This window comes from Panthera uncia, chromosome A2, assembly GCF_023721935.1.
Source record: "Panthera uncia isolate 11264 chromosome A2, Puncia_PCG_1.0, whole genome shotgun sequence".
In the NCBI taxonomy this organism is placed as follows: Eukaryota; Metazoa; Chordata; class Mammalia; order Carnivora; family Felidae; genus Panthera; species Panthera uncia.
Genome location: NC_064816.1, coordinates 2,363,052 through 2,419,183, shown reverse-complemented (window position 1 = coordinate 2,419,183; position 56,132 = coordinate 2,363,052). Strand labels below are relative to the sequence as shown.

The 56,132-nt window shown below is 63.1% G+C and overlaps 1 protein-coding gene across 1 annotated transcript; it reads right to left on the bottom strand.

Annotated features, from left to right (window-relative positions):
- Window positions 1–2,507: 2,507 nt before the first annotated feature.
- Window positions 2,508–53,181, bottom strand: NFIC (nuclear factor I C). The gene is made up of 11 exons (XM_049643191.1): window positions 53,134–53,181; window positions 47,995–48,601; window positions 23,247–23,318; window positions 20,116–20,190; window positions 19,377–19,500; window positions 18,615–18,739; window positions 11,780–11,905; window positions 9,912–10,096; window positions 9,085–9,232; window positions 6,944–7,029; window positions 2,508–2,724 (listed from the first exon to the last, which is right to left on the bottom strand). Exons 1-11 carry the CDS (start codon window positions 53,179–53,181, stop codon window positions 2,707–2,709), a joined length of 1,614 nt encoding a protein of 537 aa, XP_049499148.1. The 3' UTR covers window positions 2,508–2,706.
- Between the last annotated feature and the right edge of the window lie 2,951 nt (window positions 53,182–56,132).

Sequence of the window (56,132 nt, the reverse complement as noted above, 5' to 3'; positions counted from 1 at the left end):
GATTGCTTTCTTTAGCGTGTGATTTTGCTTTTTTTTTTTAAATTCTTTTTTTTTTTTTTTTTTTTTTTTTTTTTTTTTAACTACACGAGCAGAACATGCGGCTATCTGTGCGCTGATATTGTTTAAAGGTAATACTTATCTTCGGAAGGCAAGGCACATCATGTGATAGAAAATTCCGTGCAAATTAGGAAACATGGAGTTTTTTTAAGGTTTTTTTTTTGTATCTTTTTTTTTTTTTTTAAAGAGGAGGGGGGTAGTGTTGGAGGGTGGGGGGGGCTGGGGGGGCGGGGGGGGGGAGACAGAGCCAGGTATCATTTGCCATGCAGTGTCAGCCACAGCGAGCTGACATCAGGAGCCAGGTCACAGGAATCCCCGACTAAGCACCATGCAAAGTTAGGTAGCTGGGGGGTGCCAGGCGCCCCTCCCCTACCCTGCCTACCCGCACCCTAAGGTTCCCGGCTGAGAAGCTTCCGGATACCCCTACTGCACGACCCACCCCCTCCTGCCCTCCCGGAGAGCGGCCCATGCTTTGGTCCCCTACGGCCACCCGGTGGAGGGGGCCCTGGGGACAGACGGACGGACCAAGGGCTCTTGGAAGCCTCTGGACGATGGGAGGGGGGTTGGTGGGGACGGGTCTTTCTCTCTATGGTCGAGTGGGTTTGCCAAGCCCCTTGGGCTGGTTTGGGAGGAAAGTCCAGTTTCTGGGGAGGTGGGAGAGGCTGGCCAGGCCTGGGGCACGGGAGAGGGGGAGAAGGGCCAGGCTGGGAGCAGGTGATGTGGAGGCCCTCCCCAGGGCGATGGCTTTGGCCCAGGCGGGGGGGTGGGGGGCTGCGGTGGGGGAGGTTTTCCCCAGGGCCAGGCATGGAGGAGGCCAGCTGGGCCTGGGGCGGGATGGGAGGGGCCCCTGTGTCTGGGCCTGGTGACCCGGGAACACCTAACACCCCCTCCCAGGCCCCCCACCCAAGATGGCCATCCCGGGCTGGAGGTGGGGTGGGGCCAGGGAGCCGGGGCTGGGGGGCACCCGGTGTCCCCAGCTTAGTGTTTTTGGAGCGGCTCAACGGAAAACGTTTAGCGGATGGGGGGGGTCCCCTACATGGCTACAGGGGACCCCCCTAGGCGCCGGCCCCTCCCTCCCCTGGCCAGAACCCCCCCCCCCCGACCCCATCCAGGCCTACGTGGACTACAGTGACCGGCCTGCTTTCCTTGTGGGGGCCCGGCCACAATGCACCTCCCTGGCTGCGCCCCACTTCGGCGGGGGGGAAGTTGAAAGTGCAAACCGTGGTCCCCCTTTGGGCCGGGAGGCACCAGGGAGGGGGTGTCGCTCCAGGATGTAAGGCACTGGCAGAGGAGGCGAGGGAGGGCCCGCTGGCTCCCCAGATCCCACCCCTGTGCCCGAGCGCAGCAGGGCTTGAGGGACGCCCAGCTCTGCCCCTTGGGCCGACCGTGGGTGGGGTTGGGGGGGGGGGGAGTCCCATCTCTCTAGCTCTGAGGGGGGCACAGCAATGAGGGTCAGTGACTGGAGGCAGCCGGGCTGTGGGAGGGAATGGAAGGGGCCCCCGGCCATTTCGCATCCCAGCTGGACAAAGGGGGGCGGGCGGTGGGAATCAGGCACTTAAACCACTCGCTCTCACCTCCCACCTCCGTGGGCTACGTGGCGGCAGGGGGGGGGGGGCTCCCCTCCCAGGGCTCAGGTGGATGGAGGCTCCAGACGGGTGTCCCCCCCCCGGGGAGCTCTGGGTCTCTCCACGCGCCCCAGCCCCTTCCTCGGAAAGTGCATTTCTTACAGTGTGTGCAATGTGGATCCCTCCCCGGGGGCGTGTGGAGCAGGGCCGGCGGGGTGCGGGGTGGGGTGGCCTCCAATGCCGAGGGGTGGAGCTGGGGGTCAATTGCATAGAGACTTCTCCTCCCAAACAGGGCAGGCCTGGGGCTGAAAGACCAAGTCCCCAGCGAGCCCAGCCGGGGCGCGTGCACGCGTCAGGGCAGGACGCTCCGGAGAAAGTTTCTGCCGCGCGTCCCAGTCCCCCGGAGACACGCAGGGTCTCCCCACAACCCTCTTCTGCCCTTGTCGCTTCCCTGCCCGCCCAGGCCTCCAGGGCGGCCTCTGCTGCCCGCGGCTGGGGTCCTCGCCGGCCCCCCGCCGTCCCCACAGCCCCTGCGTCCCCACTCGGCGGAGGCCTGGCCCGCATCAGGCAGAGGTGGCCTGGCTGGGTGTCCTGCCCCGTGGGGCCTGGGCAGGGGCACCAGGCCGCGCTCACCTGGTCCTGGGCGGAGGCGGGGAGCGGGCGCCCGACCTTCCGGAGCAGGCAGCCAGAGGAGATGAATAACTTAGGAAGACGCCCCGACCTCCGAGCGGTGGCTGGGCCTGGCCCTCTGGTCCGGCGGCGGCGTCCCGAGAGTCTGAACGGTTGCTGTCTTCACCTTTTGTCTTCTTGGCTGGGTGGGTTGATTTTTATGGTTTGGTTTTTTTTTTTTTTTTTTTGCCCGTTTGGAATTTTCTCTTGAGCCTATTTTTGCCTTTTTTTTTCTTTTTGCTTGTTTTCCTCCTGTGTGTACGTATGTGTCTGTTTTGTCTTTTCGGCCAGGCTGGGAGTCGGCGGGGTGTTCTTGCTTGCTGTAACTTTCCACTGAAAACGTGGGCCAGGGGCCGGCTGTGCGGCCCCCTGGGATTCCCGCGACGAAGGAGCAGGGCTTGGGAAGAAATCTTTCTTATCCCAGATACCAGGACTGGGTGCCCGACAGGGACACAGAGAGAGAGAAGGGGGGGTGGGGGGAGGGGGAGAGAGAGAGAGAGAGAGAGAGAGAGAGAGAGAGAGAGATGGGGGTCAGACTCTCCTGTTGTCCTCGCTGGCCACTGCCCACACCCACCTCCCTGTGACCTGTGACCCCCGCCTCCCTTATCCCGGACCTGTCATAACCTGCTGGATGACCCTGGGCGAGTGCCTGCCCCGGAGCAAGGCTGCTACACGACGTACAGGATGCCCAGTGACATCTGAATTCTGGAGAAGCCCCAGGGAAAGCTTCTGGCATGTAATATGCAGCTTGCAGAATATACTTCTGCTACAACGATTTTCTTTTAATTGATTTGTTTTTTATCTTTTCTTTACCTGCAATGTCAATCTATTCGAGCGTCCTGTGGTTTTGTTGAGAACCAGGTCTCTGAGCCTCAGTGCCCTGAGCACAGAATAGGGGAGAGGATGTGCCCCCTTATATCCAGGCCATGCGATCGATCGGGGCTGTTTCCTTTCGTTTTCTTTTTTTAAACAAACACTGCCCCCACCCTCGCCGCCACCCCGTTTCAAAGTGAAGAAGACAGGGGCTCAGAGAAGTCAAGCCGTTTGCCTAAGTCCACCAGCGTGGGAGCCCCAAAGTGGAACTGTGGCTGGGGCCTGTGTGGTTCCAGTCCCCGCTTCTCCCCTGCCCAGGTCGGACCTCTGGCCTGGCTGCTGAGGGGCCACGACTTCCACTTTACATGGGGGGGGGCGGGTACTGAGGCTCGGGATCGGGGACAGCTCCAGTCCTGGTCTCCACAGGGAAGTCACGGGGAACAGACCCCTTCCCCTGGAAATGCATCGACTGCACCTGCGTGGGGCCGGCCTGGGGACCCCCCCCCCAACTGATGCTGAGTAGCGCTGCCCCCCCACCCCTGCCCTAAATCAATCGTGCCCCTCCAACCAGGCCGCCCTGTGGGCCATCCCAATGAACTGGCGCCATGGCTCCCAGCCCCCCACCTCCAGCCAAGTTCAAGTTCATCTTGGCCATTACCTCATGTCTGGTTTCTGTTGGCAACCAGACAGACTCTGGGCGTGACCCTCCCCCATGGTGGCCTCCCCTTGGCCCTTCCTCCCTTCCTCCCTCCTCCCTCCCAGGCCTCTGGTCCCAGTAACTTAACATCCTCCTCTTCCGCTGACTGGGGGACCGAGGTGAGGAACCGGGGGTGAGGTCCCGGCTGCGGACTCCCCCCCCCCCCCCCCCCGGCCTGGCTGGAGCTGCCAGTGTGGCTCTGGCACGCGGCTTAACCCCTCTGGTCCTTGGCTCATCTATCTGCTGGACGGGTGTCATGTGCTTCTGGGCAGAAAGGATCCCGGTGCAAAATGCTGGAGGGGGGACCCCACCACATCGGGGAGGGGGCAGAGGTATCAGGGTCTGCGGAGCCCCAATCTGGGGACCAAAAAAGTGATAGATGGCTCAGGACTGGGGGGATTTATGTGGGAGGTGAAGGAAGGTAATTGACCAGAGGGCGATGGGTTGAATTGACCGGGGGGGAGGGGCACCAATGTGCGAGGTGCATAGATGGGGGAGCAGATGTTAATCAGGGAGAAATATTGATGGGGAAGGGGATATTGATCTGGGGGAGGGGCACTGATGGGGGAGGAGAAATTGATGGGGGAGGGGCACCGATGGAGGAGGGGGATATTGATCAGGGGAGGGGCACTGGCGAGGACGCAGAAGATGGGAAGGGCGTGGGGAGGGACAGAGCTGCTCTAGGCTGGGATTGGGGGCTGGGGGGGGGGCAGAGGAAAGCAAACCTCCCAGGAATAATGAAGGCAGACGCAGAAGTGCTGACTGGGTCAGAAATGAGAGGCCTCTGAGCTCTGAGCCCTTTGCACAGGGGCTCCAAGAGTGGGGAACAGGGTCTCATGGTTTCCTCCTCCCCGCCCTTCCTTCCCTTCAGGGTCTGCAGGGAGCAGAGAGGGGCACCTGACCCCCAGGGAACTGGGGTGCCCCTAGTCCACAGATCTGTGGTCCAGCCAACAGCAGCGTGGGCAGGGTCTCTCCCAGGGATGCCCTCCTGTTCACCCGGACTCAGGCCTCACCTCTTCTACGACCCAGGCTCCCTTGGGAGTCTCCCATCAATCTGACATCTCCCTTCCGTGCCCCACACACCCCACCAATGCCAGCCTCCGAAAGTTCTTTCTCATTCTCAGATCTGGTTGTGCCCCTCCCTCACTCTCAACCCTTCCGTGGCTCCCCACGGCCCTCAGGACAAACCCCACATTCAAGCTGTTTCTCTGGCGTTTCTAGCCTTTGTCGGTGCCAAGTCCCCTGCCCGGGGACCCTGATCCTTCTCTCCTGCCAGCCACTTCTGCACCAGCTCCAACCCTCCCTCCCCAGGCAGGGCCTTGGAGGCCCCCTCCCCCAGGTTCCTACCAGTCTGGGCCCCACTGGACCATAGGGGGAAATGAGAAGCACGCAGAACCAAAGTACTGCCCTGGTCTGCCTCGGTTTCCCTCCTCTTCTAGGATGTCTGCTGGGGTGGACCCCCGTGTGGCGGTCGATAATGGAGAGATGCGGCAGGGGGGTGGGGACCTGGGGAAGGGTTAAGCAGGCAAGGCCTCCTCCCTGTCATTTTTATTACCTTTGGTTTCTGAAGAAATCGGGACATTTCTCCCCCTCCCATCGGGGATGTGGGGTTGGGGGCGGCGAGGAAATGCATGGGTTCCAGAGCCCTGGGGGGTGGGAGTATCCACGCAAGGGCTTAGAGAGGGTGGCCCACGGGGTACCCCAAACTCAAAGTGGGGAGCCCTGGAGTCACCCCAGCTTTCTGGGTGACTCTGAGCAAGGCACAACACTTAATATTCGGGGTGTGGAAGGTATGTGGGACAGTGTCTGCCTTTTGGAGCCCTTTCTAGATAAAACCGGTCCAGCTTCGACGGCTGCGGGCCTTTCCAAGACTCTCCCCCGGGAAGTGTCCAAGGCCAGAAGAAGAGACAGAGGTTCAGAGTGGGTGAGCAGAGCCAGGGGCAAGCACTCACTGCTGAGGCCCGGGCAGGGAGGGAGGGCGGTGGCTGGCTCCTCTCCATACACTCTGGCCCCGGTGAGCTGCCAGCAGCAACCAGGTCCGCCCCGGAGGGTCCCCGGCCGATCCTGGTCTCCGCCGAGGAAGGGGGATGTAGCTACCAGGTACCCGACGTCCCCCTCAGTCCCTGCGCATGGACTCTGCCGCAGGAAACCCTCCCAGGCAACCAAATGTGGCCCCCGGGGTCCCACAAATGCCCACGCTCTGTGGTTCCGGCAATCGGGAGATGCTGGGGAGCCCCGGGCTGCTTTCTCTGTGCATCTGGGCACCGGAGGGGCTGCCCTGGGGCTGCCTGACATCCTGCAACCCTCTCCCCAACACGCGCTGGGGGGTGGGGGCCCCGGGGTCCAGCCACCACCCCCAGACACCATCTGGCAGCACGCTCCCAGCCCGCGGTGCGGCACAGACTCAGACCCCAACCCTGCGGGAAGCTGGGAGCCACCGGTCTTAGTTCCGGACCCACTGGGGCTCTGCCCTCCACTGCTGTGCAGCCTCAGGCAACTCACTCCTCCTCTCTGAGCCTCCGTGCCCCGGCCTGGCCCATCCCCCTCTCCCCACCCTGGCGCCCACTCCGTGGAGCAATGCCGCCTCTGCCCCTGCTGCTCCCCTCTCCACCTCTGGGACTGGAGCCGGGGGTGGGGGTGCACGTGCTCTCCCGGGAGGCCCCACCCCCTGCCATGGGCTGCCTCAGTTTCCCCACCTGCCCCCGGAGTCCTAGAGTCCACTGCTACCCCCTGCCCTCCTTTCTCATGGTCCCTCCGACCAGCAGCACGGGCGGGGACAAAGGCTCGGGGGCTGCAAGCTTGGGCTGACGTGCTGTGTGATCCTGGGCAGATCCCTTCGCCTCTGCGGGCCTCAGTCTTCCCATCTGTGCAAACGGGCCTGGGGCGGTAACAAAGCCCGGCCTCACAGCAGCTCTGCCGTGAGTGTCTCCCGCTGGGAGGTGACACACAGGGTCTGGGGCCGTACCACGTTCCTGGGCGTGGGCTCAAGGCCCTGGAAGGGTATGGGAAGCTGGCTCCCGTGCCCGGGGTGCAGCTGGAGGGGCGGCATGGGACCAGCCGGCCTGCCTCTCCCTGCGTGCCCAGGCAGGCCCCTCTGCCCTGCCCCTCCCTACCCCGCCCCAGCCGGCCTCTCGGCCCCTACCTGTGCCTGATAAATGCCCGCTGGATCCCTTGGTCCTAATCCCACAAAGGAACGGTTTGCAGGGGGCGTGCCGGGCGTAGAGTAGGCTGCGGGGAGGAGAGAGACCGAGAGCCCGTTAGCGCAGGGGGCTGCGCGGGAGCACCCAGAGAGGGTGGCCGCTGCCCAGGGTCACACAGCCGGGCCTTCGCACCCAGCACCCGGCGCCTCCAAGCTCGCTGCCCTCCCCAGCCGATCCGGGTCAGCCCCGGAAAGCCCACGGTCTCGGGCCCCGGGGTCACCCGGGCGGGGCATCCGCTGAGAGCGCAGGCACGAGATGAGATGCATGATCAGAAACCGCCTGTGAATTATTCAGGGTGTGCTTCAGTCCTGCTACCGCGGCCTGCAGCCCGCGCGGGGCGCCATGAATTATTGAGGGCGCTTTACTTATTAATTTTCCTCTCGGAGGCTGCTCGGGGGGAAAGGCCGGGTGTTTGCAACACACAGACGAGCGCGCGCGCGCGCGCACGCACACACACACACACACACACACACGCGCGCGCGCGCGCGGGCGCACACACATTGCCGCGGAAGCTTTCGTCTGACCGGTTACTTTTTCTTGGCAAGTAAACGATGCCCAGGGCTGCCCAGGGTCTGGGGGGGAGGGGGGGGGCGGGACGGTCCCTTGGTGGCATCAGCCAGGGGGGGGGAGGTGGGGGGCGGGGGGCCCGGGGGGGGGGGGGGGGGGTATGTGGGGGGCGTGAGGCCCGGGGGTGGGGGGTGGGGGTCTGGCGGGAGGAGGCGGCAGGCCGGACTTGCCGGTGAAATCCGCGTGCAGGGGAAGGGGGAGGAATACAGGTCTGTGCCAGGCACCGGGCACAGTCCCACTCAACCCGCAGTGGCCTCGATCTAGCAAACGGGATCGTTAGCCCCACTACACAGACGGGGAAGGTCACCCTCCCGGCGTATTTGCTCCCTACTCTGCGCCTGGTGGGGCACTGACTGTTGTCTCCGATCTATCTCATCGGCTCGCTCCCACAGCCCTGCGACGGGGCGCTCTGTGACCGTCCCGTTCTGCAGCTGAGAAAACGGAGGCTCAGAGAGGGGAGGGCATTTCCCCGAAGACACACAGGGAGCGAGCTGCAGAGTCGGGATTCAAACCCGGCGCTCCGCACCGCACGCGGCATTCGGAGACAGCCCGTCGGTAGGCGGAGCTGTCCTGGGCCCCCTGCAAGGCGGTGCATGCTGGCCGCAGGGGGTGCGCATGTGGGGAAGGGGGTGAGCCGACAGTCCCTCCTGCTCAGGGCGGGTGAGGAACCTCATTTGGGGAGGAAAGGAGAGAGACGCTCAGAGACAGTGTGGGGGCCAGACTGAGGGGTCGGGGGTCTCTGAGACCATCTGCTCGGGGACACCGACTGAGACGGCCTCACGGGATGGCCCAGAGGACGGTGGCCCAGAGTGAGGCAGCCTGGAGGAGGGTGGACGGCCCGCCCAAGCCCGCACTGGGGTCCAGGGAGAGGCTGGGTGCAGGGCCACCGTTGATGGGTGGACCTCGGGAGTGCGATTCTGGGAGCCGCTTCCCAGGCTGGCGGTGCACGAGGGGCCAGCGAGCTGTCACCTGGAACCACATCCAGAGCGTGGAAAGTTCTAGAAGGCGAGGCAGTCAACTCAAGGCCTTCTGGGGTCAGGTGGGGGCTGTCCCATCTAGAGGCGTGGCCCAGCCTGGGCGCCCGGCAGGAGCCGGGCCCGTTTCGGCTGCTTTCTCCCCCAAGAGTCTAGAACTCCGGAAATTTTCCAGTGAGCTGTCCTGATTCTAAGACAACGACAAATTCTCATTTTGCACAAACACAAGGCATCTGGGGGCTCCCTCTGCCCCCAGGGCCGCCAGTTTGAGATCTTCGCCTACGGCCACCTGCTCGTCGCACAGAGGAGGGCGCTTATCACCGGGAGCGGGCGCGCGGGGACCCCAGACTGCCCCCGGCCCTCTCCTGCCATTCCCTAAGGCTGCCTTGGGCCCCTGTGGGCCTCCGTCTGGGGACCCACCAAACTCACCAGCACCCGGCAGGCCGGGCCTGAGCCCCGGGCCCCAGCAGTCGGGGAGGGGAGGGGAGGGGGCCCCTCAGGGACGCCCGCCCTGCCACGGGCACCGCTTCCCGAGTGCTTACAGGGCGAGGTCGGCGACGTGCTTCCTCCCTCGGAGGTGGGTTTGGTGGCAGGGGGGAGCGCCAGCCGCGGCAGCCCAGGGGGCGGGGGCGCCAGCATCTGAGCAGAAAGGCAGTGACTGGACATTTTGAGCTGACCACTTCCATTTAACTGGGAGGAACAGAGAGACAGGTGGTTAAGGCGGCGGGCGCCCCCCTGCCCCGGGTGGCCGTCTGCGGGCCCCGCCGGGGGAGGGCCTGAGGGGCAGCAGGGCCGGGCCGGGCCAGCCGGGGCCGGGACGAGTCTGGTGGGTGCCTCTGGTGCCCACTCGCCTGAGCCCGCAGGCCCGCGGCGGCATCGGGGACCCCTCGTCTCCTCCTCAAGCCGCTCTCTTCCCTCTGCTCTCCTCGCACGAGACGCCACCTCACCCTAAACGACACCCGGCCTCGCGGCTGGGTCCGCACGCGCCCCGCCTCCTTCACCCGCAGGCCTGCGGCCAAGCGCCTCGGCCCCAGCTCCGGAAGGCGCAACCGCTCTGAGCCCCAGAAGCTTCTGCGGGAGTTTGGCGAGCGTGGGCCCGCGCCGCAGCCACGGGACCGTGGCGGGTTTGGGGCCAGCTACGCGCCGTTGGTTCCAACACGCGAAAGAGCCTCGGCTCTGACCTGGCCCGGCTCTGGGTGCTTCAGACGAGGGAAGGCGGCGGCCCTGTCATCCACAAGGCCATTCAACACGGAGGCTGAGTGACAGCCGGGGCCCCGGGGGGGCGTGTCGCCCGGAGCCCAGCGCGGGCCGGCGGCCCGTGGGGCCGAGGGGAGGCCCGAGTCGCCCCCCCCCCCCCCCGCAAACTCACCGGTCCAGGTTGCTGGCTGGCTGGGTCGCAGGCCAGCGACACGAGATCTTTGAGCGGGTCCTGGGGGTTGAGGTGAGGTGGGTAGCGGATGGCCGTGTGCGGGAAGTAGGTGGAGGCCGTCTGGGGCAGAATGGAGGTCGTGGGGAAGTGCAGGGCCGAGGTGGGGTGAGGGCTCCGGGCGATCCCTGTGGAGACCAGGACGGGATGGTCACTGGAGGCTGCGTCTGGGGGTGCGGGTGTCCCCTGCGCCCCGGTGCCTCCAATAAGAACAGAGCAGGACCCAGCGAGCCCTGCCACCGGCCAGGCCCTGTTGTCTCTTACACGCCCAAATTCGATGACGTTCTACCACAAGCTCACGGCGTTCTGTTGCCGCCCCGGTTTTGTCCGGTTTTGTTATTAAACCGGACGACGTGGTGGCTGTCAGAGGTTACGTCCGTTCCGCCCGCCCCCCCAGAGACCACACAGCAAGCAGGCAGCAGACCCGGGGGAGGGTCTGGCCCCACGGCCCACACCCTGACCCAGGGCTCGGCTGGCTCTTTCCGCAAGGGGCCGGTGGTCACTATTGTTTTTACCGTGGAAATATAATTTGGAGATAAAGTTCACCCTTTCCCAGTATTCACTTCACTGGGCTTTGGCACGATTGGGGACCGTGGAACCACTGCTACGATGGCTCGTGGGACATTTTCATCATCCCGAGAAGCAACTCCGTCCCCCTCAGCCATCGCGCTCCCCTCCCCCCACGAGCCCCCTTCCTGTGCGGGGATGAGCCTGTTCTGGATGTTTCACAGAAATGGGTTTCAGATACTCTGGGGCCTCTCGTGTCTGGGTCCCTCCCTGAGCATCGTGTGTCGGGGTCCGTCCGCGGGGCAGTGGGTGGGGGTGCCCCGCTCCTGTGCGTGGCTGAGTGGCGAGCCCGTGTGTTATTTGCTGGCTTTCTCTTTTTAAACGATCCGGTGACTTCTAGTATATTCGCTTTGTAATTCTGGAACGTTCCCGTCACCCCCAAGGTAGCTCACGCCCCCTTCCTCTCTCTAGCTCCTGGCCAAAGAGTACGTCCTCTTGGCTTTTCAGGCCCCACGGTCTCTGGCGGCTACCTGCCTCTGTCGCTGAAGTCTGAAAGCTGCCACAGGCAAATGGACGGCCAGGGCCGTGCACCAATAAAACTTTATTTACAACAACAGACAGCTGCGGGCCTGGCCTGCCGACTCCTGATCCGAACCACTGCACTGTTCTGATTCTCGCCTGCCTCCCTGTGTGTGTGCCTGCCCTTGTGTGCGGCGAAATCGTCACCATCAGGACAATGGGGTGACAGGCGATGCGCGAGCCCTTACCGCGATTAGCCCATCCGGCCCGAAAGACAGCCCTGGGAGGGGGACGTTTATGAGCCCCCGTGGACGGACGAGCAAAGGAGAGCCAGGTGCACCGTGACCAGCTCGGCTCGTGCCCTGTGGCTGCTCAAGTCGGTCTCCCTCTGTCGCACGTGAGGCCTCCTGTCCCTGTGGCCAGGAGCACCCCTGCATGGCCTGTGTGTCCTTGTGTGTGTCCAGCCATGCGTCGGGAGTGTCTGCCTCCTTCTGTGAGCACCCAACCCCGTGGGGGTGGAGTGAGAGCTAAGGGGAGCGGGGGGACGGGCAAGCCCAGACTGTACCTCCTTCCTGCACGGAGGGGGAAACTGAGGCCTCAGAGCCTGAATCAGGGCCAGGCGCTCCGCACCAGGACACCTCTGGGTGCTGTGGCCCAGCCGGGAGGCTATGGCACCGGGACTCACGGTCAGATGGCCAGAGGGACTTCCCCGGCCCAAGGAGTGTGGGGGGGTGCCTGATCAGAGGGCCCAGCCGCCCCTCCCTGCCCGGGGCCCACGTGCTCACCGCTGTGCACGGCAATGACAGGCCGGTGGTGCTGGGTGAAGCTGGAGAGGCGGGGGGAGTCCTGGGGAGACGGGCTGTGGAAAGGTGACTTGTCCATCTCTGTTTTCTTCACCGGGGACGAGATGCCTGTGTGGGAGGAGCCAGAGGGTCACAGGCCTGCAGGCAGTCAGAGCCCCTGCCCCCCCCCCTCCTGCCAGCACCCGTGGGCGAGGGGCTGGGAGCCCATCATCCAGGGGGGCAGACCGAGGCTCAGAGCAGAGAGGGGCTGCCCGGGGTCACGTGGCCCACGGGACGAGGAGCCTGGTGCCAGCAGAGGCCCCTGACGTCACGGCCTGGCCCCTGCCTTCTCTCCCTCCAGAGACAGAGACGGCTCAGGCTGCCCCACCCTCCGGAGGCACCCTGTACCCTGCAGGGTAGGCAGAGACGAGGGGCCGTCCTAAAGCCCCAATAGGCAGGGGTGAGCCGGGAGGACGCCGACGAGGCCCAGAGTGGCCCTGCGCCCGCAGACTCCTCCTCACCAGGGTAAGGGAACAGAACCTTCCTCGCGGGGCCATCGAGGGATAGATCTAAAATGGGACAGAACCCCTGTAGCCGTTAGACCAGAGTCTGGCTCACTGACCCGTTGGGAGTTTCCTGTGTGGACGGGCCTCACCTGGGCCGCCGGCTGCCCGGGGCGGCTCCGGCCCTCAGGGACCCTACCGGCCTCTGGCTCAACCCCTGGCACCTTCCTCCATGAATGAATGAATGAACGAATGAATGGTGTGCCAAGGGTGCGCAAGGACTCCACAGAGACCGCGGCACAGGAGTCCCTGTTGTCGTGAAGGGGACAGGCCATCCCGGTGAGGGGCACGTGCTGGCCCTCAAGACTCAGGGGAGCCCCCGCCCCTCCTCCCCGCGCCCCGTCCCTGCCAGCCTCCAGACGGGAGAGCCGGGGAGGAATCGGGGCAGAGTCCCGGGCCCGGCTCCCCCAGGGCGACCAGAATCTTGGTGCAGTGGGGCCTGCCGATGGGCATGTTTAGAAATCACTTCAGAACGTATTTTAGGGGCACCTGGGGGGCTCAGTCGGTTGAGCGTCTGACTCTTGATTTCAGCTCAGGTCACGATCTCAGGGTCACGGGATCGAGCCCCACACTGGGCTCTGTGCCAAGCGGAGGGCCTGCTTGGGATTCTCTCTCTCGCTCTCTCTCTCTCTCTCCCCCTGCCCTTCTCCCGCTCATGCACGGGCGCTCTCACAAATAAACAAACAAACAAATACATAAATAGACTGCAGGAGAAAAAAGTTTTAGACTGAAACGCACCCACCGAGGCCCACAGTGGACCCGCACATGGTGAGGGGTGTGCTCTCCCTCCCACCCAGCACCGCTGACATCGGGGAGGGTCACTCCCTGTGGAGGTGCCCCGGGCACCGCAGGCCAAGCAGCGTCCTCGCCTGCACCCCGCCCCATGCCAGGGGCCCCCCGATGTGACAGCCGCTGACGTCCCCCGGCAGAGTCACCCTGGTGAGAGTCACGGCCCGCCTCTGAGGCTTGCTGTCGCGGGCGTGGGGGTCTCCTGCCGCCCGTGTCCTGGCCCCCCGCCCCCAGCCTTGTCCCCAACCGTGTTCCCTCGGCCTCAATGCTGGGTCCTGCTGGTGGTGATACAGATGTGGGAACCAGCTGCCCCAGGGCCACCGCGGAAGTCAGCTGCTTTTGTGTCACAAACCCTGCTGCCCTCATAGCCCCAAACACACACGGTGCCGGGAGTGAGTGTGTCCGGGGCCCTGGGTCAGCAGGCCCAAGAGGCCTGGCAGCCAAGTGTCGCCTCTGGAGCCGGGAGCCCAGGCCGTCCCAGGGGACGGGAGCCGGTGGGACCCAGGATGGCCGGCGGGGGGGGGGGGGGTCAGCCCTGCAAGCGGCGTGCACACGTGTGCGCATGTGGGTGTGAGCGGCAGGGGCGACAGCTCCCTGCTGGCACGGGGCCTGGTGGGAATGAGGTTAGGGCCGGCGGAGGCTCACTTAGGAGGATTTCCTAGAACAGCCTGTCCTGGATGCAAATAGCCTGGCTGGACCCTGCCCCCAGCCGCATCTCCGCATCTCCGCAGGCCCTTCTAGAGCTTCCTGAGATGGGGCCTGGGGGAACCGGGGCAGGCGGGAGGGAGTGGGGGAGCCTGGCCCGGGGCCCTGCAGGAAAGAACAGCCCTTCGCGCTCCGGGGCAGGCCCCTAGAGGCCCTGAGTGTGCTTCCCCGCGTCTGGGCATCCCTCCCGGCTCAACAGACAGGCCGTCACGCGGTCTGGTTAAGACGAGGCCGGTACGCCCTCCTGCCCGGGTGCGAGCCGCTTTCTGCCCCACCCCCCACCCCCACCCCTCTGTGTCCCCATCCCGGCACCGCGTCTGTCCCCATCCGAGCACATCCACGCCTCCACCCTCTGCCTAGTGTCCTCCCTTCGGTCCCTCGCGCGCGCCTGCCCGGGGAGCACGGACCCTACCCCACGAGCGGCCCCATCTGCGCATGCGCCCGCGTGCTCGCCCAGCCGCACCCCTCCCCCGTGCGCATGGTGACTGCACATGATGTCCGGCCCGGGTCTCCACGGCCCCAGGCCACGGGCGGGCCCGCTGTGGTGTGTGCGCCCTCCCCCCAGCTGTCCTGTCCCCTGGGGGCAGCGCACATCGGAGCCTGCCCTCGTGTCACGCTCACACCCGCCCCGTGCGGGGGTTACAGTTGTCACCCCCGTTTCACAGATGTGGAGACTGACGCCGGACGGGAGGTCGCTTGCAAGGAGCGGGGGAGAGGATTCAAATCCAACACCGTAACTCCACAGGCCTCGCTCTGCGCCCCTCCTGCCCTCCGGGTTCTAAGAGGTGGGGGGAGGCCCCCACGCGACAGGGGAGAGAGAAGGAGCTGGTACCTGCGTGGCTGGGTGCCTCCGCCCCCTGCAGGGGGGCCACAGAAGCAGCAGGAACAAAGCACTCCCGGGAGCTGAGCAGAGGGGGCCCTTTCTGGCCTGCTTGGGTGGGTAACCAGGGAAGGCCTCGGGAGGAGGTGGCCAGGAGGAGAAAAGGCACTCCCAATCTGGGCACAGAGAGGGCAAAGGCCTCAGTCCGGCGCGGGGCCTGGGAGGCGGGGCCGACAGATCCCCCAGACCTCCGCCCCGCCCCAGGTAAGGGAGCACAGGCGCCGGGGGAGGCGGGTGTTAGCGGAACACTGCCCTTGCGGCGGGAGGAGAGGAAGGGAGGGGGTGCTCTAATCAGCTTAACCCCCTTAATGAGCAGCTAATTGGGGGCTGTCTAGACAGGAAGCTGGAGGAAGCCAAGAGGAGGAGACTGGGGGGGAGGGGGAAGAGGACATGGGAAGGGGAGGAGGAGGCGGCAGAGGAAGAGGAGGGAGGAAAGGAAGAGAAGGGGGCCGGGAGGAGCAGAAGGGGGAGGGGAGGAGGAGGGAAAGGAAGAGGAGGGAGGAGGGGGAGAGATGAGTCCATCTTCCCCACGGGGCTGGGCGCACCTGCAGGGTGCAGACCCGCATACAGCTGGGGGTTACACTGAGGGCCCCACAGGAGGGAGCCAGTCGGCCACCGCCTGAAGCAACCAATGGAGACCACAAGGGACAGACTCAGCTCTGTGACTCCGTGGGGCACACCAGAAGGGGGTGTCAGTTACCTCCTCGTCCACCCCCCACTGCTGCCGCCTCATGCTCAGGGCAGGAAGTTCACACCAGGCTCCAGCGACTCTCTCGAACATTTCCTTCCTTTTATTGATTGATTGATTGACTTTCTCTTTTCGAGCTTCCTGCATTGAAAGCTAGGTTTTTGTTTTTGGCTTCCATCCTTTCTGTTTTTCTAATCCATAGACTTAAGGCTATAATTTTTCCTCTCCGGGCTGCTGTGGCTACATCGCAGAAGCTGCCCTCCACCTCTAAATAGTACGCGCTTTACATGTGGCCGGTCCCGTCGATCACAGAGTTAACAGAGAAGCGCTTTGGGGTTCCCAATCATTAAAGGCAGCGCAGAAGTTAACAGTCTCCCAATATCTGCCCTACCCCTCTTCCTTAGTGGCAGAACCCTTAAAGTTGAGAGGGGCACGTACTTGCCGAAAATAAGACTACATTTCCCAGAAGCCCCTGCGGCAGGGTGTGGCCCTAGGAGCAACTCAGGGGCCCAGAGATCGGCAGAAGAGGTAAGCACAGCCTCTGAGAATTATTTTTAAAGGGAAAGGACATGCTCAGACTTGACCCTTCTTTCCTGCTGGCTGGACAGCAGACATGGGGGCTGGAGCTCCAGCAGTTGTCTTGGACCATAAGGTGGGAATGAAAACCATATTCACTTGGGGGCACCTGGGTGGCTCAGTTGGTTAAGCGATAGACTCTTGATTTCGTCTCAGGTCATGATTTCACAGTTCATGAGTTTGAGCCCTGCGTCGTACTCAGTGCTGACAACGTGGAGGCTGCTTGGGATTCTCCCTCTCTCTCTCTCTCTCTCCCCCCCTCTCTGCCCCTGCTCGTGCTCTCTCTCTCTCAAAAAAAAAAATAAATAAATAAACATTTAAAAATGCTCCACATTCGGGGCACTTGGGTGGCTCAGTTGGCTGAGCATCCGACTTCAGCTCAGGTCACGATCTCACGGTTGGTGAGTTCCAGCCCCGCATTGGGCTCTGTGTCGACAGTTCAGAGCCTGGAGCCTGCTTCAGATTCTGTGTCTCCCCCTTTCCCTCTGCCCTTCCCCCAATCGAGCGTTGTCTCCCTCTCTCTCTCTCTCTCTCTCTCTCTCTCTCAAAAATAAACAATAAAGTTTAAAAAAATATTCAAAAAAATGTTCCACATTCACTGGAGCTAAAGGCGGGAGCCTAAGTCTCAGGGTTGCTGATGGCTGGACATTTACTTTGGAGAGAAATGCCCTGTCCTTTTGGGGTTTCTGTTTCTCACAATCAAACTTAAAAGCTTATTAAATACAGGATCTTACACAGGCAAACCTGTCAGAAGTGGGGAACCCACAGGGAGAGAGAACCATGGAGACACTTTGACCCACAAATTAGAGCCTCCTAGGGAGACACATCCTCCCAAGGTTAGGTACCTGCCCTGGGAGCCAACACAATGGAAGAGGGAGGGCCACTGGGGCTCAAATGTCACAACCAGACATGATAGAGACTCATTCACAGACATGGGGGTTTTATAAAGACACGAACAACGAACTCTCTTGTGTTCTGGGCACTCATCGTGTGCCAGGTGGCTGCTTTATGTGCCTCCTACCATTCCCTCCTCCCAGCTCCAGGAAAGAAGAGTTAGCTCATCAATCCCATGTTGAAGATAAGAAAACTGAGGTTCAGGGGCGCCTGGGTGGCGCAGTCGGTTAAACGTCCGACTTCAGCCAGGTCACGATCTCGCGGTCTGTGAGTTCGAGCCCCGCGTCAGGCTCTGGGCTGACGGCTCGGAGCCTGGAGCCTGTTTCCGATTCTGTGTCTCCCTCTCTCTCTGCCCCTCCCCCGTTCATGCTCGGTCTCTCTCTGTCCCAAAAATAAATAAAAAAAAAAAAACGTTGAAAAAAAAAAAAAAAGAAAACTGAGATTCAGAGAAGTCAAGTCACCTGCCCAAAGTTACACAGCACACACAGCGAGCCGATGGCAGACCTGGCTTTCAAACCCAGGTCTCTCTGACACTTGAACCTGCCCTCTTAACTGTAATGCTTTCCAGGAATCCTGTAGGTATGGTCTTCGTGTAGACAGACCTTTATAAGAAAGCTGGCCCTTCGGGAACAGGGAGTAGGGACCAAAAAGCAGGGGGCAAGCAAACAAATCCTCAGGTTTACTGGGTGTGTACTATGCGCCAGGCCCGTTTTAGGGACACCGCACGTATTAGCTCACTTAATCCCCACAACCTTAGAGGGCGGTGCAGATATTAACCCCATTTTACAGATGAGGAACCGGAGGCTCAGAGCAGTGCGGTCACCAGAGGCTGTACTGGCCGGTGGGTCCGAGTCCACGCTGGCAACCATTGGGTAATCCGCGGGGTGAGCCCTTTTTAAGGGGTAAGGGTCTGGACTGAGGGGCGTTTCTAAGTTCTGGGACACAGACTCCGCTGGGGACCTTTGCATTTCCAGGGACACCCAGCCCAGGGCAAGGCAAGCTTGTGGGCCCCCCTGAGCATAGTGTCCCCGAGCAGCCCCGAGGCCAGCCCGCGGGAGAGCAGAAACTCGGGTTCTCCGGAGGAGAACCGCGGTGGAGACGAGGACCCCAAGGAACGGAGATCTTCGGGGGAGGCCGCTGGGGAGCCTGTGGCAATGCCGCCCCTGCAGAACAGGACCCGTTCTGGGGAGGGCCCTAAAAAGGCAGACGAGTGAGAGGCCAGCCTCTCCCCGAAAAGGAGGTTCAGAGAAAAGCAGCGGGGCTCCGAGAGACCTGGGACCGCGCGGAGGCCGAGCCCGTGGAGACGGGAATCTCGGAAGATCAGCAGGACCCCTGCGACGGGGCACATGCTACAGCTCGGGACCCACCAGCGGGGACCCTCCAGATGAGGGCGTAGGGCGGACCCCGGGAAGAAGCGCGCTGGCGATCAGAAGCGCCACCGAGTCCACGCCGCAGGTCGGGAGCCCCTCGGAGACGAGGCTGCACCGGGCAGAGGGCAGGAAAGCCGCGGGAGGGACAGTCTCCGCCCTCTCGAGGCCCCGACGGAACCCAGAAGCTCCGGGAACGTGAGTCCGGACTTCCCAGCGGCGAGCGACGCGCGCGACTACAATTCCCAGGAGGCCCCGCGGCCCCAGCCCCAGGGCTTCCGCACCCCGGCGCCGGCGCAGTGCCTGCCGGAATATGTAGTCCCCGCCGCGGTAACCCCGGCCCCGAGGCCCGCTCCGCCCCCACTGCCAGCCCCACCTCCTTCCATGTCCTCCGTCCAGTTGCGGCTGCTACTCGTGGGAGAGCTGGGCGAGGTGTAGTAATCGCCGCCGGGGCTCGTGTCCACGTCTTCCTCCATCGAGCCCGACTTGTGCCGCTTGCTCCTGAAGGGCGAGGGAAACAGAGCGCAGGCCGGTTACCACGGCGACGCGAGGGTGTGGAGGGGGCGGTTGGGGCTGACTTCCGGTCCGTAGCGGGGCAGGGCGGGGAGGGTGCTATCGCGAGACGTCGAGGTTCCCGCGGACTTTCAGCCGGTTCTGGGAGCACCTGTCTCAACCTGCCCATCGCTCGGATGGGACGCCCGGGGCCAGAGGCAGTGAGGCACTCGGCCGAGCGCAGACGGTTGGCTGGCAGGCTGCGCACTAAAACCCTGGATAAACACTCGGCCTACCGTAAACCTCAGAACAACCCGGTAGGACTGTGATCCCATTTTACAGATGGCGGAAATCCACGCAAGCACGGTGACCGGCTCAAGGTTACCCAGCGTATCTCCGCAAGAACCAGTGTGTGTTCTCGTGGAGTCTCAGGGGGTGGGCTGATAGGACTCAAGGCTGTGGGAGCCCTGGGTGGGGTATCAGGGCTGGGGAAAGGAGCACTTGGGGCTGGGTTTTGAGGGACACGTAGGAGTTTACCATGTGAACCCTGAAAACAGGCATTCCAGGGAGAGGAGTCAGCCAGCCGGGGCCAGGTGGAGGGGCGAAGGGTGGCTGAATGCCCAGAGGCAGGGACCGGGGCACGTACCCGCTGGAGGAAGTGCTCGGTAGCGTTCTCCTCATGCCTGTGCTGGCTGGATTCAGGTCGTATGCCAGGTGCCCCTGCAGCTCCCCCAGGGAGAAGTTGGGTCCTGTTCCAGTCACCACGGGTGCTGCGGAGGGCGAGAGGGGGCAGAGTGAGAGAGGGTGCAAGCTCCAGGGCTGCAGTTTGCCCCGGAGGGGTGGGGAGAGCCACCGGGGGACTGGCCAGCCCCAAAAGGAACCCCGTCCCCTGACTGGCCTGGTTCCTAACGTGGCTGAAAGTGTCCTCATTCTATGGGTCAGGAGCCCAAAGCCAGCAAGAGAGGCCAAGCTCACACTGTGAGGCAGAGGCATAGCCAGAGCGGGAGGCCGAGCTTCCCAGCGCTCCCTGAGGCCAGGCTCTGCTGATCTGGACAGGGAGGATGATGGTCAGGATTCAGGCAGGACAGTGCCCAGAACTCCCTGCACTGGAGTTCAGGTGGGGGTGTCTGGGGAGTGGGTGGGTCCCCAGCAGGTACATTAGGAAGGTAAGGGAACAGGAGGCAAAGCGGGTGGGGCGTGTGGGCCCCTACCTACTGCCCTTCCTAGGAACCTTAGCTCGGTGACAGAGGGGAGTAGGGCAGGGTGATGGGCAGCTTCCCTTTCCCTGAGACTCTTTCTCAGAGTCCCCATCCCAGAGCCCCCTCTCCCTCTCCCGCACCCCTCCCCTCTCCAGGTCCCAGCACAGGGTGGGCGGGGACACTCACTCCGGGACACCTGGATGAGCTCGGTGACGCTGAACACGCCAGAGGTGACAAAGCTCTCCTGGAAGTCGGTCGTGTCTGGAACAGGGAGAAAATGGGACTCACTGGGTCTGTTTCCTTCCTCGACACCCTGGGCTACCCAGACTCCGGGCGCTGGAGTGGTCACCCTGTCCACCCCCTGCAGCCATGTGGCAAGACGGAGGCAGAGGCCGGACCTGCGTTCGAATCTCAGCTCGGCTGCCGCTTCGCGTGTGCTCTTGGGCAAGTCCCTTCCTGTCCGTGAGCCTCCGTGCTCCCTAATCTCCAAAGTGGGGGCCACACACCCTGCCATCGGGGTGGCTGATATGAATCAACTGGCCGCAAGGGGCTGGCTTGCTCTCCTCGCGTCACGCGGTTCTGCAGCCCCTTATCCCTCCCCCTCCAGACTGGGAGCTCTGTCCTGACGGGGAGGTCTGTGTGCCCAGGTCCCGCGGTGTCCCCAGTGCCTGGCCCAGAGCCTGGCACACAGCAGGGGCTCAGAATCACGGGCTGAATGGAAGGTCCACCCGCAGCAGTTAAAGTCCCCCATGTCCCCAGAACCACGCCTGCCTAATGTCAAAGGAAGAGGGACCCTCCTCTCCGGTGTGCAGTGGTTGGGACCCATTTAATGGATTTGGAAACAGGTGTGGCTCCTCCTGGCTGACCTTGGACAGCTGGGAGCCAGTCTCTCGCACCCCCCCCCCCCCCGGAGGCCTTCGCGGGCAGAACCCGTCTACCGAACGAGCATTTACAACTGCATCCTGTGTCCCGTTCTGAGCTGGGCCCCGGGGACACTGTGGGAACTAGGCAGACACAAGTGGCCTAGACACAAGTCCCTTGTGGGGACTCCCAGCCCGGATGGACCCCGGACACATGACGCTCAGGGAGGGAACCCGACACAAGGCCACGCGGGGCGTGAGTCCGCAGGTGTGAAACGTCCAGAACCGGCTCCTCTGCGGACAGGAAGGGGGGTTCATGGGGGCCGAGGACTGGGGAAGGGGAGGAGAGGTGGGGACAGGGCTTCTTTTCGGGGCAACAAAAGTGTTGTGTTCTGTCATGTGAATTTAACCACAATACGGTTTTGGGCTTTTTTTTTTTTTTTTTTTTTAGATCATTAAGGCAAAGGCACCACACGTCAGGCGGTGGTCGGCAGGCAGGGTTGGGGAGCCTGCCTGAAAGAGGACCGAGAGGCCTACAGACATTAAAGTTTGGGAAGTGGCAAGGACAGCGCCTGGTGCAGGGTAACGGCCACGCAGGCCAGTGTCGGCTGCCGTGATCAGGATGGTCTTAAACAGGAGGTCTGGCCGCCTCCCTGAGGGTCACGATATTGCCAGCAGTGGCCCGTGCAAAGGCCCTGGGGTTGGAGGCAACAGGAGGGAAAGAAGCCAGGGAAGGTGGTCAGAGTGGAGAAGGGACCAGCAGGTGGGCGGCTCTAGGCCTTGGGGGTGGCGAGAGCGGTTCTTCTCCAGGCCCCCAGGGGGCAGCACGGGCCACAGGGAGCCGACCTGGGTGCCCGGTTCCCCAGCTGTGAGAGACCCAAGTCCTGGCCAGTCCGGAAACTCCAGTCTCCCCGGTTACCAGCTTTGTGCACACCATTTATTGAGCAATTACTATGTGCCCAGCCCCGTGCTGGGGGGTCAGGGCCACCACATCCCCGGGAGGAGAGAGGGTGATGTCCCCCCCCCCCCCCCGCCCCCAGCGTCCAGGGGAAGTGGCCTCGGCCGTTTCCTGCCACCCAGCTGGCCAGCTGGTGTCAGCACGCCCCTCCGCCTTCCCCCCCACCGGGGTTTCCTGTTTGTGCAGCACTCGCCCAGCTCCATCTCCAGGGGACTCCCTGGCGGGTGGGAGGAAGTGCTTTCCTCCGCCAGACGCTGGAGCTCCCCATGGGACCAGGCCAAACGTCGCTGCCCCCGCCTGCCTTGAACATCTGGCTTGGAGGCAGGCGCCTGAGGATCACAGGAGGCCAAGGAGGACTCAGGGTCACAGCCGGCCCGTGGTGAGCGGCACGGGGGCCTGTGACGCTCCTGGAACCATCCGGCCCTCCTGTGCCGGCCTTTCCAACGGGGACGTCCTCACCCACTTGCTTTTTCTTCCATCCTTCCTTCCTGTTATCTCTCCTCCTCCACCCCTGTGTACCATCTCTCTAGTTTCTCTTTTTGTCTGTGCTTCACCCCTCCCTCTCTCCTTTTTTTTCTTTCTGCAAATATTTATTGAGCACCTGTTGTGTACCAGGGTCCTATTCTAGGCGCTGAGGACACAGTAGTGATCAGGACAGACAAAAGCCTCTGCCCTCAAGCGGGTGAGGTTGCATTAGAAGAGAGAAGCAAACAAGCAACTAAGCAAATACATAGGCGATCACTAACTTCCTCAAAAGGAAATAAAACAGAAAGTGGTCATTGAGAGTGGCTAAGACTGTCTGAGGTCAGCAAATCTGTCTGAGAGGGGGAGTATGTGAGCTAAGACCTGGGTGATCTAGAGAGAGAGAGCAATGAGCTGTCCAGATAGAAGGCAAAGCACATGCAAAGGCCCTGAAGCAGGAACTGGGCCTGGACTGCTGGAGGAACAGCTAGGAGGCCCATGTGGCTGGAGCAGAGAGACCGAGGGGAAGAGAGGGAGGAAGGGAGGGCAGGCAGGGCACAGGGACAGGTCCTGCAGGGCCTTGGGGGTCAGGGGAGGACTTTTGCCCCAAGGGAGGTGGGGCCCCTAGAGGACTGTGAGCAGAGGAGGGCAGGACCTGACTCAGAGCTCATGGGGGGCTCTCTGGCCACCTTAGGACAGACAGGGAAGTGAGGACAGAAGCCAGGGGACCAGGGTAGAGGTGACTGCTGTGGTCCAGGAGGGCAATTTTGGGAGCAGACCAGGGCAGAAGCAGGGCCCTCTCTTGTGGGGTGAGCCCCTCAGGGCCCAGGGGGCGGGAGCTCGGAGTCGTGGGTTCCAACCCCAGCTCCCTGCTTGCCCCTGGGAAGGCCCCTTGACCTCTCCGTGCCTCGGTTTTCTCATCTACAAAATGGAACAATACCAGTACCTGCCTATCGCATGGCTGTGAGGTGCCGACGCGGGGCCACGCAGAGCACGATGGGGCCATGCGCCCCGGCCCTCGCCACCCCCAAACTCACCCAGCGTGATGGGCTTGCTGTCCTCCTGGTCGGAGCCCATCCCTGCCCGGGGACTACCGCTCTGCTCCGCGTCTGCAAAGAGAAGGAGGGGGACGGTGTGGTGACATTGCAGGGGACCCCACCCCGGGGGGAGGGGAGGCCTCCGTGCCGGGGCCAGGCTGGGCAGCGCCGTGGAGAAGCGGTCCCGAGCTTGCCCGGGCCCGGGGGTCTCCGCTTGGCCCCCTCCCCTCGGCCTCTGCCCTTGAAGTCCCGGGGCCCCAGCCCTTGGTCTTGGGTTGTCACTCGGGGCCCCCAGGAGAGGGCAGAGGGGCGTCCCCCTGCAGCCGCCATGCGGCTACCCACCCTCCTGGCTTGGGGGCTCCCTCCCACCCTGGCGCCAGCCCTCCATCTTATCTAAAAATAATCAGGCTCCTTGGCAGACGGCGAAACAGACAGACGCTGAGCTCAGCATTATCAGCTCCGGCAGCCTGGATGGAGGGCGAGGTGCGCCAACCCCTCTGCAGCCCCCACGGCGTCCACCCGGGACCGGGGCGGGGGCGGCGGGAGGGGGGGGGGACACCCACGAGCCCAGCCTGACGGAACCCCCGGCCCCGCCTATCTGTCTCTGAGGTCAAACCCCAAGGTGGTGGGAGTCACGGCCAGACGCCAAAGGAGAATCAGCCCCTTCCACCTGCCATGTTCCAAAGCCAGGCATAACCGCTGTGTGCCCTCAGGCAAGTTGCTTAACTGTTCTGAGCCTCACTTCTCTCTTTCAAATGGGTGTGGGCGTCACCGAGAGGTGGTAAAGAGGTAATACGGACGGACGGACGGGTCGGGAGCCCGTAGGGCACACCCAAATCGAGTTCGAGCCCCGGATCCGGTTCAGCGTGGACGGCGTGGAGCCCGCTTGGGATTCTCTGTTTCCCTCCCTCTCTCTCTCTCTCTCTCTCGCTCTCAAAATAAATAAACTTAAAAGAATATTTTAAATCCCTAAAATGGCCGTAAATGTGGCCTTCACCTCATTTTCGAGGTCTCCTTCAATCCGTAAGAGAGCCACACGTCTGGCGTTGTGATTGTGCCCATTTTTTTTTTTGATTGTGCCCATTTTATAGGCAAGGAAGCCTGAGGTTTAAACGGTGAGCAACTGCCCCCCCCCCGGCCCCTCTCCCCCCCCCCCCCCCCGGTCACCAGGGTGACTTTCTGCATGAGTGGGCACGTGCGTCCAGACCTGTGACCCACGGCCGTGCGTTAACCGCCTGGCTTCCGGGATCGGACGCCCGAGTTCCCATCCCAGTGCCGGGAGCCTCTGAGGCGACGCGCCCTCCGCTCCCTCGGGATCCCGTGGGGGTGACCGTGCGGACGCCTCCCCAGACGGCCGTGGAGCCCTCCCCGTGCGCCTCGTGGCTTGGCACACCCTGTGTGTCGAGCACCTCCTGCCCGCCAAGATCGAGGGTGCCCTGAACGCCACCGGGCCGAGGACCCGTGCCTCAGTTTCCCGACCTGCCACAGGAGCGGACGGGGGCAGCCCCAGTCGTGACCCACTGGGCTGGGCAGGGCTGGGCAGCAGCCGAGGCGAGCGTGCCCGGCTCGGCCCCGCGCCCTGTGGCCGCTCCCGGGCCGGGCTGCCAGCGGCCCCTTGGCTCCGGCCAGTTCCGCTTGGACGGCCACGCGGCTGGGCACGGTGGCCGCCGCGTTGGGAAGAGCCCAGCCCGGGCAGCCGGCCTCGGGCACAGGACCCTCTTCCGGATCCGGTGCCCACACGGCCTCGGCAGGCAGCAGGGCGCGGCGGGCGCTCAGGCGATGCCCGGTCAGGGCCGCAGGGCTGTGGGCCTCATTCTCCTCATCCGTGAAGTGGGCACAGCCACACGTCTCTCTCAGAGGCTGTCCCCTGACAGAAAAGGCGATGGCGAATACAAGAAAGAGCCCCAGACCGGGGGGGAGGGGGGGCACACAGAAAGCACGTTGCCAGCCGGAGGGAGGCGTTATCACTCTCTGTGCTGCGTCCCCCCCCCCCCATTTCCGTCTAGGGTGTTGTTACTTTGCATCCGGGGAGAGCGAGGGAGCTCGGCCACAGCTGGCTCTTAGCCAAGGTCGCTCTGTGACCTGGGGCCGGCCAGACCACCTCCCGGAGCCACGCGGTTTCCCGGGAGCAGAAAGATGGCAGAACCCACCTCTGGGCTTTGCCGGCCGCCAAGTCAGCGAATGCGTGTGAAAGCACCGGCGGGTACCGACGGTCAAAAAAACGGTGGGCTTGGGAGCGGCTGTGAACGACACCGTGTTCCGCGTGGTGGTTAATTGTCCGCTGTGGGCACTGAGAACCGCGGCTGGCCGTCGCCTATCGGTCTTGTATCCCGCGGCCCCGCTGAGCTCACTCAGTAGTTCTAGGAGATGTTTGTGTTTTCGTAGATCGCTCGGGATTTTCTTTGTAAGACCCTTGGGTCATCTGATCTGTAGGCCTCTGATTTCCTTTTTCTTGCCTTATTGCACAGGCAAGGACTTCCAGCACGATACCGAACGGAAGTGGCGAGAGCGAGTGGCCCTTCTTGGTTCCGATCTTGGGGGAGACTCCCCAGTGTCTCACCCCCGAGTACGATGGAGATCCCTTCACTGGGGTCAAGGGGTTTACCCTTCCCTTTCTATAGTCCGGGGAGCTTTTTTTTTTTTTTTTTTTTTTAATTAAATAAGCGTAGTTTCTAAACACTGATGCTGTAATGACATGCTATCTCATTAAATCTTTTTTAATTTAGTTTTTAGATGGTGGTTAAATAGACATAGCATAAAATTTACCATTTAACTGTTTTTAAATTTTTTTTTTTTTGATGTTTATTTATTCTTGAGAGAGACCATGAGCAGGGGAAGGGCAGAGAGAGAGACACACAGAACCCGAAGCAGCCTCCAGGCTCTGAGCTGTCGGCATAGAGCCCGACGCGGGGCTCGAACCCACAAACGGCGAGATCACGAACTGAGCCGAAGTGGGACGCCCGACCGACTGAGCCACCCAGGCGCCCCACCGTTTAACTGTTTCTAAGCGCACGGCTCATTGGCATCAGGCACACTCACGCCGTCCTGCATCCACCCACACTATCTGTCTCCAGAACTTTCCATGTCCCCAAACTGAGACTCTGTCCCCATGAAGCACGGACTCCCCGCCCCCTGCCCCACCCCTGGCTCCCACTGTCTACTCTCTGTCTCTGTGGATGGGACTCCTCTGGGGACCCCCTGTGAGAGGGGTCGCGCAGGGCGTGTCCTTCTGTGTCTGGCTCCTGTCACCGCGCACAGTGACCTCCGGGTCCGTCCACGCGGTGGCAGGCGGCAGATGTCCTGACTTTTTAAGGCTGAATAACATTCCATTGAAACAGTTTTCAAGGCTCTGCTACTTGGGTCCTGAAAACTCCCACCAGCCACATGCGACTTTACAGTTAAGTGAGCTAAACTGAAATCAAGTTAGAATTTCAGGACTTCGCCAGCATCGGTCACCTTTCGCTACTCAAGAGCCCACAAGACTGGCGGGGACCAGATTGGACGGTGCGGAACCCTGTCACCATCCCAGAAAGCTGAGCCCAGCTCAGCCCCCCGGGGCTGAGCTGCGATGGATGTTTCCATGAAATATCAGGAGGAAAGGGGCCCAGAGAGTCCCTTCTCCTCTCATCTGCTTAGACAGCCGGCCCTTAAATGCAATGTCCTCTGGTCTGAACAGACGTCTAATGGATAATGTTTAAAGGACAGGCTAAACATTAAAAAAAATTTTTTTTTTAAAAAAGGGGCCCCTGGGTGGCTCCGTCGGTGAAGCGTCCGACTTCCGCTCAGGTCATGATCTCGCGGTTGTGGGTTCGAGCCCCGCGTCGGGCTCTGTGCTGATGGCTCGGAGCCTGGAGCCGGCTTCGGATTCTGTGTCTCCCTCTCTCTCTGCCCCTCCCCCGCTCACGCTCTGTCTCTCTCTCTCTCTCTCTCCTTCAAAAATAAATAAACGCTAAAAAAAAAAAAAAAAAAAAAAAAAAAGGACGGCTAATGTCCAGTGCCCCCAGCTGCCCCAGGCCCCAAGACAATGGCTTTCGTCTGCTGAGTCGTACTGCGTGAAGAGCGGTCACAGTAGATTGATTCAATCTACCCAACTGATGAGTTTGGTAAACTGAGGCGCAGCTCAGAGTCTCTTATCCGAAGCTGATGTCAAGTCAGAGAAGTTATGTGCCCATCACAGAGTTGCTTAACGGGGGGTGATCCTGCCCCTCAGGACAAAGTCTGGGCGCCTCTGTGGTTGTCAGGACTGGGGCTGTCCTGGCATCGAGGGGGCCGGGGACGCCGCTCACCCCCTACAGCACCCAGGACACCACCCACAGAATGACCCGCCCCAGTGTCTGCGGTGCCGTCGGGGGAGGCCCTGCTCTGGATCCATCCGTTTCCAGTGGGGGTGAAAACCAGTGCTTGGGGGAGGGAGAAGGTAAACAATTCTGCTCTTCGCTCTTTTTTTCCTAATTATAATTTTTCAAATATGTTTATTTGTTTTTGAAAGAGAGAGAGACAGAGCGTGAGCTGGGGAGGGGCAGAGAGAGAGGGAGACACAGAATCCGAAGCAGGTTCCAGGCTCCGAGCTGTCGGCACAGAGCCCGACGCGGGGCTCGAACCCACGGACCGCGAGATCATGACCTGAGCCGAAGGCGGCCGCTTCACCGACGGAGCCCCCCAGGCGCCCCCCGTTTTCTTTTGAAAGGAACTGACTGCTGGGCACCTCCTGGGTGTCAGAAGCCTGGAAGACCACAGTGTGACGAAAATGGGCAAAAAAGCCCTGCCCTCGTGGCACCCAGGTCCTAACGGGGGAGCGACGGGCAATGAACAAGCAAGCAGATTCACCCAAGGGATAAACTCGGGGCGTGTCGAGTGCCAGGGAGGCCCCACGGCTCGGAGAAGTGAGTGGCCGCCCCTGGAGGAGGAGGGGCATAGACTGGAGGTCCTGGGAGGGTTGATGAGGGTTCTGGGTGAAATGGTACGGTCCAATTGTTAATGCTTAGTGACTCATTTCTTTGACTATATCGGGCTGCACGGTTCACCTCCACTGACTTATTTAATCTTCAAAACTCCCCCAGGAGGACAACATGGATGGATCTAGAGAGCATAACGCTGAGCGAAATGTGTCAGTCAGAGAAAGACAAACGCCGCAGGATTTCATTCATATGTGGAATTGAAGAAACAAAATAAACAGAGCGCAGGGCGGGTGCGGGGGGGGGGAGAGATAAGCCAGAAAACGGGCTCTTGACTACAGAGAACCCGCGGATGGTCACCAGAGGGGAGGTGGGAGGGGTATGGAGATGTAGGTGTGGGGATAAGAGCACACTCATCCGTGTGCGGGGACAGCTAGGGACAGACTACGTCCTTGGTACCCACCTCCCTGCTCTGCCCACGCCGACGAGCACCCCCTCGGGGAGCAGAGCCCCCAGACCCTATCGCGCAGGCTGGGGAGACTTCCGAGCACGCCCCACTCGGGTCGCCGGGGTAGGGGCCGCGGTGTCATGAGACGGGGTGCGTTGACGGGCGACACGGTCTGGTCTGACACCCTGAAGCCGGCCTGGATCCCGTCCGGCAATCCCCAGGGTTACCCAGAGACCGCAAGTAAGTTCCCCAAGGCCACACAGCAAGGAAAGCTGACGGGCTGACGGTTTCATCCGCTCCTCGTAAAAACGCATAAACGGTGGGGGGCGGGGGGGCGCCTGGGTGGCTTAGTTGGTTAAGCATCCGACTCTTGATTTCGGCTCAGAGCATGATCCCTCTTCGTGAGTTCGAGCCCCGCGTCGGGCTCCGTGCTTGGGATTCTCTCCCCCCCTCCCCCTCTCTCTCTCAAAAATAAATAAATAGACTTAAAAAAAATATACGTGAACATCTCGTTGAATATCACACCACATCCAATGCCAGCCTTGAGACGTTGTTGGCTTGTTTTTTGGTTTTTGTTTTGAGTTTTCTCCTGACCGGGTCGACTCAACCACCCCCCCCATCCCCTCCGGCCCCCGGACACGGTTTTCCGCAGCCCGTGCTGCCCAAACGGTATTCTCCCCGCGAGGACACCAGGGATGTGTCTCCTGGGTGAAAAACTGAAGCAGGACGTGGCCGCCGGTGACCCGTGCTCGTGGTTCGAGACCCGACCGAGCACGGGCCTCATGGTCAAGAACGGGCCTCGCTGGTCTCCGAGCAGCTGTGGGGCTTTCCGGGGCCTTTAAAACGCACCTGGGTCTTGAAGAAAGGGGGTGGGTGTCCCCCCCCCCCCCCCCCCGATCGTCTGACCTCGAGGGTCTCCTGGGAGCCAGAGCCGCACGGAGTCCCTGCCCTGCCTGGCACAGCCTGGCGTGTGACCTCGGACCAGTCCCGTGTCCTCCCTCTGAGCCTCGGTTTTCCCATCTGCAAAGCGAACCGTCTCCACTGCTGCCTTCCTTCACGGGGCTGAGGCTGGAGCCTGAGCTGCTTCGGAAGAGGAAGGGCCAATCGCTGATAAGGGGATAAATACTGTGCTGGTGACAGCGTTTGTCCAAACTCAGAATCCAGATGAACTTCGTCCTTCCTCTGCCCACCGCCTTCCGGGGCTCCCACCTCCAGCGGCCCCCCGTGGCCCCGCCAGACCCCCCCCACCCCTCCCCCCCCCCATCCCCTCCTCCTTCTCTCGCCCATCGTCCACTCTGCTCCAGCCACATGGGCCTCTGGCTGCTCTGCCAACGTGCCGGGCCCAATGCTGCCCCAGGACCTTTGCACAGGTGGTGTGGTACCCTCTGCCTGCATGTCCTTTCGGCATCTACATGGCTAACACCCTCCTGTCATTCCGGCCTTTCCTCAAAGATCTCCTTCTCTGAGAGGCACACGAGGCTCTTTAGCACCACGCACGAGCATAGGTAGCCACACTCACACTAGTATGAGGGAGAGTCTGGCCACTGGCAACAGCTGAATCTCAAGTGACTCCCTGCTTCGGCCTGGACCGGTTCTCTCTCGACGTTCTCAGGTCCGTGGGGCGTTCATGTGCAGCCGGGACGTCACCTCCTCCCGTATCCTTTTGCTCAAACGAGCACATGATCGTGGCGACAATAGAAATGTAAACTGGATCCCACTGACGGAGTGTACAGAGTGTTCTTTCCTGTCCATGGCCAGGAGCCCAAATTTGGTCCGTCCCAGTCCCTGAGAAAGGCGCCGCTGGGCCTCCGGTCCCGCCCTTCCCGCCCAGGAACACCCACCCCTTTGCACCACACAACTCCCTTCATCCCGGTGGCTAACCCTGCGGCCGTCCCTAATTGGGAGATCAACACGCCGAGGTGACACGCTCATCTCACAGGTGTTTAGTGACCACCTACTACTTGCCAGGCACTGGGCAGACGGCAGGGTGCCAAGGGAGGAGAGACAGACAGGAAGTGAGCAAACAGAAGAGGCCCGGGATAACTCCACGCGGCTCTAAGTTCCAGGGAGGCCGTTAAACTGGGTGAGGGGACAGAGGGCGGCTCTGGGGGTGACTTGCGACACAGATGCCTGGCGGGGGCCCCTCTGAGGAGGTGTCGTTGGCACTGAGGCCTTAGCAACGGGGAGGAGCTGGCCCCGGGGAGAGCCGGGCAAAGGCGCAGCCTGTGCAAAAGCCCTGGGGCGGGAACAAACACGGGATGTTTGAGGACCCAACACGGTGAGCAAAGGGGAGGCAACGGGGCCACGCGGGCCACGTGGCTGCAGCGACAGGCTTGGGTTTTATTCTCGAGCGCCACGCAGAGGGACAGGCCCCCGGCTCTGCCAGATGGCACAACACCTCCGGTTACGAGGCCGTGCCGAGGCGTGAGGAGCCGCGGGCGGGAAGGCGAGACGGGCGGCCGCTTTGGAGGCCGGCGTGGCGCTTGCTCCCACGGAAAGTTAGACACGGAATCCACGCGGCCCAGCAATTCCACACGTCTGCATGCGCCCAACGAGGGGTGCCAGCGGGGCCCCCAAAGGATGCCCGCGCCCCCGTGTGCACAGCCGCGAGGTTCACGGCTGCCCCGCGTGGGGACAGAGGGAAGGGTGAACACGGTGCGTCCGGCCACACGCCGGAATGGGACCCAGCCCCAGGGAGGAAGGACGTCCGGCCGCCTGCCACCGCGTGGAGGGACCCGGAGGCCACTGTGTGCAGGGACAGGAGCCGGACACAGAAGGACACGTCCCGCGTGACCCCACGCGCAGGGGTCCCCAGAGGAGTCCCGTCCACAGGGACAGAGAGCGGATGGTGGGAGCCAGGGGTGGGGAGGCCGTGCTTCATGGGGACAGGGTCTCAGTCTGGGGAGATGGAAGGTTCTGGAGACGGAGGGTGGGGGTGGACGCAGCACAGCGTGAACGTGCCTGAGGCCGCGGAAGCTGTGCGCTTAGAAATGGTTACGCGGGTGAATTTTGCATCCTGTGTCCTTTAACCGCGATAAAACACACACACACACACGAAAACAGCGTGGCTGCCGAGCGGCTTCTGGAACCTTGGGGGCCGGGAGACCGGGGAGGGGGTGTGGGCACCGGCCCAGGGTGGTGGCCTGCGGACGGACAGAGGGACGGGACCTGGCGAAGTCGGGACCGCGCCTCTTCAAAAGCCGGCGGGACACGGCGGGGTGGGGGAGCCCGGAGTCCCCGTCCGGGCCCCGTGGCCCGTCTGCCGGGCGCGCGGGGCTCGCTGGCCCTCTGTTCTGACCTCAGCGGCTTCCAAACGCAGCTGGCTCGGCCGGGCTGCCACGTCCGCCTCCGACGACGCCGGCCAGCTAGAGACAAACCCAAAGCCAGGCCCTGGAATTCCGAGCTCCCGGCTGTCACCAGCCATCTTTAAACATTAGCCAGCCGAGGCTCAGCTTTCCCCGTCCTGGAAGGCCGCGCGGCACACGCGACCCTGGCCTTTGTCCCTCCGCCCCGCCGCCCCCTCCCTCCCAGGCAAGCTCCAGCCATCTTCGTCAGCCTAACCCTAACACCTCCTTCTCCGGAACACCCGCCCTTGGCCCCTTGGCCCAGCCCTAGCCCCCCCCACCACACGGGTCTATCAACACATGAAAATCCCAAGTCCTCCCCGCGGCCACCAGGCCCTGCGGAAACTGCCCCCCTGTCCCCTCCCCGCTCTCCCCTCCTCCCTCTCTCCCCCTGGCCCGCTCTGCTCCGGCCACACGTGCCTCCTCACTGCTCCTGCAATATGCCGGGCCCCGCGATGCCCCGGGACCTTTGCACAAACTGTGCCCTCCGCCTGGAACGCCCTTGCTGTGAATGCCTGCCAGGCCCATCCCCTCACTCCGTTCATTTGAGTCTCTGTTCCAATGTGGTTTACGTGTCCACAGCCCCTGGCACAGGATCTGGGCTCGATGTTGGGGGGATCCCGTCCCTCCCGAGAGGCGGGACGACGGATTCTCACGTGCGTCCGGTTATGTGACAACCTGCTTCGTGTCCCTGAGCCTCCACCCCACCCCATGCCAGCGTCTGCGCAAACCCAGGCACAAAGGGACACGGCGATTCGTTTATTCGACCCACGCGTTGAGCACCTCCTGGGTACGAGGCCCTGTTCTAGGTTCTGAACAAAACAGACCCGAAGTCCCATCCCTGAGGCTCACGGTCGCAGGTTGCGCCCCAGCCATTGTAAGGAAGGCCAGGGGTCGAGCCTCGGTAGGAGGCCTCCAGGCTACGCTAAGCTTGAACTTGGTGCTGCTGGTGTGGCAGGAGGACCGGAACTGAGACCGCCCTGAGCTGCAAGGAACCTCAGCAGAAACCCTGGCACTCCAGGGGGGGCGCCCGGAACACAGGCTCCCCGGCCCAGCAGCGGCGACCCCTGGCCTGCGGTCCGGCCCCCGCTGTGTGACCTCAGAGAAAGCGCTTTCCCTCTCTGAGCCTCCACGTCTTGGCACCGAGGCCCTAGCACGCCTTCTCCAGGGTGCCACCTGGACAAACCGGAGGGAAGAAAAAGCAAGACGCTGGACGTTCAAGGCGTGCACTCGCCGGCCCCTGGGGAACGTCTAGGAAATGCGGACGAGACGCAGGGGACCCGAGAGGCGAAAGGGCCCGGCCCGGTGACCTCCTGGATGCCGGCCTCCTCCCTCGCCTTGTGCTTCCTGACCCGCGTGTTCCTAGAGTCTGGACCGCACTTTCCCTCTCCCTCTCCCCGGCCGCCCGGCCGCCTGGGCCCGAGCCAACCTGCCTTGGAGTCACTTTCAAAGAAAAGTTTCTGTTTTCTTCCCACCCGGCCCAGCGCCCCCGCCGCCTGGCCCGCTCCGCGGCCTGGCTCCGGCCCGGCCGGGCGCCCGTGGACACCTCAGGCCAGCGGGTCAGGGTGCTGGCCCTCCGCCGCCCCCAGCCCAGGCCTCGGGCCGCACTCGGGGAGCCCGGGAGGCCCCACGGGGGAGGCCCCCGGCGTGGCCGTTTCGGGGTGTCTGGCCCCAGAGCCCCGCGGGGAGGTCCCCGCCGGCCACAGGGCCCACTTGGAGGCCTGCAGGCCGGGACCGGCCCCATCCCGGGATGCTTTGGCGGCCAGGCCGCCTTATGACATCATGGCTCTGGCGGCCATTTTCTCCACTCTCCCTCCCCCGGCTTCCAGATGCTTCTGCCGGCCTTGGCGGCCATTTTGTCCGCGCAGGAGGCTGGGGCTGGCACGGGAGCAGAGCGCCGGCCCTCCCTGCCGGGTGGGGTGGGGGGGGGCTCCCCTCGGGCCCCTCGTGGCCTCCGAGGGGTTAAGTGCCTGCGCCACGGGGCGCAGGGGGGGCAGGCAGGCGGCCCAGCACACGTGGCCGCCCCGCGGCCCTGCTCCCGCTCACGCACCCCACTCCGGGTGGCACCGGGGCCGCGAAAAACAGGTTAAAAATACCCACACGCGCAACCCCCCCCCCCCCACCGGTCCCCTCCAATGTCAAATGTGTCAGCGCCACCCGGGGAGGGGGGCAGCCTTAAAATAACTTGCTGTTTACATTTGGAGCAAATTCTTGGCTCCTCGGCAGCCAAGCCCGGGCCTCCTCCCACCTCCCTGGCAGGCCTGCTTCAGCGGCCGCCGAGCGGGGCGGGGAGCTCCGGGGCCACATGCGCGGCCCCGGGAGGGGACGGGCCAGCCCCACTTGTGGCCACACGGTGGACGGGGCCGGGCGGGAGCGCCAGAGAACGCCGGCTGCCAAAAATGGGCGCGGGCCGCGGTCCCACCCGGCTCCCACCCCCCCACCCCCCATTTCTGATGCTTCTTGGGTGGGGAGGGGTGGGGGGGGTTCGGAGAACTTCCTGGCCAAGGGAGGCGGGCACGAAGGGAGGGCTCCAGAGCGGGGCAGAATCCTGCAGGAGCTGTGTGGCCTCAGGCCAGCCCTGCCCGTCTCTGGGCCTCCAGGGAAAGCAGTCCGGCCTCCCCGGACTGGGATCAGGAGGATGGGTCCCATCCCAGCCTTGCTGGGGTGGGTGGGGGGCGGGAAGGAAGGGGGACACGGAACGTCGCAGCCCCTCTCCCTGGCTCCCCTTCTGCAGAAAGTGGGTGTTGAGGTGCAAACACCTCAGATCTGGGCACTCCCATTTCACAGAGGAGCAAACTGAGGGCCAGAGGCAGGAAGGGGCTTGGCCCGAGTCTCACGGCTGTTAAGTGCACGAGCGGCTCAGAGCCCAGTTAGTCTGGTTCCAGAGCCCCCCACTTTAAACCCACCGCCTTGCGGTGGCCCGGCCAGTTAAGCGCCCAGCTCTTGGTTTTTTTAGCTCAGGTCACGATCTCACGGTCCGTGGGTTCGAGCTCCGCATCGGGCTCTGTGCTGACATCAGAGAGCTTGCTGGGATTCGCTCTCTCTGCCCCTCCCCTGCTTGTGCTCCCTCGCTCTCTCTCTCTCTCTCTCTCAAAATAATTTAAAAAAAAAAGTAAATCCACTGCCTCGACTGCAGGAGGAGGTTGGAAACTCCAGGGCCCCAGCCTGAATTGAAGGGAGGGGTAGTGGGAGACTTTTCTACTCCCCTGGCCCTCCTGAGGCCTCTCTTCCTGGAGCCTGGCACGCAGTCAGTACTCAATACACGCTCGCACGTAGCTGGCGCTCAATAGATGCTTGCGGACGAGTGATGATCATTCAGCAGGGGCTGGCACACCGTAGGCACCGGGCACCTGCTTGTCGTACAAATGACTGGGATTATCCTGACAGGGCGTGGCATACAAAAGGTGCAAAATACATGCTTGTCAAAGGAGTCTGAGGACTGTCGGGAAAATTGGGGGATAGTCAGAGGAAAAGACCAGGTTGAGGGGGACACGGACTCTGACCAGTGGTGACACAAGGGATTTCCGACAGCAGGCCTGAGGCAGGGTGTGGAATGTCACCCAAACATTGCCCATCTCAGTCCCCCTGGTCCTTGGAGAAGGTCCCTCACCTGCTCCAGGGCCTGAATATCAGAGGGAGGGACCTGTGGCTGGAGAAGCCCAAGGAAGTAACTGGAATCTGTCCTAGGGGCCCAGGAAGGCTTCCTGGGGGAGGGGATATTGGAGCTGGGGCCTTGATGTATGAGTAGGAGTTTGCCGGGCACCGAAGGGGCTTGTGGGGAGTGAGAACAGTGAAGATAATAAGAACCACAGCTTAATTCCTACTGATCCCAGCAGTGTGCCCATTTCACAGATCTGGAAACTGAGGTACGGTGAGTGGCTTGGAGCCAGGCCATCTGTTCCGGGGGCACCGGAGCCACATGGTGAGATGCCCCCCCTCCCCCCCGCCTTGCCCCAGATTGGCTGTGACGCCAGGCTAGCCCCTTGTCCTCTCTGGGTCTGTTTCCCCAGCTGCCATGGTGGAATTTGGCCGGGCACCAGGGGGGTGCCATTTTACTGGAACAAAACAGGGCCTCGGAGAGGGCACAGTAGTCAGTTAACTGCCCGGTGGCCCGTCCCAGTCAGTGCTGCGGGTTTCCACTTGCACGCCTCCCATGCCGGCGGGCTCTCTCCCTTCTTATGAGCCTCCTGCCTCACGACTGCTGACCGCTGGAAAGGGGCCTGCTCCGTGCCAGGTGCTCACTGAACCCGCTCCGCAGTTACAGACTGTCACTCCCGTTTCACAGATGAGGAAACTGAGGCGCAGAGCGGGGCAGGTCCTGGCCTGAGCTCCCCTGGCGAGCACGGGGATAAGAATGGGGGAGACGCTGCCCCCCCTCCCCTGCGTATGCCCAGGCCGGGGGCCGGAGGGACCTATGATCCAGGCGATCGACTCGCACGGCCCCGCTCCGCCTAGGCTGACGATGGTCCCTGAACTGTCACACCTAGGAACAGGCTTGCAGGCTGGCTGCCTCCATTCTCCCCTCTCCGGAACCCATGCGGTGGCCTGGGTCCCTCAACTATCACCACCTCACTTTTCCACCAGCGTCTGTCCCCCTCCACCACCCCCCCATGTGAGCCCTCCAGGGCTCCCAGCTCCCCGGGGTAAAGGCCCAGTGGCCTCCAGGGCCCTGCAGGACCTGCCCCGTCCCCTCTCTGCCCTCCCCTCCTCCCTCTCTCCCCTTCGCCCACTCAGCTCCAGCCACACGGGCCCCCTCGCCGCTCCCTCAAACCGCCAGGCCCGGTGCTGCCCCAGGACCTTTGCACAGGCTGTTTCTCCCACCTGGAATGCTCTCCTCCCATTTGTTCGCCCAGCTGGCAACTCCTCAACCTTCAGGTCCCAGCTGGAACGTCAGGCCCTCCGACAGACCCCACCAAATAGCCCGCTGTCTCTATCCCTTTGCCCTTATTTTTTCGACAGCCCTCGTCGCCAACTGCTGTTTCCCGCTTGTTCTTTGTCCGTTGCTCCCCCCGACCGGGAACCCCCCCCCCCCCCCCCCCCCGCCGCCTCCTCCGTCTTGTGTCTCGGCCGTGTCCCCAGGACCCAGAGCCCATAGTGAGCGCTGAATCTATTTACTGACTACACAGGGACTGCGCTGGCTGAGTGCTGAGTGCGGACGTGTTCTGTGCTGCCCCGGACCCCTTGTGGGTCTTCACTCTTGTCTCCCTCGGCGACCCCACGAGGCCAGCAGATTTTACAGATGGGGAAACTGAGGCTCGGGGAGAGCAGGGAATAAGCAAGCGTCAGAAGCAGAATAGGCCACGCCAGGCCTCTGGGCCCCCGCGGCTGGCCCACTGCCACCGGGAACAAACAGGGTGTCTGTCAACAACCCCGACAACCGTAAGAGTAATGCCGACGGGCCGGCAATGACTCGCACAGCATCACCCCGTCCGTAAGGGTAGCCCCCGTGCGGGTTGGCGCGGGGCCCCGGAGGGGAGACTCGGGGGACACCGGCCCCTTTAAGATCTTCCCCCTCCCCAGCTGGGCGCCGGGCCGGCCTCCCCTTATGTAAGCAGGCCAGCTGCCCTTGCATAACCTGGTTACATAAGGAAGCAGGGAACAGGCTTGTCCATCCGGCAGCAACCTGTCCCGGGCCGTCTGTGGGGCCGGCCTGGGGCACAGGAACGCCGAGGCCACCCAGAGTGGCCGCCGGGTGAAGGCCCGTGCAGGGGCCTCTGGGTCGGCTCCTGTCCGGGGGTGGGGGAGGCCGGCGTCTCAGCCACAGCATCCTGTGCCCGGAAAAGTGAAAGGCTTCCAGTCTGCGAGTGGATGGGGGTGTTCCCATTACTGTGACGGAGAGACTGAGCCCCAGAGAGGCCTAAAGCTTCACAGCCCCAGGCAGAGGGCGGAGGCGACAGGCCTCCGGTGGAAGCTGGGGTCCGGCCTCGGCCAGAGCCCGAACCTCCCAGCTCCTCTATACAATGGGGCTGCAAACGCGACCTTTCTGCACAGGGCCTGGTGTGCAGCTGGCACTCAATACATGCAGCCTTGAATTCAGCACCGGGCCCGCTCTAAAAGGCTTTTAATTCTGCGGACGGGCCTGCCGCTGTGGCCCCGTCCTGCAGTGAAGCCACAGGCAGGCCCGAGGGAGTGGCCGTGCCGGCCCGCGGGGGAATGTGTGAGCCTCGGGTGCTGTGTGGTGGCCCCACTGTGTGCCAAACCCTGGCCCGGATTCTAGTCTGTCTGCCCAGCAGGCCCCAGGGTGGACGCAAGGAGCCCCAGGAACAGGCGGGGAAACTGAGGTGTGGAGAGGAGGGATGTGCCCAAGGTCAGACCCAAGCCCTACCGTGCGCCCCTGTCTCCTTCGCCAGGCAGGCCTCCCCAGCCCCAGGCCCTCCGTCTGACTACGTGGGCTTGGGGGTGTCTGGGTGTGGCCGTCCCCCCCACAGCCTCCCCACCTCCCCCCACCCCCGGGAGGCTCAGTTCTTTGGGAGGGGTGTGGCTTGGGGGTGGAGGCGGCCCCTCTCCTTTCTCCTTCCTCTTCTCCCTGGGCACTGGCCCTTTAAGGCAGCAGGCTGCCAGGGCCTGTCCCGGGGTTACCCCAAGGGGCGGGTGTGGTCAGGAACAAGGGGCCCATTCAGCTGCTGCTGCCACCTCCGGGCAGCCCACAGGCTGGCCTGGGTGGGAGGCAGGGAGGAGACTGGCAAAGGCAGGGACTAGGGGTGGGCAGAGTAAGAGACAGGCACTAGCAGAGAGACAGAGAAAGAGAGACAGAGAGACACAGAGACGCCTGGCCTCTTGGCTGCACCTCCTTCCTTGTTCTCCTGGATCGGGCGTTTGAGGCTGACCCAACCCCCAGCCAGGAGGCAGCCCCCAAAGGTGCTCCTTGATCCAGCTGAACCTGGCGCCCACTCACTAGCACCCAAATCCTGTAATCCCAAAGGGCGGATCCTGGGACATTCTGGGGAGGTCCCCGACACACCTCAGATGGCCCCTTCCCAGGGGACCGTGGTGGGCCCTCAGATCTTCCAGACCTGAGTTCGAGTCCTGACGCTAGCTCTTGGCTGTGTGACCTCAAGCCAGTGGCTCTAACCTCTCTGTGCCCCAATTTCCCTAACTGCTAAATGCAGCTCACGACAGTCGCTACCTCGGTGGGGTTAGGATGAAGCAAAATGGGGCGGACAGGCCCTCACATCTGCCGGGAGTCTAAGAGCCCCCAGGCCGGCCGCAAGTGCCCCAGACGTGCAACCCTGCCTCCCATCCGACGTCACAGCCTCCAATTCCAGCCGCTGCCTTCACCCGAGGCCCTACTAAGCACCCTGCCGGCTGTGGGTAGGAGCTGTCCTGGTGCCCCCCGGCCCGCAACGGCCTCTGGAAACACATCCAGGGTTCCACGTCCCCGCGACTGACATCTATCTACCGCGGATCAAACGAAGTCTTGATTCTTATTCCCAGGGCTACCTGGTTTCAGGTTCTCACCCCCACGAAACGGGGCCTCCAAGAAGGCGGCCGCTGCCTCCACCAGTCCGGGGCGGGGAGCCTCAAAGAAACCAAAATCCGCCTCCTGCCCTCTGTAAGCATCGTTTCTGAAATATTCCGTTCTGTCACCTGGTCTCAGGACAGACGTACTCGACTGACCTGAGCTTTCTGCATCTCTGACGAAGAGAATCCTAGAGCCTACCCCTGGGAGTTCTAGGACCCAGCTCAAGAAAACTCCAGAGCCCGTCCTCGGGCATGAAAACACCCAGCATGAGGAATTCTGCAACCTGCCACCAACGGTCAAGAATACACTTCAAGGGTTTCTTGGATGTCGATGAAATCAACGCTGGGAGAAGCAGTGACAGATTTCACAGGTTTGGAATTCTCATATGCTTGAGAACCCTGGTTGAGATCATGTGAGATCTGTTCCCAGATGCTTGAAAACATCTCCCCTCGAAGACGCTAGAACCCGCCCCGGGGGGTCCTAGAACTCAAGTCGCGGAATTCCGGAGCTTGTCCCTCCGTAAGCAAAGACCCATCGTCAAACATTTGGGATCTTGCTTCCAGATACTCAGAAACCCACCCCTGGATGGTCAGGAATACACGTGAGGAATTCTAGATCAAGGGATCGGCTTGAGGGTTTCCAGGAAAGTTTCCTGGACTGTTAAATAACAACCTCGATGAATGTCGAGGGGGGGGGGGCTGGGTGGCTCAGTGGGTTAAGCATCAGAATCTTGATGTCGGCTCAGGTCACGCTCTCAGGGTGGTGGGTCCAAGCCTCACGTCGGGCTCTAACGCTGCCAGCGTGGAGCCTGCCTGGGATTCTCTCTGTCTCTCTGTCCCTCAGTCTCTCCCCGCTCCAAAGAAATAAATAAACTTAAAAACATCTAGCCAACTTGGGGCGCACTTGGGATCTGCCTTGAAAGTCTCTAGAATTCAGATGCTCTTAGAGCCGAGTCGCCCGCCGGGTCCACGTGTGGCTCTGAGCGGCTGAAACGTGGCTGGTCAGAATCAGGGTGTGAATTTCAAAGACCGAGAAGATTCCGAGTACCTTGTCCGTCCTGATATGTTTCAAAACGACAATATTTTGGTTGTCCCGGGTGAAACAGAATATATTGTTAAAACCCACGACCCCTGTACGTTTAGACTTTTACGTGCGGAGACCAGAGAAAAAAGTTACATTATCTACGCGGCTCACACCGTATTCTACTGGACGGTGCTGTTCTGAAACCCGCCTCGGAGAACTGGAGAATTGCCCCGGGGGCGGGGGGGGGGGGGGGCCTGGGTGGCTCAGTCCATCCAGCGTCCGGCTTCTGCTCAGGTCGTGATCTCACGGTTCGTGAGTTCGAGCCCCGCGTCGGGCTCTGTGCTGATGGCTCAGGGCCTGGAGCCTGTTTCGGATTCTGTGTCTCCCTCTCTCTCTGCTCCTCCTCCGCCCATGCTCTGTCTTTCTCTCTCTCTCAAAAATAAACATTCAAAAAAATTAAAAAAAAAAAAAAAAAACTGCCTACACAGTAAAGACCCCTCTGAAGATTCTAGAACTCAGGCCTTGGGAATTCCTAGAATCCCCCTCGTCCCTGCCTTGACCTGTCTTCCCTTGGGGCGCAGGATGGGACAGAACAGACCGGAGGAAGGGCCCCTACTGGCTGGGCAGCCATGGGCAGCGTCCCGCCTCTCTCTGGGCCTCAGTTTCCCCATCTGGACAAGACGTGCAGTGTCCCCGTGTGCCCCCTCCCTCATCCTTCACCAGCTCTGGCCATCTGTGACTTCCTGCCCACACCCAGCTGGAGGAAGAGGGGCTGGCCTGGCAGCTGGCTGGCAGGGGGGGGGGGGATGCCAGAGATGTCCCTAGCTGCCCTCAGCCTCCCCTCGGCTCGCTGGGCAGAGGGCCAAGGCGGCAACTGCGGCCGCCATGCTGGGGCGGCCACCACAGGTGCACCGCAGTGTCTCCTGCTCCCGCTGACGCCGTGGGGACAGGGCACTCGGTGGGCGGCCCCCCCGGGGAGCCTCCTCACCCCTGCCTCGGTGGGGGTGGACTGCTGGAGGGCGGGCAACAGGGGCGCGTCCGCAAGGGGAGCGCCTCCCCGCCAACTGGGTCCCCCTCCTGAGCGCCCGCCGCGTGCTACGAGGTTTCTTTGTCACCGATTGGACACTCCCTGAGCTCCTTCCGCGCAAGAATCCCAGGCGCAAAGATGGGCGCTAACGTGCCCGGCCGTCGGAGGGCAGAGCTGGGGCCAGGACCACAAGCACGGGGATGCTGATAATCCCTATTTGACGGTACCGTGGTCATTTGTACGAAGCCTTTACCACCAGCTGATGCATACAGAACGCACTTCTGCTTATTATTATTATTATTGTTATTATTATTATTAACAACAACAACAACGAGTCTTTCAATTGGGGTAAAATACACACAACACGAAATTCACCATCTGAACCCTTTCCAAGCACACACAGCTCAGCGGCATCAGGCACACTCACACTGTCGTGCAGCCGCCCCCGCCATCCGTCTCCAGAGCTTTCCATCTCCCCAGACCGAGACCCTGCCCCCAGGAAGCACGGACTCCCCGCCCCCTGCCCCAGCCCCGGCTCCCACCATCTGCTCTCTGTCTCTGTGGACAGGACTCCTCTGGGGACCCCCTGTGCGTGGGGTCACGCAGGACGTGTCTGTCTGTGTCTGGCTCCTGTCACCGTGCACGGTGTCCTTCGGGTCCCTCCACGCGGTGGCAGGTGGGAGGACGCCCTTTTCTTTTTTTTAAGTTTATTTATTTATTTTGGTGTGGTGGCGGGGAGAGCGCACAGGCAACTGGGAAAGGGGCCAAGAGACAGAGGGAGAGACGGAGAATCCCCAGCGGGGTCCACACCACCAGCACAGAGCCCGACGAGGGGCTCGAACTCATGAACCGCGAGATCATGACCTCAGCCCAAGGTGGATGCTTAATGGACCGAGCCACCCAGGCGCTCCTGGATGTCCTCCCTTTTTCGGGGCGACAGATCGTTTTTGAGTGCTTCCCGTGGGCCCCGCGTTCCGGCGCTCGGCAGGCGCTCCGTGACTCTGAGCCTACGGGGTCCAACAAGGCGGGCACCGTTCTTATCACGCCCATTTGAGAGGGAAGGAAACCGAGGCCCGCGGCCGTGAGGCCAACTTCCTGAAGGCCGCGACAGGCACGAGCCGTGTGATTTGAACCTGGGTCATCCGGCTACAGAGTGAGTCCCAACCCTCCCCTTGGGCTCCCGGCCTGCTGTGCGAGCGGAACCCTCACCTGCTGGTATCTCTTTGCTGCTGACCAGGAGCCTGGAGGCCTGCCACAGCTATAAATACGCCGTCAGCTGGCGTCTGGGCCTCCCACCCCTGCGGCCACCTTCCCTGCACAGGCAGACGGCCGGTCCACCTGGCGGCCCAGCCCTGGGGGAATCCGGGCTGCCCGGAGCCCCTCACCCCTGCGCCACCCAGACACCTGGAGGGGGGCAACGCCACCAGCCGCCAGCGGAGAGCCCGTCCTGGCTCACGGGGTGGGCGGAACGCGGCCCGGGGTCTCAGCGCGGGCCGGAGGTCTCTCCCACTGTCCCCTGGGGCTGGAGAGAGGGTTCAGGAAAGGACAGAGCGATTATCTGGTGCCTCCCATCTGCTTCCGGGGGATCGCTGACTCTGGTCCCCAAAGCAGCCGACACCGTTTTTAGGCTCCCCATTTACGGATGGAAAAACCAAGGCTCGAGAGGAGAATGCACTTCGCGCGGCCTGAAGCAAGCACGGGCGTCAGCTGTGAATGTCACGCGGACAAGTGGGTGCCCTCACGCGCCCTCCTGCCCGCCTTTCGTCTCCCAAGGGCCCCGTGCTGGGCCGAGATCAACGGGGCGGAGGAGGCAGGGGGAGCCTCAGTCGTGGCCTGGCCTGCTCCTCTCTTATCCCACAAGGCCCCACCTTCCTGCCTTCGGTCCCGCACAACCCCCGACCAGAGAGGGCTCGGTCACACAGCACACCAGGGGCAGGCCCGCGGCTGCCCTGGGTCCCCTTGCTCCAGACCGTCTGAACCCAGGGTGCATTTCATGTTGACCCTGGCCCCCAGGCTTGGTCCCGGTAGGCCCTTCGGTGCGGTTCACCGCTGGTCGTTCATTTATCCACCGTGCATTCAAGCCCCCCCTCTTTCTATCGTCTGTCTGCACAACCGGGAGGGTGTGGGTACCACCCGCCAACCTCCAAAGCGGCTTGTGGGCTTTTTCCCTTTAGGGGTTTCAGGCACTCAGGATCCTGTAGGTTCTAACTCGGCTCTGCCTCTCGGGAGCTGTGTGACCTCGGGTGAGCGGCTGACGGTCTCTGGGCCGGCTTCCTCGCCTGAGACCTACCAGAAGGTAACCGCCGCCCCCACCCCCTGCAGCCCCCCAGCAGGGCCGTGGCGAGAATCAAACGAGGGAAAACGTGGGATGAGCTGAGACCCAGCCCGCAGCGGGCACTGCGTATGTGCTCGCACTGCTTTACCTCTGTGGTTATCACGGCTCCCCACTTCCCTCCGGGAGGGGCTGGGGACCCCCTCGATTCTCCTGCCGCTCCCTGGGGCGCCCCGGGGCGCCCCTCCAGCAGCTGCAAAGCTCCCCGAGCCGGCCCCTGCCCACAGCGCCATCCCGGGAGGTTGGCACCACACAAGGCGGGAACGAGGAGCCGGCCCCGCGTCAGCAGATGGGCACCATCTGGGCTGGCCGCTCGGGGCGGGCTGGCAGCTGCCAGAGCGGGCGGGCCTGGCAACCCCTCCCCCGCCCGGCCCTGGCACGGGGCCCGCCCGCGCCTCAGGTTTCTCAGGCCGCCAGAGGGGGCGGGGAGGCCTGGCTGGGCTTCAGGGCTGGGCAGGCGGCTTCCCTCTCTGGGCCTCGGCTCCTCCAGGCTCCCTCCCAAATGCAAGGCAGGTGGAGGAGTGCCGGGCTCCCCCCCCCCCACTCCTTCCTGGCCTCCCCACCGCCCTCCCCACGAAGCCGCCACGCAGCAGGCCTCGCCTCCGCCAGTCTCCTCCCCTCCCAGGCCTTCCCGCGCTCCGTTCCTCACGCTTCGGGCCACGCTGGCCTCTGGGCCTTTGCACTGGCTGTGCCCCCGTGCCCGGTGCACTCCCACAAATGCCTCTGTGGCTCCCTTGCTTCCTTCAGGCCTCGATCTCAAAAGCCACCTCTTTGGGGCCGCCCTCCCTCCTCGGCCTGCAGTGCCCCCCTCCCCACCCTCTCCACACCCTGCCCTGCTTTGTTTTTATTCACTGAACCATGAATCGCCAACTTCCGGGTCCCCTGCCCAGTGTACCCATTCAGCGGGCAGTCCCCCGGGTCCTCAGGTGAAGTTCACATCGCCAGCTCATCATGGTCCCCCAGCTGCCCCCAGGGCACACACTGAGTCCAGCCCCTGGACTCAGGGCCCCGTGGCCCCAGATGGACAACGGGGCAGCCAGATTTCACCCCAGGAGGTGCCCCGGGCTCTGACCCGCCTGAGAGCCCCATTGGTGAAAGGGCCTTCTCAGAGGTTATCCCCATCCCTTTGTCCCCCATAATAAAGGTGGGAGCACCCCTGTGAGCCCACCTGACCCCCCAGGAGAGATGTGGAAGCTGGGGGGGGGGGGCTGCGCCTGTCCCAGGATAGGGGGACTGAGTGCCAGGCCTCTGTGCCCGTCTGTCTGTCTGGACCTCCAACTGTCTCTGCGTGTGTCTCTCGGTCTTTCTGTCTGTTCCGAGGTGCCCTATCCCCCCCTGCATGCACGCTCCCCGCGGGCCCGGTTGAAGGGGCTGCTGTGCTGCGGCCCAGGCCACAACACTTTCCAGCCCTGAGACCCCAAAGTGGAAGGAGGAGGGCGGCCAGCGACCATCTGCCTCCGCCGTCAGACCGACAACCTGCGGGACCAAGAACAGAGATTTCTCTGGGGCCCGGGAGGAGCACGGGGGGCCTGGAGGTGGGAGCCCAGAACAAAGGCCCAGCCCGGGGGTGCCAACACGCCGACCGGATGCCCAAGTTGCGCACTGCAGTTTTCCTCTATCTCCCCCACCACCCAGGGGGAAGGGCCGGGTTGTCTTCAAAGAAGCTGCCTGCATCCAAACCCCACCTCTGCCCTTTCTCGACCACGTGACCTTGGGCAGGCAGGTCGCTTTTTGGGGGCCTCTGTTTCCTCATCCTCGACGCGAGAACCACAGTGATCCCTGCCTTGGAGGGCTGCTGAGAGAATCGCTAAGTGCTCAGAAACACTGCCCGGCAGAGAGAGAGAGTGTAGTTCGGAGCTGGGGTTTTGAAGCATACGCAGGAGTTTTCCGTATGCGAAAGACCTTCGGGCAGAGGGAGCATCAGGGGCGAAGGGGCAGAGTTGGCCAATCAGAACTATGATGAGGATGGTGGCGGGGGTCACAGGAGTGGCCCCCGGGGCCTGGCACCTCTTCCCGCCCCGCGGGGGGTTCGTCTCTGGGCACTTACCATGCGGGCCCAGCGTTCCTACCGGGCAACTATTTTCGAGCTTCCCCTTTTAAAGACGAGGAAAGAAGGCACAGAGAGGTTAAGCGACTTGTCTCGGATCACCCAGCCCGCAAGCCGCTGAGCTGAGGCCGGGTCGGCCGGGACCAGGGCGAGCTGGGGTTCCCGCGGGGATGACGGGGGCCTTGACCTTCCCCAGCCCTCGAGCGAAGAGGCAGACGGGGCTGGCCGGCAAAGGCATGGCCGCCGGACACGAGGGTGTCTGGGGAAGCCTGGAGGCCCGGCCTGCCTGCCTGCCGAGCCGAGCGGGGGAGGGGGCCGGCTGGAGATTGTGCTGACTCCGGCAGAAAACTCGCTTCGAAATGTTATCAGCTCAGCGCGGAGGAGGTGGGGGCAGGGCCAGGCTGCAGGATGGATGTGGGTGGTGTGTGGTGGGAGAGGCCTGGACCCGAGTGGTAATGAGCTCAGCAGCCCCCAAGGCCACCCCTGCCCCCGGCCCCCGGGACACACAGGCGCCTCGTCCGCCCCTCTGCCTCCGCGACCCCGAAGGCGGCTTCGCCACCGGCCTCAGTGGGTTTGATGCTCGTCCGTGGGGGCGGGGCAGGGGGGCGGAGGGGGTCAAGGTCGAGGAACCCAGGTCGAGACTGGGAGACTGCCCGCCTCTCCCGCCCCCACACACCCCCCGGAGACCGGGAGCCCGACAACGTCACCCCCTCCTTCCCCCCCGGCCGGGGGGGGGGGGGGGGTCCCCCCCCCCCCCCCCCCCCCCGGCCGCATGCAGAGGAAACACACAGAACGGCGATGTGTGTGCAAGGTCACGGCCTGAAAAGGGCAGGGCTCTGCGTGGAACCTGGGCGGCCGGGCGCCTGGTCTGCCCCCACCAGACCCCCACGCCGGGCCACCCCCGGCCTTCCTTCTGTTTCTGGTCGTGCCACGGAGCGTGCTCCTGGGGGGGGTCTGCCGTGGCTGGGCGTGCAACCTGAGCGTACCCACCGGACCCACTCAGGCGGCCCCCAGGTGCGTGCCCACGTGAGCACCAGGCTCAGCCCCGGGGGGCGGGGGGCCGAGGCATGGGGGGGGGGCATGTGACATGTGACCGCTGGGTCCTACGGGCACGCTGGACTCCATCCCCACGAACACATTCCCAGCTGACACCTGCCACGTGGCAGGCCAGTGTTCACAAGCTACATGCGTGACCTGGCGAGTCCCCCGTGGCCTAACCGAGCTGAGGACTCAGAACCTACATGTGACAGACAGGGGAAACTGAGGCCCAGGTTGGACCCACAGCCAGGAAGCAGCAGGGCGACAGAGCCCACGGCCCTGCCAGCCAGGCCCTGCCCTCGGCCACCAGCCCTGCCGGCATCCAGAGGCCGGCCCGCACATCTGGCCTCCGCATCTCTGCCCAGGCAGGGCGCTGACCCTCTGGGACGCCCCCACACTCGGCTCTGTCCAGCCATCCCGCAGAGCTCAGCTCAGCCACGCCACTTTGTCCAGGAAGCTGCCGGGGGTCTCCTCGCTCTCACAAACCCTGCTGTCTCCAGGAGGGGCATCCGGCCCCAGAGCCAGCAGACGCCCGGCTACAAGGGCCGGAGCTGGGGACACAGGAGACCAGAGGACCAGAGAGGGTGGCCACCCAGCCCAAGTCGCACAGCACCCAGTCTCCCACGCGGCACAAAGGCGGGACCTGTCAGGCCTCTGCGGAAGGTCCGAGGGTGGACCAACCAGGATCCACAGCGGGCGACCAGAGCCCTGTCTCCGCTTTCCCCAGAGGGATAAGGTTGTTTCTCTGCCACCGGTCACCCTCCGGTCCTCACCCCTATTCCCAGCAAGGCCTTCTGCTGCCCCTCGGGCCTTCCGGGACAGGATCTCGTCTCCCGCCATCTCAAGAGCTCGCCTCTCACCTCGAAACCCCCCAGGACACACTGCCTCCTCCCTCAGACCCTCCTTGAACCCCATCTTGTCCCTTCACAACACCGGCGCCTGCCCGCTGCCCTAGCGTGGGCCCACCTACCCCCTCGGACCCTCCCGTCGCCTCCGCCTCCCGTCTGGGGGGCGCACCTGAGCCGCCTCCCCGCTTCGGCCACGCGCGCGCGCGCGCACACACCGCCCCCTGGAGACCCCGGGCGCGCGCGCGCGCGCACGCACGCACGCCGCTCGCGCCCGCCCGCCTCACCTCGCTCGCGCACGAAGTAGGCCAGGTAGAGGTCGAGCTCCTTGACCGCCACGCCGATGTGATGCGGCTGCACGCAGAGCACCGGGTGGCCGCACTGCGCCGCCTTGACCAGGCGCTCGCCGTCGGTGCTCTCCAGCGGGATGCCCTTGAAGAGGATGACCATGACCAGGTCCAGCCGCCACACCTTGTCGGCCTGGCGCAGGCAGTCGATGCGGCGCATCTTGCCCTTCTGGTCGGGGTTGGAGAGCACGCAGCCCGGCGCCTTCTTGCCGGTGATGGCCAGCACGAAGTCCTCGCGGCACTCGGGCCGGATGTCTTTGCGCAGCTTGGCCAGCAGCCGGGACGCCCACTTCTGCTTCACCTCGGCCTTCTCGCCCAGCAGCTCGTCCTTCACCGCGCGCTCCTCGTCCTTCGACATCCGCTTCTCGTGCTTCTTGAAATACTTACGCTTCCGCGCCTGCAGGTTGAACCAGGTGTAGGCGAAGGCGCGGACGTGAGGCAGCAGCGCCTCGATGAACGGGTGGAACTCATCCTGCAGGCACGAGAGGCCAGAGGTCAGGAGGCGCCGGGGACGGGGGGCCCACCGCCCAGCCCAGGGGACTGAGGTCTAGGGGCCCCAGGAAGACCCAGGCGCGTGTGGGCAGGGAGCCACCGCGGACCTGGTAACCTCCTGGGGGAAAGTGAAGGCGGGAGGGGGGGGGGGGGGGGGGGGCGGGGCGGAGAGAGGACCCGGCGGAAGTGCACGGGGGACTGGCGTGAACCCGAATGGGGAAACTGAGGCTTGGACTATGCGGGAGGCGCGGGGCAAGGCAGGAGTTCATGGAGGGCTGTCTTGAACCCTGGAGGGCCCCCAGAGGCGGACGGGGGCTAGCCCATTGCACAGATGGGGAACACTGAGGTCAGGAGAATAAGGATGTTATGGAGCTCTTCTCTGCCCACCAGAAAGGGGGTCGGCAAACCCCAGTCTGGAAGCGCTTTAAAGGACAAGGTGGCGAGTGTTCCATTCTGTCGCACCTGCTCGACTCTGCACCTACTGCCAGATCAGCCGTGGATGCGGCACGTAAATGACGGGCGTGACCACGTTCTGATGACACTGTGTTTAGGAAGAGAAGTGGCGGGCATTGGGCCCTGGGACCCGTAGTCTGCAAACCCCGGAACCAGAGCGTGCGCTCCCGTGTCTAGAACGGGGCCAAGCATACACCAAGCATACAGTGAGCACTCAATGATTGCAGGCCAGGCCAGGCTCTGAGAATGCCATCTGGTGCTGGCTTTTCAGATCTACCATCAGCAAAGAAAGCTGACACCGGGGCGGGCAGGTCTGAGGGCAGCCTCCACTGGCCCTTGGTGCAGATTTAAAAAATGAGGGCTAGGGGTCGTTCCTATAGACCAGCGGTACAGACAAGATGGGCCGAGGTCTATGGGCCAAGACTAGGGCAACCTAGACGTCAGGGGCCGAGGGAAGGGGCAGGGGCTCCTGTATAGACCCCCTGGAGGGGGAGGGAAAGCGGAGGCCCAAGAAGGCATGAGATCAGAACACAATAGAGGAGGGGAGCCCGTCCAAGGAGGTCCAGAGCTGGAGAGAGGAGCCCCTGGAGGCCGGTAAGACCCATTCCACAGACGGAAAAGCTGAGGCCTGGGGAGGCTCTAAGTCCTGGCCAGACCTGTGACTTCAACACCCACCCCCACCCCCAGTCATGCCTAACTGGTGTTGCCGGGAGGCCCCAACACCCGCTTTACAGACGAGAAGACTGAGGCCCTAAGAGGGGACCTAGTCACGAGGGGCGTGGAACCTACACCCATCTGACTTCCCCATGACAACAGCAGCGGCCCTCGCTGGGTCCCCTGGAGCGCAACCGGGGGCCGTGGGAGGCCCAGTCCCCTCCCCTGGGGGTAGGGGTGCTGCCTCTCTCCGCGCTTCATCAAGGGAAACTGAGTCTGCAGAACCTCCCAGACCTGGTTTCTCAGCCTCCAGGAGAAAGGAAGACAAAGGGAAGAAAACCTCGGGCCGTGTGTCTCCACTCTCGCCTGGGCCGCCAGGCTCCCAGAGGGGGAGCGAGACCTCTTCCTGGCATGTGAGTCCCATTATCTGCCCAGCTCCCGAGGCCACGCTATTCTATTATTATTACTGACATTGTTACAACTCTTCTGGTGGCTTACGGTCTTCCAGGGCGCAGGGAAAGGCCCAAGGCTCCGCTACCCATTGTGTGATGGGAACCAGGGCTCAGGGAGGGCGGGAGACCTGACCCAGGGCCCACAGCGTCTCAGGGCCTGCGCGAGGACCCCAGCGAGGTCCCCGACCCCCCCGGGAGGCAATCGGGCCTTTCTCAGAACAGCCTGGGTCTCGCGGAGACAGCTGCTCTGTGCCACCCGTTTGCTTTCTGGATGGATGTGGCTGGGCTCGGTCCCACCTCCAGGCCTGGACCCCACAGTAACCCCCACCCGGTGCACCCTCTCTGCTCTGGGCCCCTCGTGCAAAGGGGGTGCGGGGGGGGGGGGTGGGAAGGGAAACGACCTCAGATTTCACCTATTACCCAGGCTCTGAAAATAGCCTCCCGCCCTCGCCAGGGTGGGGCGGGCCGGGGCTCGGCTTGTGCCAACCCCAGCTCCCCACTCCGATGTCCCCCAAAGCGTGAGTCACCGTAACAGCTGTGGCAGGGACTGGACCTCAGGGCTCTCTTCCGCTGCCCGCACCCCCACCCCTGCCCCCACCCCGGCTGACCTGCTGAGGCAGAGGGAGAATGGAGGGGGCCCATCCTAGGCCGGAGTCTGTCCAACCTCAGCCTGGCTTTTCTGTGCCTGAATGCCACCTGACATGCTGGCCCCAGAGACGGGGAGTGATTCACCCAGGGTCACACAGCCGGTCAGCAGAGCTGGGACCAGAGCCCAGGCTCCCTGGCCAGAGAAGCCGGGGATGGGGGGGGGGGGGGGGGGATCGGTAGAGGCATAGGTCGCTGCCCCCAGTGGAGGGGACGCCAGGGTGGCAGGAGGCCAAGGCAATGGTGTTGACCTTGGGCCATGGCCGCCACCCAAATTCTCGCGCTTACTGGGGCAGTGATAAGAGGTAGCCGGGAAGGGGCAGCCGGACTGTCAGCCAGCAGGGACAGACAGACAGGTCGCCAGAACCCTTTTCTCTCTGAACCCCTCCCCTTTCTCTGAGTCCGGCCCTTTCTCTGGGCTCCGCCCCTTCTTGGAGCCCCGCCCCCCTCTGGGTCCACTCTCAGGAGAGGTGCCAGGGAGGTGGGCAGGGGTGGGAGCCCACGTCACCAGTGACCCCAGCTGGGCCTGGAGGAAGGAAGGCAAACAGTCTGTAACTGGGTCATGGACCTGCTGCCCCAGCGTCCCTTGTCCTCCCTGGGAGGTCAGGCCAGGTGAGAGGCAGGCCCGTCACTGTCTCTGTCCCACAAGACCTGCCACAACCAACACATCTTTCCCAGGCACCTCCCGATGCCCTCGCCGGCTGACCAGGCAAAGGAGACGGTCAAGGCGAGCTAGAGGCCAAGAGTCCTCCAGAACTCCTACACATCCCTCAAAGCCTTGTCTCCAGTGCCCCTTCTCCTTCAGGCAGCCTGTCCTGCTCTCCTCGGAGTTTCCCCCAGACCTAGCCTGGACCACACAAGCTGGGGTTCTCCAAGTCCAGCTCTATTGCCTTCCTCCCCCCTCCCCCAAACCTGGGTCCCAGGACCACCAAGCAGACTGTCTGTAAGGGAATGAGGTCGGGTTACAGCGGCCACCTTCTGCGTGACCCAGGAACAAATCACTGCTCCGCTCCGGGCCTCGGTTTCTCGTTCTGGACAATGGGCAGAATGGGTTGCTGCAGCTGTTGGGGTTTGTGACTCCTGGTAACCAGAGAGGCAATGCTGGAGGCGGGGGGGGGGGGAAGGGAGCGAGGCCAAGACTTTCCCAGAAACTCCACTTGGCTCACTGGGATTTCCTGGCCAAAAAGGGGAGCAGCATCTGGGAGCTGGACACCTGGGTCCCAGCCCTTGCCAGATGGGTTCGACCATGAATCTCCTATTCACAAACCACAGCTTTTCCAAGAAGGATTCTCTCTCCCTCATCTACCCGGTGACTCACGCAACGTTACGGCGAATCAGTCTTGCCACCTCCTGAATTCTTATCCCAAACTCTTACGCATCCTTCAAAGCCCCGGTTCCAATGTCTGTCCCTCCGGGTTAAACCCAGGTTGAGCGGCAAACAGCAGAGCTCGTATTCAAACCCAGGCCCATCTGGCACCAGAGTGAGCGTTTCTAACCTCAGGTCCTTCCTCCCCTCAAGCTCAGAGCGTCACAGCTTAGGCACAACGCTCATATAACGAGGGAGAGATTCATTTGGTTGTTCAACAAACATTTATTGAGTGCCTACTGTGTGCCAGCTCCGTGCACGGTGCTGTGGACCCAGCAGTGACCTGGGCTCTGTCCTCACCTGGCTCCTGATCTGGGCTAGGGATGGATGTTAAAACAAGCCGACAAATATGTAATAAAACGTCAGTTTGAACAGAGTGGCCTGAAAAAATTTCAAGGAGTTTGAGGAGGGCCAGGGGATCCCTTGGGTTGCGGGGGTTTTTTTTTTGTTTTTTTGGGTTTTTTTTGCTGACGGTGGTCAGGGAGGGTCTTTCAGAGGAGAGGACGCTTGAACAAAGACCTAAAAAAATGACAATCCGGGGCAGGAGCTCTCCACATAGTGAAAACAGCATGTGCAGAGGCCCTGAGGCAGCATTGTGCCTGTTTTGCAAGAACGGCGAAGAGGTTGGTGTCACTGAAACAGAGTGAAGGGAGGCGACGGGGGCTGGGTGTGCAGGGTCTAGTGGGCCACTGGGAAGAATTTGGGTATGTACCCTGAGGAGTGGGAATGGAAACTTCCTGCCAAAGTGACCAGGGAGTCTGAACCCTGGATCTCCCGACTTCCCTCTCTGTGCCTTCATGTTCCAGCAGGATGGCCGGGGTGCGGGAGAGACGGATAGGGAGTCATTTCAGGGGCTGATCGCTTCCTGAGCTACCGACAGGGACGATCCTTGCACCCATTTTCCAGATGGAGAGACCGAGGCGCTGAGCACCGAGGCCACCCACCCACAGCCACGCAGCCAGGGAGGCGCCAAGCTGGGGCTCGGACCCGCGTCCCTGTGACTGGGGACCTCCTGACCCCCTCGGCCTCGCTGCTGGGCCCTTCAAGCACGTGGTCTGGCCCCATGGCTGGGACGCCCCGGAGCACCCTGCGTGCCCGCTCTGAATCCCGTGTGACTCCCTTCCCCTGCTCCGTCCCAAGTCACACGCCACCTCGTCCTCGGCCAGAGCGGCAGGCCCTCCAGGACACAGATTTGGTCCCTGTCGTTCACCGCTGTGCCCCCAGCGCCCGGATCCCCGTGGGAACAACCTCACCCTTAATTACCCCCCCCGTTCACACACCCCAGGCGCCGAAGGATGCTGCTACCCCGCTGGGTTTGGCCAGACTCGGGAGGACCCTGGACAAAGCCCGGCAGGGAGGAAAGACCACGAGAAAAACCCTCGGGGGTCACCGCTGTCCCCATCACCCAGCCCAGGGCCTGGCTCCCTGCCCAGCAAGCAGTGACAGAACGAGGGGAGGGTATGCTGGAAAGGCCTCCCAGATGTTTGATCCAATTACTAGTCTAGCGACCGCCATAATCACAGCCACATTTATTTGGCACCCACTGCATACCAGGCGCTGTGCCTGGGGTGAGGCATCCGAGGAAGGCAGGCCTGCACGCCTTGTCTCAGCTGGTGGACCCGTGCGGCCGTTCGTTTATGCAGCAAACATAAGCACCTACTGTGCGCCGGGCACCTCACAGGGGACCCGCCTCCCTGAATCCTCAGGCCGCAACGAGCAGCTGAAGCTCGCCCTGAACTTCACCGTGAGGACGGGGCACGGAGAGCGAGGTCCCCTGCCCAGAGGCACCCAGCCGGAAGGCCCAGGGCTCAGTGCTGAGCCTCCTGAGCGAGATGTGGAGGCGGATCCGAGGGGCCCTAGGTGTCCCGCTCGGGGAACCCCGTGAGGGCACGTCCGCGGCGAGGCGGGGCCGTGTCTCCGTCGGTGCGGTGTCAGCCCGCGCGTCTGTGCGTCTGTGCGCGTGGCTGCGTGTGGTTCAGTCCCACGGGGGCCCCTGCACGTGCACCAAGGGGGCGCACCTAGGCGAGGCGGCACACGCGTGTATGGGTCGGTGTGAACTCGTGCATTCGTGCGACGGGGGGGCGGGAGGACCCAGGACCTGGTGAGTGTTTTGTGCGCGTTTGGTGTGAGACAGGTCAGACGGTTCAGGCTGAGAGAGACAGACAGGCAGAGACAGAGAGCCGGAGGGAGACACAGAGAGGGAAAGAGAAACAGAGACCGAGGGAGAGAGAGAAGGAGGGAGGGAGGAGAGAGAGAGAGAGAGGGAGAGAGGGAGAGAACGCTGACTCGGCCAGAATCCGGGCTTCGTGATTTACAAGGCGCCTGGCCCTGACGCGCTGAGGCACCTCACCACCGCTGCAGAGAAGGGAGGGAGGGACGCAGGCTCGGAGACAGAGAGCAGCCTGGAGCGAGGTTGTGCTTTCTGCAGGAGCGAAGCAGGGGCCATCAGACCAGGGGCGGCGGGTGGCGGGGGCGGGGGGGGGGCACCCACAGGGAGCGTCCACCTGCCCAGGCCTGGCTAAGCACCCAAGCAGGAAGCGGCCCCAGGCCCACTCTTGCCAGCCATGCTGTGCTGTGCCACCCCGGGCAGGCCCTGGCCCTCTCTGGTCTGGGCTCCTCTGCCAGCCCTGAGGTGCTGGGGGACCCCGACCCCCCCAGAGCCCCCACCAGGCCTAGACGTCACTGATTCCCGATCCCCACCCCGCCCCTAGGAGGCACTTCAAATATCCAGTACACAGATCACAAGTCCCGGCCACCCTCCCAGCCTCAGTCTCCCCGCTGGAGAAACGGCCGTAAGGGGCTGAGAGGGACGGAGGGGCAGAAATGAAGGGAGGAATCAATGAATGAGGGAGGGGCCCTGGCGGCCAGGCTTGGCCGTGGCCGTGGCCTGGGCCCAGCCCCGCGGCCCCGGGGAATCCTGGGCCCTGCAGCCAAGAGGGATTTGGCCCCAAACCTGGAATAACTAACGTGGCGGGCGCTTGGGGCGGAGGGAGGCAGGGAGGGAGGCCCAGAGCAGGGCGAGCGGGAGGCCGGCCTTCCCGCCGGCAGGATTTATGGAAGTAACGGCTGCTCCACAGTTACTCTCGAGAGTAAAAGTGAAAAAGTGCTTGAGTCACCATTGAAACAGGGACGGGGCTCCCAGAATCCTCCAGGGCCGCCGTGGCCACCCCCCCCCCCTCGGTGGGCAGGGCCGGGGGCGCAGGGGCGCTGGCACCGGGCGGCCGCCCCCCCCCGCCCCCCCGCCCCCCCACCGCTCCGGCTCCGACAAGGATCCGGGTCGAATCAGCTAAAAGGGAGCTATTTTCGGATGGGCTCAGGTTGTAAAATTAGTCGGGAAAAGGGGGGACATGGAGGCCCAGAGACGGGGAGACACGGGGAGAGACACACAGAGACAGAGAGGGAAAGAGACGTAAGACATGGGGAAGGACACATGGGGGAACAGAGAGAGAGAGACACAGGCTTGGAGGCAGAGACAGGGAGAGACACAGAGACAGAGGCGGGGGGACAGAGAGACAGGTGGAGGGAAGTGAAGATGGTCAGACAGAAACGGGGTGCTGGCGAGGGGCGCAGGCTGAGTGGGGCGGCCAGGGTCCTTCCGGGAGCCCCCAGGCCAGGCTGGGTCTGCAGGGACCCCTGAGGATCACACCTGGCTGCGGGGCACCCCTCCTCGGTGGGGGGGGACGCAGGAGAGCAGCAGGGGAGGGGTGCCCCCTGCATTTGGGCCCCTCCCCCTCCCTCCACGGTGGGGGGGGCTCTCTCTGTGTCCCCCCCCACCGTCGCTTGCACGGGGCAGCCTCAGATATCCCTCACTGTTGTCTCCACCCCCCGGGAACGGCCACCAAGCCAGGCCCCTGAGCACACATGTTCCCGCTCGGGTTCCCACCGCAGCAGCGTGGACGGAGGCCTGTCTCCCGAGGAGTCCTGATGGGGCAGTTCCAGGGCTCGGTGACAAAAGGCGGCCTTCCAACCTCCTCCCCTGGAGTAGCCTCCCTGGCTCGGCACCCCCCCCCCCCCCC

Excerpts from the sequence above, each read along its gene's own strand:
- NFIC (XM_049643191.1), bottom strand. The coding sequence starts at position 53,181 with ATGGGGCCAGACCACGTGCTTGAAGGGCCCAGCAGCGAGGCCGAGGGG. Across the intron at positions 10,097-11,779 it reads TGTCATTGCCGTGCACAGCG|GGATCGCCCGGAGCCCTCAC; the intron begins GTGAGCACGTGG and ends TGGTCTCCACAG. Across the intron at positions 9,233-9,911 it reads CCAGCCAGCAACCTGGACCG|TTAAATGGAAGTGGTCAGCT; the intron begins GTGAGTTTGCGG and ends TGTTCCTCCCAG.